This window comes from Malania oleifera, chromosome 5, assembly GCF_029873635.1.
Source record: "Malania oleifera isolate guangnan ecotype guangnan chromosome 5, ASM2987363v1, whole genome shotgun sequence".
Lineage (NCBI taxonomy): Eukaryota > Viridiplantae > Streptophyta > Magnoliopsida > Santalales > Ximeniaceae > Malania > Malania oleifera.
This window is the reverse complement of record NC_080421.1, coordinates 72478207-72550295: the sequence shown is the minus strand read 5'-3', so window position 1 is coordinate 72550295 and position 72089 is coordinate 72478207. Positions and strand designations below refer to the sequence as shown.

At 35.8% G+C, this 72089-nt stretch overlaps 1 protein-coding gene across 11 annotated transcripts; it reads left to right on the top strand.

Annotated features, from left to right (window-relative positions):
* Positions 1–32656: 32656 nt before the first annotated feature.
* Positions 32657–60286, top strand: LOC131155918 (deoxyhypusine hydroxylase-B). 11 transcript variants are annotated; one of them, XM_058109376.1, is made up of 9 exons: positions 32700–32964; positions 35880–36395; positions 39052–39370; positions 43798–43931; positions 44043–44275; positions 44415–44553; positions 58838–58964; positions 59610–59728; positions 59861–60286. In XM_058109376.1, exons 3-9 carry the CDS (start codon positions 39211–39213, stop codon positions 59900–59902), a joined length of 954 nt encoding a protein of 317 aa, XP_057965359.1. In that variant the 5' UTR covers positions 32700–32964; positions 35880–36395; positions 39052–39210; the 3' UTR covers positions 59903–60286. The 11 variants fall into 11 exon arrangements, with proteins under 11 accessions (XP_057965355.1, XP_057965350.1, XP_057965359.1 ...); XM_058109372.1 differs by lacking the exon at positions 35880–36395 and having other exon boundaries at positions 32657–32964; positions 39057–39370; XM_058109375.1 differs by lacking the exon at positions 35880–36395 and having other exon boundaries at positions 32712–32964.
* Positions 60287–72089: the final 11803 nt, after the last annotated feature.

Here is a 72089-nt window from a genome sequence, read left to right as displayed (position 1 = left end):
CCACTGAAGGGAGTCATGAGGCTTTGGAAGAAGGGTAAGTTGAACCCTAGGTTTATTGGCACATTCGAGATACTTGAGAAGGTGGGGCCAGTTGCTTATCGACTAGCTTTACCACTTGTTTTGTTCAGAATACATGATATATGAAATTAGGAATAGCTTCTCAAGAGGGGGGGTGAATTGGATTCTAAAATTTTCTTTTAATTCCTTTTAAGTTACCTTAAACTTCTTTTATTTCTTTTAACCAATTCTTGACTTGTTTGTTTAATTCTTTAATCAATCAAGAAATTAGTTCTTTTATCCAATCAATAACACAATTAAATAACCAATCAATTAAACACAATCAAATATTCAATCTTCAACCACACTTTGAAAGTAGAAACAATCAAACAATTAATCACAATTTTCAAACCAATACACTCAATTTGATTGCCAAATATAAATTCACTTCAGCATAATAAGATTGATGTAAAATTCAAGATTTAACACTTTTGGAATACAAACACTATCCAATCAATCTCAAGCTTTATACCATTCAATCACAATATATCTTTTGTTGTCAGTCCTAGATATGAAATTGTAAGCCTTATAGTTGAATTATAATTTATACTTTGTTGATATAGATTTGCTTCTTCAATATGTTTTTCAACAACACATTCACACTCTTCTCAATATTCAGAACTCAACTAAACTCTCAATTAATTTATCCTTGGGCTGTTAACCAAGTAACTTACTCCCGTATGGTTTTCGCAAGATATGGTATAACCAACGTACTCCCTTTCGGTTTCCACAACCCAAATCAAAATTAAACTTTAAGTTTACTTGATTTCTATATTACGTAGTATATGTGATTATCAAATAAACCATCCACGCAATTTAAATATGCTGAAAATAAAGAGTAAGGGAAAGAGACAGTGAGATGGAGATTTTTATGAGGTTTGGCTTATACCCAGCCTACGTCCTCGCCTTTGGCAAAACACCAAAGGATTCACTAGTTTAGTTCCGTCGACGGGTGGAACAATACCAATTACAACATTCCTTGGTTAAGGCTAGAGCCCGCCTTCTCCAAACGATATCCCCTCGTTCAGTCACTCCTTACATAGGCTAGAGCCTGCCTCTCTAAGCAATATTCCATTGCTTAGCCAATGATCCAAACAACCCTTGGAACATCAAACAACTACAAGAAACACAAGATAAAATCTGCGTACAAGGATACTCTCTCAAAGAGCAAGTTAGTACAATTTCAGCGCAATAATACTTCAAAGTAATTCAAATATAAAAGAATTTGAAGCTCAATACTCAATATAAATCACCAAGTATCTTCCAAAACTTGAAAGATTCTGACTTTGAAAGTTTTACTTCGGAGTTTGAATCAGTAGCAATTCAGTAGTTGAACACAAGAGAGTTTGAAAGCCTTTGAGAACTTTGATAGCTTGAAAATTGATTGGTTGTCACAAACCTTTGAAGATTGGGGCTATTTATAGATGTTTAGAAGCAATTCCTTACCCCCAAAGTTTCCTTAAAATAGTTTCCATGAATTTTAAAATAATTATGTTCAAAAACCTTGTTTAAAAAATCTTCCCGTTAAGAGTTTTTAAGCCAACGTTCGAGTGGCAGTCGCCTGTCGCAGAACAAACTCTCAACACAGAATACTGGCAGTCACCTACTAGAACCAACGTAGTCGCCTGTCATGTTCACACAGGCGCCTGACAGGTTTAGGTAGCCGCCTGTCTTGCTGTTGACTTTTTGAAAAACCCTTTACTTAATTTGGCAGTCGCCTGGCCCTTCATTATTTCAAAATTTTTTCTTTTTCAAAAACCCTTTCTTTTCATTGATTTATAAAAATTTTCTTTAGAGTATATATATTAAATATATTTCTAAATTTCTAAGAGCTTCAAACCAATTTATATCTGAAATTAACTTGAAGTACTTACATTTAGAACATCTAAAAAAAATGATCCTTTGTTCTTCCTTCATCTTTATGCTTTCAATCTTTTCTTTGAGCTTTCACTAGTATATCTTTAATTCTCATGCTCTTTAAGATCTCTTTGTAATCCATAGGCTTCCTTATGCTTTTGAGCTTTGTCTCTTCCTTTAAGCTTTGCCTTAAGCTTTGTCTTTCTCCTGAAAAACTTTAACTTGAACCATATTAAACACATCATTGATTTGTTATCATCAAAATAAGAATTATAAGCCTTATTAGCCCAACAATGTATTTGATGTTTCTATGTTAAGGAAATGCGTCCCAGATCCTTCCCATGTCATCAGTAATGTTGAATTAGAATTCAGTGATGCTTTAGCATATGAGGAAACTCGAGTGCAAATCTTAGATAGAAAAGAATAGGAATTGTGCAATAAGAAGATATCACTAGTAAAAGTCTTGTGGAGGAATCACGCGATAGAAGAAGCTTCTTGGGAGCTTGAAGAGGAAATAAGACAGAAATACCCACACTTGTTTAGTGGGGTACAGTAGGGATATGTAAGTTTAAATAATGGCAGTTTTAATTTGGTTCGTACGGTGTAATTGTAATTTAGAATATAGGATAGGTAGTGTTTTTTTTTTTATAGTTTTGGGGGAATTTTCTTTTATAGGTATAATTGAAATCTCCCAAAATTGCTTATGTAACAATAGTATTCTTTCGCCACAAGTGAGGGTAAGTAATAAAATAAGTAGCCCATTTCCTTTAGGGGATGGTGAATCGCTCAAATAGTAAATTTCAAGGATGAAATTTTTATAAGGAGGGGAGAATGTAGAGACCTGAAGAATTATTGTAGAGACTCGAAGAAATTATAATGATTAAATAATAAAGAGGGAGAAAAAGAAAATTGTAAAAGGGGGGTCACAGCAGGTCCTCGTTGACGAACGCGTGGCTTATTGGGATCATCGACAGGGACACGTGTCTCATCGATGAGAAGATACCGAGATGCTATTTTTCATCTCTGAATTTCGTCGACAAGGAATAGCCATTCATCGACAAACTTCCTTCATGGTCTCGTCGACGAAGTGACGTGGCTCGTCGACGAGTGCAAGTGTATAAATAGCCTAAACCTGATTTTTCTACAGAAATTACACACAAAAACTCTCCTCTCTCTCTCTCTCTCTCTCTCCCCTATTCGCCCCTTCCCCCTTCTCTCTAAGATTTCGGGTCAGATTCTTGCCGATTCGACGATCCGAGGCCACCACGACACTCTTGGGAAAGTTCTCTTCAAGTCTACTGGAGTGGATCATTGGTGGGGCTAACTTGAATTTCATCCCAAATTCAAGGTAAGATTTTTTATTAAATATTTGTCTTTCCTACAGTTGTAGAGAATATAGTACTCAAAGAAATACTAAGGTTTTGTTTAGGGAAATATTATTTTCAGGGTGTTGAACGGGGAGCCCTGCGGGTGTAGGACTAGACTTTGTAGGGGCTTTTCAGTAGTCAGGTAAGGGAATAAACTAAAGCAGTAATCTTCCATGACAATTATTATTATTTATTAACAGATTTATGCTCAGAAAGCATGTATTATATATGGGTATTATTGAGAATATGTATATTTGGGAAAATACTGTTGTTATACTGGAATGTATATTTTAATATGAAATGTCAGGAAATATGATTTTAGAACAGAACGTATGATTTTATTTAGCATTGTGTGGCATGAATATTATTTTATGCATATCGTATTATGATAAGTTAATTTTACAATTAAAGTATGTTTCAGTGATTTTCATAAATAACAGGATAATCCAGTACATTATGATTTTAGAATACATGATAAATAATATTGTAATGCCCTGGACCCGCCACGTGGGGCCCAGAATGTTAAGAGACCGACACGCATCTCTGATACCATTCACGCAGCAGAAAAATAATAAAAATAACCTTAAACACAATATACCAGAGTTCTATATTTACACATTAACAAAACTTATATCATATAGCCATGTTTACCATATTACGAAACTTGAAATAAATATAAAGAACTATAAAAACTAATACATATCCATTCTAGTTTCACTCACAAAACTACCCGCCCTGGAGCTATCTAAGTTCGATCTCTTGGATAACCTGAAAAGATTTAACATAGGACGGGGTGAGACACCTCTCAGTAAGGAAGAAATAGTTTACAATAGTGTGTAGCTGAAGTGTTTATTATACAATTAAAATATCCATCTAAAGTGTACACATAGTTCCCAAGAAGCCAAGATAACATACCCATAACCACACAAGATCAATGTTTTTATTATCCAATCACATACCTATAACCATCAGTATTTTAATGTTAATTTTTGAGAATAAGGAAATCTACCCGCCCATACAGTAGGTTCCCTCTGCTCTAGTGCTAACACCAGGGCACTCACCTTTCTCAGTAAGCCCTCGGGTTAAGTATCTAGGTAAAGTCACCGAGAATGGGGAAGATCACCCGCCTATACAAGTGGCTTTCCTCTACTCTAGTATCCACAAATAATTAACAGAGTACTCGTCTTCCTTAGCAAGTTCTCAGATGGAGTAATCTACCTTACCCAAAACACTTAATTAATTTAATATCTCACACTGCCGATCATATTTGTTTCATAGGACTCCACACATATAACATAACGCAACCAATCCACACAGGATCAAACACAGCATAAATGTCCACACAGGACAAATCAAACCACGGCATCAATGTCCACACAGGACTGGTCCACACAGGACAAATCAAACCACGACATTAATGTCCACACAGGACTATACAAACCACACAGGATACAAGACAACACTCCGTCCATGGTAAATAGGTAAACAACCTCCTCATACCACTGCCAATGTTTACCTCCCATATAAGCGTCCATATAACGACGTCCTCATACCACTGCCAACATTATATGACACTTATACCAGGTACGATGCAATGACCTCCTCATACCACTGCCAATGCTATATCGTAATTTACATGAACCACAACCGAATCAACAGAAATCAACCGTTCAACATACCCAAGATTTTACCACAATATACCCAACATCAGCATATTCAATCAACTAGAATTTCACAATCAATCAATATTCACATTCTCAACAATTCCTCATTCCACATTATTCACAATCATTTATTTATCAAAAATGATTTCAACCACACGGTTTTTCCCAATATAATTTATCTATCTAAAAACAACGTTTTCAATTCCAGTAAAATTTAGAAAATTATACTTGTATAAATGTAGAACTTCATAATTGAAATTAGTTGTTTAAGATTATTGAAAAGCCATCATAAAATATTTCCCTTACCTGCTCCTCGAAATTCGACCCAAAATTAACAAAACAAGACCTTGAAATCCAAAATTCCAAGTTCCTCACATCTTAGTATAATACTCCTATAGTACTTCCTAAGCTCCAAAGAACAATATTTGTTAAAGAAATTCCAAAATAATTCACTTACCTTGGTTTTGGGATGTTTTCCAAACTACTCAAATCAAAGATCCACTCCGCCTATATTGCAAAGAAGGAGTTTTGTGGTAGCTTCTGATCATCGAACCGAGCTACATCCAGCCCGGAATCGAAAAGAGAAGGTGGTATGGTCAAAGGCTTTAGAGAGAGAAGGGAAACATGCAGAAATTTCGTGCTGGAATGAAATAAATCCACTATTTATAGTCAAGGATTCATAGACAAGACACGTCAATTCGTCGACGAGTCTTAGTACACAGTTCGTCAACGAGACAGCCAACTCGTCAACAAATTTCAGTCATGCAAAGAACCGCTCTCGGTAATTCCTTGTCGATGAGACACGTACCCTCGTCGATGAGTTAAGAAGAACATTCGTCGACAAGACCAGTCTATTCGTCGACGAATGTTTGCTGCCACCTTTCGAATTTGTTCTTCCTTCCCTTTCTATCTTCCTTATTATCTTAAATTATTTAAAAAATTACCCGAGTTGTTACAAATATATTTACTCAGATCAATATGTATGTTATATTCGATGTAAGGTCATGATTGATAGCCGATGCAAGGCCGTAGTTATGCATTTTTTCGGCGCAAGGTCGCAGTTATGAATGTAATTGGCTTAAGGCCGTAATTATTTATGTTATTACAAAAATCAAAAAATTCCATCAACCTATTTGTGTTCAAATAGTATATTATCATGTATTATATGTTATTAGAACCCGGATGATAGTTTAGATTAGTTTCAGGAGCACGGTACCTTAGCTATACAGTTCAGTTCAGTTCAGACTTGTGCTAACCGCCACTGCTAGTAGAGGGGGTGGGAGATGGATAGTCGATGTGGTTTTCAGTGTAGAATTGTAGACGTCCTCCTGGCAGTCCGGACCAAGGTATGGCGGGCCCATCGTACTTATATACATTTTTGATTCGGCAGTGGTCGACCAGCCATTATCGGGTCCCGCCTTTGGGTTGCACAACCCATCATGGGGGGTAATACATGACATCAGCTAGCTATACATCCTGGGTAAATTACAGAATTACTAGTTATATCATATGATTTTATAAACAGTGAAATATAGTATGATTTAGTAGAATTATGAAACTATATGTTTACTCAATTTTGTTATTATCAGTGTTTTTAAGCATGTGACATGTACAGTATATTTATTATAGCACGTAAATATTCATGTTGCCACACAACTGTATTTAGTTTATTTTCCTTACGGAGAGGTGTCTCACCCCAACTTAAACTATCTCAGGGAACCCAGAAAGACCGGCGGATCGAGGCCACCGTTGAGGTAGTGATTACCACCCTGCTAGGAGGGTGAGTCTTTTGAATTAGGATCAGTAAGTTTTCGTTTTTAGATCTTAAATATATCTTTTGATGGTTTTGGGGATTGTATAAATATATACAGTATTATGATGATATATAGGTCACTTTGGTATTATGTATCTTATGGTTTGGTGAATGAAATTTATGTTTTCTGCTGCTTAGGTTTCCACTGTGTATAATAGGTGTGTCCTCGTTACCCATGGGTTCGGGTTGACTTTGTTATGTTTTAGGTTAATGATAATTAGTATGGTTGATTATGCAGTAAATTAAGCATGTCGTTACAATTATGGTATTTAAATAATAAAAGAGGGAGAAAAGGGGAATTGTAAAGGAGGTCACAGCAGGTCCTCGTCGACGAACGCGAAGCGTTTGTCGACAAAGTGGCTTATTGGGATTGTCAACGGGGACACGTGTCTTGTCAACGAGGAGTTACCAAGAGGGTCATTTCAAGGCCTGAAATTCATTGACAAAGGTTATGAGTTCGTTGACGAACTCCCTTCTTGACCTCGTCGACGAAGGCAGGTGTATAAGTATGCTAAAATCATATTTCAGCACAGGAAATTTGCATATGGCTCTTTCTCTCTCTAGGTTTTCATCCCCTTCATCATCTCTCCTCAATTCCGGCCCCGTTCTTTGCCGGATAGACAATCCGAAGCCGCCACATCACTCCTGGGAAGATTCTCTTCAAATCTGCAGGAGTAATCCATTGGTTAGGCCAACTTGGGAACCATCCCAAAACTAGGGTGAGTAGATTATTTAAGCATTTTTAGTATTACCCAGTTCATTTGAAGTCAGATTCTGCATTATATGCGAAAATACTGGGGTTTTTTGAAGTAAAATTAAGATATCATATTTTCAGGGATAGGGTGATTTGGGACCCTGTGGACAAGGGTTGAGGACCCCAGTGGGTGGCATTTCAGGAACCTAGGTAAAATGATATATGGATTATAGTTTTGGTTTGTGCATGTGTGGATTTAGGGAGTATGAATATGATAATTATTTAGGTTAATTCATTTGTTTGATTTGGAAACTGTACGTGTGTTATCTCATGATGTTGAAATTATGAATGTCGCACACATGTGATTGCAAATAATAGTTAGTGCTTAGATAGTCAAGTAAGGGAAATATGCTATGTTAGGAATTTTAGTATGATAGTCAGCAGAAATTATATGTTTTACCAAATTATTATTATTCAGATTATAATATATATGTATAGCAGAAAATACAAATTTTAGAACAAGTGAATTTATTTATTTAAATTGTGTGGCATGAGTTCATAACAAATTAGTACAGTATTTATATAGTTTACAAATATCATGTGTTGCAGTGTATTGGGCAGAAAATATCATGGGATAAATATATGTTTTATAAAAAGATGATTTTCAGTATATAATATATATACAGATAGAAATTTTACAGCATATTTAGAATACCATGATTTCAGTCAGACAATCAGATATACAGATATTAAATGTTCAGCTAGTTATTCAGATTTGCATATTAGTTTTACAATGCTTTAGTAATTATAAAATCATGGTAAAACAGTAATATAGATATATCAGTTACATATGTATATAGTATTAGCCCTGATGGACCAAATTCAGTCAGTAGAGCACAGTATCATAGCTATATTCAGTTTAGAGTGCAACCACATTACTCAAATAGTATGTGGTATTTAGCAGTCGATCGTGCCTACGTTATGGATAGGCTCCCCTTCAGATAAGGGTTGAGGAGGCTGATCTGACTTTCGGAGTTCAGTTGACTTATCCTAGTCGGCCAACTAGGATAGGTCCCGCCTTCGGGCCGCACAACCCTGTGATGAGGGGTTAAATCATGACTTTTAGCTATCCGTCTAGGTAAATTTTCTCAATTATTATTATTTTATATATATATATATATATATTCAAGTTTATAGAAACCATAGATATACCTATGGATATTAGAAGTATTATGTTTAGAAAATCCAGAAAAATCACTTTATGTTAAGCAACATAGGTTTGAGCTATACTGTAATATTTACACATGTTTTCTCAGACTCAGTTATTTATGGTATTTCTATATTTGATTTTACAAATATGTAAACTCACATGTCACACACTAGTAATAGCATATTTCTTCTTACTGAGCATTGTCTCATCCCAATGATTTAATATTTTTCAGGTGGTCCAGTTAGGCTAGCAGATCAGGCTCGCAGATAGAGGGGACTTCTGTACTGCCTTATCTGTAGGGTGAGTATTTTTGGGAAGTCAATTTGAGTAGTCCCTAGGTTTAGTAAAGAGTGTTTTTGGAATAGTTGTGTATGTATATTTTGGGAAATATTTTGACACTCTAGTATTGTATATATTGGCATGGTTGTATGTATTCTGCTTTCCGCTATTTAGGTGGTTTATTGTGTCTTAGATTCCACGGCCTATTTGGTCTGTGATGTTGGTTTGTTTTATATTAAAAGGTATCAGAGCAGTAGAAATTTTACATTTAATTTATGTAAAAAAAAGGGGGGGGGCATGAAAAATCAGGTTGTTACAATACCCCCCGAAGATTCAACTAAACCTGCTCACTTAACGGGCGAAGTAGAAGTCGTTTACATCGTCTCCTTACAGGGTGAGAAAAACCTCAGCTCAATTATAAAGCTGAGCCCAACTTGTCTCCCTTACGGGGCGGAGACTCCCCAACTCAATTTTTTGCCTGAATCGAACCGATCTCACTTATGCGGCTGAGACTCCCCTGTTCAATTTCCAGGATGAACCCAACCGGTCTCACTTATAGGGCTAAGACTCCCTAGTTTAATTTACGACATGAACCCAATCGGTACAATAAAAATCATTTTTGTACATCATAAAGTGCTTCTGAATACAAGTAGAGATGTACAACGTTTAAAGCTCAAATATATGCACTCTAATATAATATGAAGTTTTGTTCAGTAGAATAAGGGTGCTTTCAAAATAATTTATGTAATCTTTGAATATAATTTGTATGGTGAGGACCTCAAAAAGTTAAACCCTAAATCAAATATTTCTCCGAAAATATTTGCAATAAGAAATAGGAGAGCCAAGGGTTTTACTTTCAAAAGTTTTGCACACTCAAAACAAAATACAAGCATTTAAAACTTTATGTGCAAATCAAAGCAAGGATATATTTCTCAAACAAAATATTTACCATGGAAATATATGGAGAAATCTCAAAGCTTTACTCTCAAAAACGTTTCTTAAACATGCAAGCAAAAGAGAGTAAAACTCTTGAATGAAATAAATGCCCAAATAAAAATACTCTTTTGTAAAAATGATTTTCAAGAAAAATGAAAAAGAGTTTGGAGAGTATAAAAAAATGACCCCAAAATGATTTTGCAATAAAAAGGTTGTTTGGGGGAACTTTGATTAAGAAATAATTTGAGAGAATTTTAATGATAATCAAAGTTGCTAATCTAAGCAAATGAAGGGGTATTTATAGACTTCGGCCAAAATATGACCATTGGGGACACAAAGGGAATTTTGAAAAATATTTAACCATGTTTAATTAAAAATTAACCACTGTTTACCACAGTAAAAATCTAGCAACTTGAGAGGTTCGATCGACCAAGGCAAATTTGAACTATTGATTTGGTCGACTGTCTCAAGGCGATTTCGAACCCTTCGTGGGTTCAATCGACCATCGCATAGGTTCGGTTGACTGCTCATCTAGGTTCGATCGACCGTGGCCAATTTGAACTATGAGTTCAGTCGACCAAGTTGATGGAAAAGTGAAATTCTCAAGGGACGGTCGACCGAGGAAGGTTAGTTCAAAAGTGGGTCGGTCGACCAAGCAAGTCAAACTTTTGACTCAGGGCTGATTTGATTGACCAAGCTAATTTGAACTAAAAGGGTTTGGTCAACCGAGCAAGTCAAACTTTTGACTCAGAGCTGGTTCAGTCAACCAAGCTGATTTGAACTAAAAGGGTTCGGTCGACCAAGGCTTTTGAATTAAGCCTAAAAACCCAACATCGGTCAACCGAAATATGTTTTTGCCACAAATATGACCCTAAAATATTTCTAAACCTTTTATATGATTTTAATCTTTTAGAAAAAGGTTTTTCTTAGAAATATGTTGGTCCCTAGGGTCTGTCTATGATCATTCTAAGTATTTTATCCATATCATACAGATGCATGCATTATTACAGACCAAATAATAAAAACTTAAATGCATATACAATTACGATCAAATGTCTTCTCTATCTTCTTCTTTGCTCTTCTAACGTCATGAAATGCACCTGATCGGATAGGCTTTCAGTCTAGCAAACTTCCATCTCCATTTTCTTATGTGTGTGTTAAATTAATGAACCTGTGCACATGCTCAAAACAGGGATCAGACTCAAAAAGTCAACACCCTAATAAATATTTCTCCAAATATATTTTTTAATAAAACTATAGGTGAACCTAGGGTTTGCTTTCAAATGATTTTTGCAAACATAAGATTTATGTATGAAAGCTCAAATGCAATAAGGCTTTTCAAGCACCATATATATGAGTGTAAATATGTGCTTAAGCCTTTTAAAAAATCAACCTAAGTAAATTTTGTAAAACAAGAGATAATTAATAGAAGAGTGTAAAAATGCTTTTGTTTTTTAAAGGATGAGTAAGATAAGACTTATGTAATAAAAGGCTCCTTTCAAAAAATCTAAGCTCAAAAGAAAAACGTTTTCTCCAAAAATATTTTCAAAAGAAAGAGTATGAAAAAAGTTAGATTTAATGCACTCCCAAAAAATTTTTTACAAACAAAGGATGGAGTGGAGCTTTTGATTTTGATTTAAAATGCTCAAAAATTGAGAGAGTTTTGGACTAATCAAAAGTTGCTAATTATGCTTTGGAATAGACTATATATAAAGTTCCCACAAAATATGACCGTTAAGGACATGCCCATCCTTTTTAGAAATGTTTAATTGCAAAATTAATGATGATTAGAACTAAAAAATTAGGCCAACCCTAGAGCCTTGATCGACTAAGCACATTGCCATTCAGCTGAGCAAAGGTGATTTATAATCGTTCGATATTCGGTCGACTGTCGTTCTTGGATAGCTAGCTGAGCACCAACGGTCGGTCGGCTGAGCACAAAATGTGCTCAATTCGCCGGTTAGCTGAGCACCGAAATAAGGCCAAAAAACAAGCTTCGATCGACTGGTGAATGTATCCGTCGATTGGCGAAAAAGCATATTTCAAATTTCAAGGTGGTCAGTTAGCTGAGGAAACTTAAGTTAAAAAGACAGTCAGTCAACTAAGCTTTACAAAAAATTGATTTTTGAGCCTAAGGCATTGTTGATTGATCGAGGTGATATAACGTGTATTGGTTAGTCAACCGAGCTCAGTGAAAAACTATATTTTAGCCTTGATTTTGACCTTTAAAACTTTAAACCCTATGTATATGAGTATGACATTTTTTTTTTAAATGAAGGGTTTTCTATGAAAATTTTGGAACCTAAGGTTAGTCTATGGTCATTTTGATCTTAGCATCATATCACGTGGAGCATGCATTATTACAGACCAAATATAAACTAAATGCAATTACAAGTCAAATATTATAAATATCTTCTTCTTCTTTGCTCTCTGAATGTTCATGGAATACGTTGGATAGTATGTTCTTTAAGTCCTTCGGGCTACCATTCCTCATTTACGTTATGTGTGTGCTAAATCATAAACCCACTAAATGCACACATGAGATACAAGTGGTTTGTCATAATCAAAACGGGATTGAACTCAAAAAGTCAATAATCTCCCCTTTTTTGATGATGGCAAACACACGAGAGCAAAATGGGTGCAGCTTGAAAAGGCTCCCTCTTACAATATGTATAACTTAAAAATAAACCATGAAACTCAACCATATTTAAAAAATAAGACATTACAATTTAATCATGCATTTAGTTTTAGCTTTAAGGCATAGACACTCATCCTATTTAAACATTCAGAAATGTACGGAGTATGAAGTATGAAAAGATTAACATTTTGCTCAAATAATTCTTCCCCGCATTAGCAAAAGGGTTAAGTATAAAACAATTTGATCATTAAACAAAGTTTCTTAACTTAAAACAAGAATTCCCCCTATTTGATATAAAATTTGGGCATGTGAAAGCATTTTCATTTATGTTGAAAAAGAGTTTTCCAGTAAGCCCACAACAATAGTATAATTGGTCATTTAAGATTAAAAACACATTATGAGCATGGTCAGACCAGAAATATCTACAAACCATTTCAAGTTACAAATTACATAAGACCCACAAAAGATTGGATGCGGCATATGATAGCTAATGTAGGTTTGAGTATAGATTCAGTATAACTGATTCGCATGCATTTCAATGTATGATCAATAAACCAATCATGTAAAGCCCCTTAAAAATTTTATAAATAATAACAGATAAAATTTCATGATACAAAATTTGAGTTTAAAGCAATAGGACATGTCATGAAGGCATTTAAGCACATAAGCAAGTCATGTGATTTATCTATTATAAGTTCGTTTCTTGCTTTGAAAATAATTTAAAAAATATTTTCCCCTTATGGTATTGCTAATAAGTTCTGGGGATTATGCTGGCTAAAAATGAAACTTTAATCTAAAGTTCAAGACAGCTATATTTTTTTGGTTTAGCATTGAAACACATTCCAAAAAGATATAACCAGAAAAAAAAAATTGACCATATAGATCCTAAAGATATCAGGAAATTTAAAACAAGGATCATATGGTTGAACTTAAGACACTCTGGCTAAGCAAAATATTTCCATGTTCAATAAAAACATTATATTTAAACACACAAACCATAGAATGTTTAATGTAGATGTAAGCTAAAAGTTTGGGTGAGCACACAAGATAGAGATTTAATTTAAAAGCACCCCCTTTCAATTCTGAATATGTGCTTAAATTCACTTAGTTGCTTATACTAGTACTAACTGTGAAAAATTTATTACAGTGGTATAAGCAAACATTAAAAAATTCTACTAGTTATAGATCAAGCATTTTAATCAACCAATAGGGTCTTATCTATAGAACACACATGCTTTATAAAATTAACACTAAGTCATGCAAGGTATCGCGAAGTCCGGAGCGCGGGTGCCCTGAGGTTGGTGAAATAAAAATTGAGTCACCACTAACCTTTTAGTGTGGTTAGAACACTTGATTACTACCCAATTAAGGGTAGAATTGGTCTGCATTACCAAAGCCAGGATCGGGAGTTCGGTTACACGAGGGGAAGGTGCGAGCACCCCTTGCACGCTCGTTCCTACGAATAGTACCTAATTAATTATGAAATTATCCCAAAATAAATTTGAAACATCTTTTATTTTACTCCCCTTATGAATTGACAAAGTGCAAATAAATGGGCCGCAAACAATATACAATATATATATATATATATATATATATATATATGTTTGTGTGTGTGTGTGTGTGTATGTGTGTGTGTGTGTGTGTGTGTGTATGTGTGTATAAATTCCCTCAGAACCGGGGTATGTGAAGCTCAAAGAGCTCATACCATTTCATTAAAATCATAGGGATACACTCATCTACAAATACATAAAATACTAAAGATAAAATACTATAGTAAAATAAACTAAAGTATTAAAATAGAATACACATTAACTAAAACAACCTTAACAAGCTATCCCCCCGATACACACCATAATATAAAGTAATGTCACATAGCAATAATAATGTGTGCTTCTACATACATATGTATAGGCATGTATAAATATATATATATCATAAGGGTAATAACAATACTTTTAATGGATTATACTAATAGTGATGATACTTATCCACATATTTACGTACCATAGCGATTTATAATACTAGTAGTACTTCTAATTAACAATGCTAATAGTAATAATAACAATAACATCAATAATGGTACTAATGATAATATATACTTGATATATTACTTACCTTAATACGAACTAACAAAATTATCAAAATTAAGGAAACAATCTTGTAATCAAATTATGGAAACCCAGTAACCCTAAAATTAGTAAGTAATCATATTAGGGAAAGGAAATAATAAAATTATGGAAACCTATTCAAGCTATTACTAATATGTAAACAATCAGTATGGTAACTTCTAGACTTATAGTAATAAATCAAATCAAAATTCGATATACAATCCTAAACATTTAACATGATAAAAACCTTAACACATGATATGACGGTACAAAAAAAAAACCTACTTTGATAATACATCATTTAATATTTTCAAGTGGATACAACAAAAAAATTAAAACTTGAATATTAAATAATAAAACAAACACCATGACTGTAGAGACTCAAAGAATTATGGTATTTAAGTAATAAAAGAGGGAGAAAAAGGAAATTGTAAAAGGGGGTCACTGCAGGTCCTCGCGTTTGTCGACAAAGTGGCTTATTGGGATCTTCGACGGGGACACGTGTCTCATCGACGAGAAGTTACGGAGAGGCTATTTTCAGCTCTGAATTTTGTCGACGAGGAATAGCATTCATCAACAAATTTCCTTCGTGGCCTCGTCGACGAGGTGACGTGGCTCGTCAACGAGTGTTGGTGTATAAATAGCTTAAACTCAATTTTTCTGTAGAAAATTTTGTGAAGAATCTCTTTCTCTCTCTCTCTCTCTCTCTCTCTCTCTCTCTCTCATGTTCATCTCCTCTCCCTTCTCTCTAAGATTCTAGGTCCATTCTTCGCTGGATCGATGATCTGAAGCCGCCGCCATGACACTCTTGGGGAAGTTCTCTCCAAGTCTGCTGGAGTGGATCATTGGTGGGACTAACTTGGACTCCATCCCAAATTCAAGGTAAGGCTTTTTATTTAGTATTTGGTTTTCCTACAGTTGTAGAAAATGTAGTAGTCGAAGAAATACTGAAGTTTTGTTCAGGAAGATGTTGTTCTCAGGGTGTTGAACGGGGAACTCTGCAGGTGTAAGACTAGACATTGTAGGAGTTTTTCAAAAATCAGGTAAGGGGATAAACTAAGTCAGGATTTCATGAAAATGTATTAGACTAGACATTGTAGGAGTTTTTCAAAAATCAGGTAAGGGGATAAACTAAATCAGGATTTCATGAAAATGTATTTGTTATTTTACAGCATTTAATTTCAGACAAATGTGTATGTTGTAAAATTATGTTGGAAACAATGTTGTTGATCAGAAATATGTTTAGTACCTATTTTGTGTGGCATGAGTAAAATTTACCGTGGAATATTATGTTTACAAAATAAGTATGTTTTTACTGCTTCCAGAAAAATGTTAAAATGATACAGGGATTTTTCAAACTGAGGTTTTTTTTTATGATATGTCGGTGTACGAGTCGAGGTTTTTTTTTATGATATGTCGGCGTATGAGCCAAGGTTTTTATATGATATGTCAACGTACGGGCCGAGGATTTTATATGAAATACCAGCGTAAGGACTAAAGGTTTTTATGATATGTTATGCAAAATTATATGAAGATATTAACTTGACAGTTATTATTATGAAATAGCCATATATCATTATTTGGAAATATGTTATATATGTTATCAGAACCTAGTTGGCTTGGTTTAGGCTTTCACGAAGCACAGTAATGTAGCTATATGATCACGATCATATTTATGTTAGTGCTACTGCTTGCCGTACGGGGCAGTGGGAGATTGGCAGTCGATGTGGTTTATTGTAACACAGGCATCCCTCTGGTGTCTAGACCAGGAGAGGCAGACTCATCGTACTTACAGACTTATTATTAATCTAACGTGGTCAGCCAGCCATTGTTAGGTCCCGCCTTCGGGCCGCACAACCCAATCATGTGGGGGTAAGACATGACACTAGTCAGCTAACCATCTAGGATGTTTTCTACGTACAGCTATATGAGATGATTTATGTGTATATTAATTTAGTATGTTATACCATGATATGATAAAACATGTTTCTCTGAGATATGATACAGACAGTTTTATCAAGTATGTTTATGTACTGTTATACGTATAACACAAAAATACTCATGTTTCCACACACTGATATTAGTTTATTTCCTTTACTAAGACATGTCTCACCTCAAATTATATAAACATTTCAGGAGCCCCAGATAGAAGAGTGGATAGAGCTCCGCAGCGTTAGGACTCAGCTGTACTACCCTATTTGAAGGGTAAATCTTTTGCTAGGGTTAGACATATTTTTGGTTGACGACCTTAGGACTTTTTTTTGGATATTTGGGTGGTGTGTAATTATATGAGGGATGTAGTAAACTCTGGTATTGTGTTGAATGGTAATTTGATATGTATATGATATTACGTTTCCTGCTGCTTAGGTGTTAGTATTGTATTTTAGGTATACCCCTGGTACCCTTGGGTTCAGGTGGATTATGATTTACCAGGTTGGTTATGATTTGCCAGAGCTATTATATAGAATATGGAAAAGAGAGAAAAAAAATAAAAATATGGTAAGCAGGTCGTTACAATGACGATAAAAATCCTGCAATAATAAAGGTAAACCGATTAATATTCATAATAAAATGTGAAAAAGGAACAATATAACATGGATATCAAGCACCAATACTATCTAACAAATCAAAAATTTAAAATTTCAAAATTAAAAACCCAAATAAAATATTAAACTATGTAGGTGTGTGTGTTTACAAAGCTATAGGTGTCGAGTGTGTGTGTGGTTTGTTGTGTGTGTGGTTTGCTGTGTGTGTGAGTGTGTGCATGTGGCCGGCATGCAAAGGAGCTCACAGGAGGATTGCGGCCATGGAGAGCCGCCGAGGTGATGGCAGCTGTGGTGACAGCAACGATAAGCTGGAGAGGTTGTCGTGGAAAGCCGCCGAAGTGAGGAGATTACAGAGGAAATGCATCGACAGAGCTGGAGAGGCTGTCCATGCTAGTGTGAGGGATTGGTTGCTGTTGTGTGACAGTGATGGGGTTGTGAAGACGACACCAGGGGTTGAGGTCTGGTGCGACAGTGATAAACTCATCGACGGCGCACAAGGTCATAGAGACACGGTTCTAAACACATATTTGCCGAGGATGGGGAATGCTAGTAGTAAGGGATTGGTTGCTATTGTGCGACGGTGATGATGGTGTTGCGGGGTGAACAATAGGTGGAGAGGATAAAGGAGAGTGAGGGTTTGAGAGCAAACAACAAGGTTGCTGCTGCTGTGGTCGTGACAAGATGCGGGGAAGAAAGGATGGGCTGCGGTCGTGAGAGAGAGCTGGAGAGTGAGAAGAGTATGGGTGCGGAGTAGAGAGGGAGAGAGGAGAACAAGAGAGAGAGAGAGAGAGAGAATGGGGGGCTATGGTGTAACGCCCCAAACCCTTAAACCCAGGTCCAGTGCATTATACCTGACAAAATCCTGATAATCCATAAATTAACATATGCGCAGCGGAAAACATAAACATAGTCTCCATAAATATAATACCATAATACCAGAGTTTACTAATTTCTATCTATAATCCATATTATCCATTCTTCACCTGCATTTCCATATATTCACATATCTCCAAAACATTTCAGTATTCACAATCATTCCTTCCTTAATAGACTTAAAACATTACAACATAAAACATAATGCAAAACTTAAACTTTATACAACCCCATAGTTTAACAAAAATATACCCTTTCTCTTTACAATTCTCAAAAGATTATAAACCCTCGAGCTCTCTAGGCCCAACCTCGAGGATGTCCTGAAAAAGAAATAATCATATTCGGGTCAAACACATCTCAATAAGGGAAGAAACAATATATTAAAAGCAGCGTGTGGCTAACATGAGGTTTAAAAAAATCATGTTAATAACATTTGCAAAACATCATCATAAACACTAAAATCATTCTCTGAACTTAATCAAACACATGCAAAGGTTTAACCCACGAGATTACCTAAGGATAAGGGTGATTACCCGCCCATACAAGTAGCACCCCTCTGCTCTGATACTTAGGCAACCCGAAGGTCACTACTGAAGCATACTAGGGCACTCACCTTACTCAATAAGCCTTCAAGTATTAGATTAACCTCGTACTCACACAGTTCAAACAAAGGTTTACTAGCGAAGGCCCCAAGGATAGGGAAATCTACCCGCCCATATAAGTAGGTTCCCTTTGCCCTAGTACATTATGCTGTTACTGCCACATCTGAAGTTAATAGCGCACTTGCCTTTCTCAGCAAGCCCTTAGGCGAAGAGTTCACCTCATCCAAGCGTAACATGTTCTAATAGCATTAATACTTCTAATAACAAATTACATTATTCTTTCTGCCATTATTCAATCATTCAAATCCATTCATGTTCATAACTTAAACATCACATTACATTTCACTTTAAGTGACTCTTTCCATTCATATCGTTCACATTTCACATTTCATTCCTTTATCATTTCATTGCCATTATATTGCATTTTCCTTTCTTTCTTTCGTACTACAACTGGTCTTTAGCCATCATTAATTAGTCTACAGCTCCTTTTAGCTGTCATCAGTTAGTCTACATATAAATGTGCTAGAATCTACTAACATGGCTCTTTTCAGCCTACATACATCTCATACATTTAACATATATTTGCACAGAATTTACATTTACTCATGCCACACAATTTAACAATAAAATTCATACATATTCCTATAAAATAGGTCAATCAACTCTTAATGTTCATATACTAAAAATATATCTTTCATTTCTTACATAATTATCATGAAAATATTATTCACTTTCATCGGTTCATTTTCACATATTCATAGCTACATAAGCAATCCTAGGCTCAGAAAACATAGTTTACATGATTGGCATTTTATACTCAAATGAAAACTCATATACACATATATATAACATGGTCCATTTTAATTAATACATAAAAACTTGATTTAATATATCATTTCCCCTTACCTGACTTCTAAACTACGCTGGCAAGATCCCCGAACTGATACCCACAGCGTTCACTTGGACCCTGATTCCAAAAATCCTAGTTTAATTAAAATTAACTCAAAGTGACTTAAATCTTTAAAAAAAAAATACTCATTTAATACTCCCTAGGCTCCAAATAACAATATTCATTAAGAAATTCCCAAAATAACTCACTTACCCTGATTTTAGGATGTTTCCCAAACCCCTCAAACCAACGATCAACTCCTACAGCCTTGTAGAGAACGATCCTATGAACCTCGTGGTGGTTCCGGATCGTCAAACCAGCTCAAATCTGGCTCGAAATCAAAGAGAGAAGGCTAGGAAAATCGTTTTAGAGAGAGAGAGAGAGAGAGAGTGTGTGTGTGTGTGTGTGTGTGAGAGAGAGAGAGAGAGAGAGAGAAGGTTCCCAAATTTCCTTGCTGAAAATGAGAATAATTCAATTTATAGATAGGGCTTCGTCAATGAGACACGTGGGTTGGTCGACAAGAAGATACTTTTGTCAACAAAATTCAGAGTTTCAAATTACTCTCTCAGGATTCCTTAGTTGACGAGGGACTGAGTTCGTCGACGATCTCTAGAAGGACTCTCGTCGACGAAGACAGGACATTCGTGGACGAGACCTGCTGTTCCTTCTAAAATCCTTCTTTATTATCCATTAATCCATTTCCTTTATTATACTTCCTAATTATTTTATAGTTTTAATTCTCTAGGTCATTACATTTGTGCCTTTGTGATGGTTTGCGGCTGAGGGAGAGACAGGCAGCTAGGTTTTTCTTTTTTCTTATTTGGTCTCCCCCCCCCCCCAAGCTGTGTTATTTTGCCCAGCGATTGTGTGAATGAACGGAGGCCTCAACGCCATATTGCCACCCCCCTTGAAACCTTTGCAAGCTTGTCTCTTTATAGGCTCCTAAAACCCTAGACTTTGTGGAGTGCCACCCTAGCATGCATGGGCCTTTATTTGCAAGGGCCCGTGTATTTAATTTTAATGCCCAATAATGGAGAGGCTCGGTAAAAAAATGAATTTAATCTCAGAAATAAAAAGGACCCGGACTCAATTTAAAATAAAAAAGTAAAAAATAAAAGGGACTTGATTTTAAGAACTCCATTTTGAAATTAAAGAAGTCAATTACAAATTAGAAGAACTCAGTTTTAAAAAGAAATTAAAATTAAAAGGACTTAATTTTTAAAATACCTGTGACTTAATTTAAAAACATCAGGACTTCAATTTTAAAAATATCTGGACTCAATTTAAAGATACCTGGGACTCGATTTTGAAAATAACAAGCATTCAAGTTTGAAAATACTAGGACTCATTTTAAAGAATAAAAGGAATCAATTTTGAAAAGAACTCAATTAAAAATAACCTATACTCAAATTTGAAATAAAACAGGACTCAATTTCGAAATAAATTGGCACTTAATCGGATCCTTGCAATTCCCGGGATACAAAGTCAGCTTTTTATTGCACCGAGCCTCCTCAGAGAACGGCCTGGTTAAAATTTGGGTGTCTACTACTGCCCCTCTTTGTAGGCTTCATTACTTCAATATAATAGTAGGAACTCTCCTACGTTATTTGTAACAACAAACCTGCAAAGATAAAAGACACCTATTTTAACCAAGAAAAACAACTACCTAAAGCTTTCAGTTCTACTAGATGCAATTTGCTTCTACCAACCAAGGATGAGAAAATTTAAACATGGGCAAAATGGGAATGTTGGCAAGCTTCTCTGGGATATTAACAAGTAAGGAACTTTCTTGGGGACCTAAATAGATTGACTTTCAACAAATTGACTTTGATATTACCCACGAAGGGTTAACATTGAAAAGAGACCCACGAAGGGTTACCATTGAAAGAAAACCCATGAAGGGTTACCATTGAAAAGAAACCCAAGAAGGGTTACCATTGAAAAGGCCCATGAAGGGTTACCATTGAAAAGACCTGCAAAGGGTTACCATTGACAAAAGACCTGCGAAGGGTTACCATTTACAAGAGACCCGCGAAGGGTTACCATTGAAAAGACCCGTGAAGGGTTACCATTGAAAAGAGACCTGCGAAGGGTTACCATTGAAAAGATCCGCAAAGGGTTATAATTGAAAAGACCCACGAAGGGTTACCATTGAAAAGACCCGCGAAGGGTTACCATTGACAAGAGACCCGCGAAGGATTACCATTGAAAAGACCCACGAAGGGTTACCATTGAAAAGAACCGCGAAGGGTTACTATTGAAAAGACCCGCAAAGGGTTACCATTGAAGAAACCCGACCATTGAAAAGAGACTCGCGAAGGTTTACCATTGAAAAGAGACCCGTGAAAGGTTACCATTGAAATGAGATCTGCGAAGGATTACCATTAAAAAGACCCGTGAAGAGTTACCATTGAAAAGACCTGCGAAGGATTACTATTGAAAAGAGACCCACGAAGGGTTACCATTGAAAAGACTCGTGAAGGGTTACCATTGAAGAGACCCGCGAAGGTTTACCATTGAAAAGACCCGCAAAGGGTTACATTTGAAAAGACACGTGAAGGGTTACCATTGACAAAAGACTCGCGAAGTGATACCATTGAAAAGACCCATGAAGGGTTACCATTGAAGAGACCTGCGAAGGGTTACCATTGAAAAGACCCACGAAGGATTACCATTGACAAGATACCCGCGAAGGGTTACCATTGAAAAGACCCACGAAGGGTTAGCATTGAATAGATTTGGAATGTATTTTGGGATGGAAGGCTGATGCCCTAGTGTTAAAGTAGACAACATGATTTGGACTTGGGGGCAGTTGCCCTAGGTTTAAAGCAAATGACTTGACTATGACCTGGGCTAGCTTCCCCAGTCTCAAAGTAGATGGGTCAATTTGTATCGGAGTCAGGTGCCCCAGTTTAAAAAAAGATAGATCGATTTGCACCTGGGTCAGTTTCCCCAATATTCAAACATTAGCAAAACATGGATAGTTTAGACAAGGATGAAAAAAGCAAGACAAGTATCAATGAAGGATGCTATGTGGTACATGTATGTTGCTATATGTATGTATGCATAATGATACATGTTAGATGATATGTACGCATGTTGCCTTATGTATGCATGTTAGGATATGTATGCATTTTTTATGTATGCAATGCAGGGAATGTATGATGATGCATGAACTTTCTTCATCCAACGTGCCTGTAATCAACAACCCAATTCTAATCCTGACCAGGTTTTCGAATTCCAAATCCAATTTTAATGCCCCTAAATTGGCTCTCTTGGAATTCAACCTGACATCTGCCCCAATCACTTTTATCTGTCATGTTTTCAATTTTGACTTCTGATAAGAAAGCACCTAAATTGGCCCCACTGGAACTCGACATGGGATATGCCCTTGTTGTATTTATTTAACGTTGATCTTGGCCATGTTTTCAATTTACACTCTGATATGAGTGTACTTGAACATGGAATCTGCCCTAGTTAAATGCATCTATAACCGCTTACTGTCATGTTGTTAAATTCCTCTTGAATAAGCAAATCTCTGAATCGGCTTGCGTGAAACTTATTATGACATTTGCCCCAATTAGATTGGCTGATTCTACCCACATCGTACAATCCCAATGAGGACCTTCTCTACAAGAAGCATACTAGTAATTCTGAAACTCTTCGACTATCCGTCCTCTTTTCAACCTTGGAAGAGTAAGAAGGTTTATATATATATATATATATATATATATATAATACATGATGATGCGCAAATTTCCCAATGAGCCCGTAACAAACCAAATTATGATCTTGGCCATGTTTTCGAATTCCCATCTGACATAGATGTCCCTGAATGTGTTCCTCTGAAACTCGGCATGACCTCTGCTTCAGTAAATTCATTTCTGAATGATCATGTCCATCTTGTGTTTTCTCAACAAGGACCTTCTTTGGATTGCATCCTTAATGTTTTAAAATCAATTTGAAATATAAATAAATAAATATGCAATCAGATAACTCAATCTCATTAAGGATATGAATGGAATGAGCAAACTTGCTTGTTTTTGCTTGATTTTCTGTGCTTGTTTAATAGGAGACAATTTTACCAATACTTTGACACTGATGTAATTTTACTGCTAGCTTAGAAATCTCATCAATGGGCAAACCATCCTTCTTCTTTTTTTTTTTTAATTTTATATCAGCCTCCTAACCATAACTCCTCCACTATATCACCACTCAAAGATTCTTTCTTGCTTATCTCAAGCTTTCTGTCTTGAATTATAACTAGTGTCTCATCAAGTAATTTGATCAATATTCCAATTTCAGGGTGGACTTTAAGACACGGGACGAAATGTAGGCTTAGGATTTTGGTTTCAATGAGAACAAGGAAACTAAGGCTCGAAAATCCCATCATATAATAAAAATTTTTGCCCCAGTTTGTGGTGCAATATTCGCAAAGTATTGACCAAACTTGCGATTTGAACAAGTTGCTTACGTATCTTTTTCAGGATCAGGTCATTACGTAGTTCAGACACAACATCGAGTTTGACAAATCAGTTGAGACAATAATGTATACCAATCTGGTCAGAACTTTCATTTGGACCATAACGTAGGCTGGGGTTTGGGTTAAAGAAAGAAAGATTTAAATAAGGCTCAAAATTTATTAATCTCATCACAGGTATTCGCTAGTCAAAGATCACATATGAATCATGCCCCTTATTTTTCTTTCTTCTTCCTTTTCTTCTTCTTTCTCTTTTTTTTTTTTGCTTTTGCTTTTTCATCATCTTCTTCTTTTACTGCAACTTTTGCTTTTCCTCTTATGAAGGAATCTTAACTTCATTTTCATTTGAATTCCATTTGGTACTGATTTTTTTTAAAAAAAAACTACCCCAGTGTGGGTGTGATCCTTTAACGGGTTAATTAAGAATTGAATTTTTTAGGCTTAAAAAGGGATTACAAGAGATTTCTTCTTTGACTTTCATTTGGGTAGCAGAAAAATGGTGTACCATCATTTTGGTAGTGACCATTGCCTCAAATGATTTGTCAAACACTAGGAGACCCAAACCCAGGTTGAATTTCTGATGAACTGACTTTTAAGAAAAGACCGGTTTAACATTCAGGCTCAACTTGGTTAACAAATGATAAATCATTGTTTGGTCCATTTTTTTTATGGGAATACTGGTTGGTCAAAGATGATCACCCCTCATTTGATTAGAATATAATCATTATACTCTTAAGACACCAATCATAACTTTGATAACAAAGACAAGAGACTTTGTTCATCAATTTCATCAAACAAATGTATGATAGAGCTCGATAAGTCATTTCTGTATATTTCTCCTACGGCTCTTCATCATTTTGAAATCCCCATCCCAACGAGGCTCCTTGACAAGGTATTGAAGTGGGGGTCTTCTAGCTCGGAGGCTTTTCCTTCATCATTTTTTTTTTTTTTTTTGCCCTATTGAATAGACTCCCAAAACCAACTAATGGCTCCAAGTCCTTTGTACTGCCAAAACGATTTCCTATGTCACTTACACAAAATGCAAGTAAAAATAGGTAAAATTTGGTACAAGGTGATGATCCAAGGAGGATAGGATGAGATGAGACTGAAAGACATCCTTATTTCATTCAATTTAAAAATAATTTAAATGAAAAGCATGGATGCATTCCTCTTGTTATCACCCTTAGGTGATCAAACACATAATTTTTGTAGCACGTGAGCTCACTTTTGAAGTTGAAAACCAATCAATCCTTCAACCCGATGGCATTTGCGACATTTCAACTATGATCCGACAACGGGTCCCTATGATTCTTACCTTTCACCTAGAATAGAGAGATAGTTTTTGTTCTGCTCAATGATGGAACCCCGAATCTTCAACTTTGCCACCTCGGCACACCGGTTTTACAGAAATTTGGGATGTGATTACCTACTTATTGGAGATGACTATGCATGCATGGTTATGAAATTGAGTATGGGATGCATGATTATGTTGTGCAATGGTGTTTCTGTATGGGTTTAACTAGTGCAAACATACATATAAACAAGGATATGAACATGCATGCAGCCTATCGTGCATGGTTATGCATGAAATTATGCATGAATGCATGAGTGCAATGCAACCTAAACAACCACTTTGACATAATTCTGAGAAAAGTCTTATAACCTAATGAAAGACTTCAAAATTAAACCAACCCTTGATAAACATTTACTTTCTATGATGACCCCCGAAAAGTTGACCTTATCTACCGAGTAATCAGTTCTTTCCTCAATTATTCACTTTCCTAGTGATGGCCCATGTAGTTGGGTTTGTTTTAAAGGAGTGGGGGCTGGTTTTTATCTAAAAATGGGTTCAGGCCTAGGTTTTGAAATTTGGGTTTGACTTTTTGAAAATTGGGCCTAGGTCCGATTGTTTGATTAGAAAAAGGTTGGACCTTGGTTTGTTTTAAAAAAGAGTAGAGCCCGAGTTATTTGAAAAGGATTAGACCGACCTATCTTTTAAAATGCTTAGACCAAGTGCTTTATTTTTGAAAGAATGGGTCGTGGTCTCACTATCGGGCTTTTCCAGAATATTGGCTCAGTGGTACGGATGCCTAGAATGGATGCAAAATTGAAAACATATTACAAAGTATCTAAAAACATATATACAAAAGACTCGATTACATAATGTGTAGAAGGATGTGGCTCCTATCCCAACCCACGATAGATACACCTATTTTATAGGGTTTCTTCATGGCTCTATCCTAGTTAAGGAAAACTATAGACTCGTATGTGTGGGTAGGCTCTATTCCCTATAAATACAAGTCCCTAGTTTGAAATTTCATCTTCCCCCATAGGGGTCTGGACAAAAATCGCACTGAGCATGGTGGTTTGCAGGTCCCATCAAGCTTAAGCTACGAAGGGACAAACGCTATTACACCCCTATTTAACCCTAACAGGTAAAGCCCGGGTATAGAGCACATGGAAGTGTGTGAATTCAAGTTTAACCTAATCACTACCCCACATGCATGTCACATGCTTACTCAAATATATATGGAAACAAATATTTACAATTTAATCAACTATACCCAAGTATCTATTCAAACCTACATACAATCAAATCTTCAAAGTTGTACAAGTAGATATAGACACAAATCGATCTTCACATGCTTATTCAGACAAGGATGGAAATAATTATTCACAACCAATGAAAGATATTTACATGTTGATTTAAACAAATATTCATAATTAATAAAATATATTCACATGCTTTATTCAAACAAATATTTTCATTATATTAGGGATATTTTCAAATATGGGAACTAAATATTCACATTAAATCTAGAATATATATTTACAAGTATAGTAGCAAATATTCACATCAAATCAAAGATATTCACAAATATGAAAATTAAATATTCACATTAAATCCAAAATATTTAAAAATATAGTAACAAATATTCATGTTAAATCAAGGATATTCACAAATGTGGAAACTAAATATTCACATTCAATCCAAAATATGCAAAAATACGGTAACAAATATTAAATCAAGGATATTCACATATATGAAAACTAAATATTCACATTATCTCAAGGATACTTACGAATATTTACATTAACTCAAGGATATTTACAAATATTCACATTAATTCAATGATATTTAAAAATATGGAAACATATACCCACACTAAGTCAAACATATTATAATTTTCACAAACCAATTATTCAAATATGGGAGTATATTATTTACAAAATAAAGTGGATTAATTTTCACTAACCTTTTAGTGTGGTTAGAACACTTGATTACTACTCACCAGAGGATTGCTGCCGTGGAGAGCCGTCGGGGTGATGGCAGTTGTGGTGACGGCAACGACGAGCTAGAGAGGCTGCCATGGAGAGCTGCTGGAGTGAGAAGACTACAGAGGAGATGCGTCGGCGGAGCTAGAGAGGCTATCCATGCTGGTGTGAGGGATTGGTTGCTGTTGTGCGATGGTGATGGGGCTGTGAAGATGACGCCATGGGTTGAGGTCTAGTGCGAAGATGATGGACTCGTCGGTGGCAAACAAGGTCACAGAGACACGGTTCTGAACGCCTATTTGCCGGGGATGGGGAATGATGGTAGTGAGGGATTGGTTTCTGTTGTGCGATGGTGATGATGGTGTCACGGGGCGAACAATAGGTGGAGAGGATAAAGGAGAGTGAGGGTTTGAGAGCAAGCAACAAGGTTGCTGCTGCTGTGGCCGTGATAGGATGCGGGGAAGAAAGGATGGGCTATGGTCGTGAGAGAGAGAGCTTGAGAGTGAGAAAAGTATGGGTGCAAAGCAGAGAGGGAGAGAGGAGAACGAGAGAGAGAGGGAGAATGGGGGGCTACGACCTTTGTGATGGTCTGCAGTTGAGGGAGAGAAGAGAGGCTAGGTTTTTCTTTTTTCTTGTTTGGTCTCCCCGCCCCTCTAGCTGTGTTATTTTGCCCAGCGGTTGTGTGAATGAAGGAGGCCTCAACGCCGAATTGCCACCCCCCTTGAAACCTTTGCAAGCTTGTCTCTTTATAGGCTCCTAAAACCCTAGACTTTTTCTAGTGTCGCCCTAGCATGCATGGGCCTTTATTTGCAAGGGCCCGTGTACTTAATTTTAAAGCCCAATAATGGAAAGGCCCGGTAAAAAAAATGAATTTAATCTCAGAAATAAAAAGGACCAAACTCAATATAAAATAAAAAAGTAAAAAATGAAAGGGACTCAATTTTAAGAACTCCATTTTGAAATTAAAGAAGTCAACTACAAATTTGAAGAACTCGGTTTAAAAAAAAAAAATTAAAGTTAAAAGGACTTAATTTTAAAATACCCGTGACTTAATTTAAAAACATCAGGACTTCAATTTTAAAAATATTGGGACTCAGTTTAAAGATACTCGGGACTTAATTTTGAAAATAACAGGCATTCAAGTTTGAATATACTAGGACTCATTTTAAAGAATAAAAGGAATCAATTTTGAAAAGAACTCAATTAAAAATAACCTAGACTCAAATTTGAAATAAAACGGGACTCAATTTCGAAACAAACTAGGACTTAATCGGATCCTTCCAATTCTCGGGATACAAAGTTAGCTTTTTATTGCACGGGGCCTCCTCATAGAACGGCCTGGTTAAAATTGGGGTGTCTACACAAGTGTTCATTCATACCATGAATAATTCATATCAAAGATTGATTCAGTAGAGACAGGATATAATGTTCAAGGTATTTAGAAAAGCCTTTTGACTCAAAAAAGTAGAAACAATAATAATGTGAGTCCATGAAGCAAGTGACTTTTAATTCTTTTCTTAAGGATGAGGCTTAAGCTCTCCTATATATTTGCATGCATACATACTTACATTTTATTCAAGGATGATGTTCATTTAAGAGCATTCATTTTATATTCATCCTTTCAAAGGATTTCAGCATGTAGCAAATATTAGTCATTCAGCACACAAGCATGACATATTGCATTTCATTTTATTGCACGATAGCCAATCAAGGCTATACTCAAAAGTTATGCAATAGGGGTTCAATATAAGGAAGCTCCCCCTAAGTCATGCAATTTTCCTAGTTTATAGGTCATCATCAAAACATGTGACATTTGATTACAAGGATGATGTTTTACCATTTAGGTCCCAAGTGAAAGTACATACCCCAAGGAGTTGGACCAAATGGTGTCCATGAACTAGTCCCTCCTAGGACAACAAAATGTGTACATTTTTTTTTAATTTATATAGCATTTTGGATTTGACATGTACTAACCTATTCAATTATTCAGCATCCTAAGAAAGAGAACCCAGCTGCTTATACTAATCAAGGGTTAATTCCACTAAGTATACCAATCAGTATAAGCACTATTTCTTGAAACTTTAGAACATCTATATTGGATATAGATTTATTCATTTATAATGTGCAACTAGCATAGTTTCCCTATATATGTTCTCATGAGTGCAATTTTAGATAAGGATGAAGATAAGAGTTTCATTTAACAAACAGTCATCCTTTAAAGTGAGTTTCAACATGCAACATATTATAACTGTTTCAGCACATGGTTTATGGACTTTAATTATTTTTGGGAAAATTTTAACGAAATTTCGACAACATGCCGTCTGTAAATTGAACATTTTCTCATTTTACCATGTACCTAAAACCTGGTTGTTTTTAGCATATATTTCATTTTAAGCGTGCAACAACCTAGGATAACTACCAGCATGCAATTCACATCACTGCATTAGTCATGCAGGTGACATTCAGTTCAAGCATGCAATCCAGTAGTCTAAAAAAATCATCCATCGAACATGATTAAGCATTTAAACAAAGGATGGATTGTAAGCATTCAGAGCAATGATTATAATTAACTATCCATCGAAAAATTTAAACTTTAAGCTAAGAATGGATAGTTGGAGTTCAGCTCTCAAGTCATCTAGTATAAATGAAACAATAAGATATTTCTCAATGTGGTAGATTTTACATTTGATGAATTTAAACAAGGTTGTTCCCCCTTAATTATGCTGCCTAATCATAACATTTTTAGCCAAAAGTTTCTAATTTTCAATGAGCAATTATTTGGCATCTTTCAATTTAGTTAAACTAATGATTTCTAACGGGGGATAAGCTTCGAATGTGTTTGAATATGTTTGATCATTTAAGCTCCTAATGAGTTTAGGATTATATGATATGCACAATATTAATTCCCTAAACTTCAAAACTGTGTGATGGACAAAATATACTATACTTAAAATTTTAAACTGTAAGCATATATATAGCATTAAGAATCTTTTAACAATTAAAATATTTTGTCCATTCAAAGGGGATAGCCAATATCTTCATATATTCACAAATCATAATGATATATATACGTTAAGCGAATGGATTGGATAATCATCATTTCAAATCACATATTGGCATGGTTTTCTAATGTTCTTAGTGTAATAATAATGTGCACTAAAATTCAATATTTTAAGCACAAACACTATTTAGACATTTAAAGCATTATAGCCTCTTATATATTATAAATCCTAACATCTTATGAAATTGTTTTTTAAGCATCTCATAAGATAACATGCTATAACACATGATTCAACAAAGTATTTAACACAATATATATCACAAAAATCATGGCATGAAATAATTAATAAAATAGAAGGAGGTAGAGATATACCAATACATTTTACTCTTTCTTAATCATTTAAGCTTGGAGTGGCGTTCTCCTTCTCTCTCTCTCTCTCTCTCTCTCTCTCTCTCTCTCTCTCTCTCTCTCTCTCTCTCGATTTCTCCAAATTTCTCATGGTTCCCAATTGACATCCTTAGTACTACTAGTATAAGATATAAATCTCTTTAAAAGCATTAGTAGCATAAGGCACAATATAAAAATATGTATGACATTCAAATGATATGCATTAAGTCCTGTCATACTCAAATCATTTTTAAATTTTGGGAAACTATGCATTTTTAAAACATTTTCAATGGGATATGATTTTCTTTACCAAGCACTTTCTAAAACCTCCAATCAATTGATTTTACAAAAAAATATATTTATTTTTAATTTTCAAAGGGTAAAATCTACACAATAAAAGCAGTGGAGTACTACTAGTATAAGATATAAATGTTCTGTGAACGAGTGTCGTAGGGGATGCTAATTTTTCTCTCATACAAATGTGCTTCTGAACTCTGTTTTTAAGTATTTTACCTTTTTTTTTTTTTTATATCAAAATATCTTCTTTTCTTATTTGAGAATCGTCATTCCCTCATCATCAGCACTCTAGAAGAAACCAGCGTCGACAATAAATATTATTGCAATTGTAATTATTATTAGTTGTTATTATTATTTTACTATTTTTGTAATAATTATTTTCCTTAAAATAACAATAATTATTTTGCATTTTCTATTATTTTTTATTGTTGTTGTTATTATTATTTTAATAGTAATAAATATTATTATTAGTTATTATTATTGTTATTGTGATTAGTATTAGTTGTTATTGTTTTTATAATAGTAATAACAATTAATATCATTATTATTTGTTGTTTTTTTGTTTAATTAATTTTTTTATTTTCATAATAGTGATTAAAATTAGTTTATATTATTTTTTAATAATTGTTGTTACTATTTTTATTATTTTTATAGTAATTATTATCCTTAGAATTATAGCAATAACTTATTATTATTCCTGTTGTTATTATTATTTTTAAAAAATAAATATTATTTTTATTATAATTATTATTAGTTGTTATTATTTTCTAATAATAATTATCCTCAAAATAATAATAATTATTTTAGCCATTTTATTATTAATATTGTTCTTTTTTGTTACTATTATTTTTATAATAATAAATATTATTGTTATTGCAATTATTCTTAGTTGTTACTATTATAATAATAATAATAATAATTAGTATTATTCATATTTGTGGTAGTTTTTAAAATATTTTTATTATAAAACAAGTCTGATTCCATGGAGTGAAGATCATTTTAACCATTTGAACTGGAATCATGATTTTTTTCATTTGTAAGATTTGTATTTCAAGCCAAACGAAGGAATGTAATTACATTCTTAACTTTTGATTTCATTTCAAACTTGATTATGAATGAGGGATTAAACTTGAAAGGCACATGGGAGAGCCACCCATATGGTCTCAGCTGCCCCATGTTATGTATATTGCCATTTTTTGTGGCCATTCATTTGGATGGGCTACATCTATTAAATACTTTTAGGTACATCACATCAGTGAGGATTACAAGTATTGTGAACTATGTATGGTACACTAAAAGATGTTCAGTATGGCGATTAAATTTTTTTTTACGACAAAATACAGCAATAAAGTCTAAGATTTGTTGACAAGATGCTCCTCATTTTTATAGAAACCATGTAATCAGATGGGAGATACCAAATTCTAAGAGGAGATATTGTTTAATTTTTATCGACTAAAATCATAGAATGTGGAATTCACAAGTGGGACGTCAAATCTTAAGGGAGATATTTTTTGAATTAAAGCTTGTGTTGGGAGCATTTTTGAACATAACTCCTTTTAATATTCCCTTCAACTTTTTCTTTATTTTTGGCAACATTTTAAAATAGAAGTAATATTGTTAAAATAAATAAATAATTTTGTATTGGGGATATTTTTGAGAATTAGTTTATTTTTCATTTCGTTCTATTTCAATTAGTTAGTATTCATTCTTGTGTTGCTAACTAAACGCAATTAGTATTCATATATTCATTCAACTCCTCCCTAATTAATTCCTTCTCTATCTGAAATTCATTCCGCAGCCAAACGGGGGAATTTCATCGGAATCGAATTACATTACTTTCCTAAAGGGACGACCTGCTCTAGTGCTCTCAAGCATTCTATTCTTATTCCTATTCCCTCTTCTCTCTCTCTCTCTCTCTCTCTCCGGAGCCGTTCTCGTGGCTCCCTTCTGGACGCGGCCAAAGCTCTCTCCTTTAGGTTCGTTCCAGGTGCGAACTATCTCTGGGGCTCTATTTTCTCTCTTTTCGGGTTTGATTTTTCTGTAGGGCTTCATTCCAAATGCACGCTCTTTGTCTCTGCTTCCGCTTGAATTTTTGCATCTCGGATTTGTTGTACTTCTGTTTTTCTCGGACACGGATGTTTAATACATATTTTTCTGATTGATATGCTATTATTAATCTTTTGTTGACGTTCATCACTGGTTTCTTCAACTTCTACTTTTGTTAACCTATTGTTGTTGTCCTTCTATTGATTTCTGTTGAAATGCTTCTGTTGGTTTTTCTTATGTATTTCTGTTTTTTCTTCACCTTCTAGTCTCTGGTACTTGATGTGTTTTGTAGTGGTATTTTCTGTAGAAAGAAAATTAGTCATAAGCTTCTCAAGGAACCTAAAGGCCCTGCATTTGATGATTTAAAATAAAAATTCTTAAGCTTGAAAACTTGGAATGAAATTGTTCTGTGGGGCTCAGATTGTTGAATAGGAATGTTTTAAAGAACACAAACTAGAGCATTATCTTTAATTACAGATACCAATAAGGTAGAGTTTCAGTCCCTCGTCTTCTTTTTGACAAATTTTTTTTTTTGATAAGCCGGGGACTCCAGATACTATGGTGTGGCACCAAACCCGGAGGGTGAAAGCCGTCCGCCATTGACGCACCCTAGTAATTCACCAGGGTAATGCAGGGGGAATCAAACCTGTGACTTTAGGGTCTCCAAAGTCACAACTTCGCCCTTACCACTTGAGCTGGCCCGATTGGGGTCTTGTTTTTGACAATTAATTTTTTGTTGGAGCAATGGTATACTTGAAGCGAATCTGATAAACTGATTGCTTTAAGTAAGACTGGGAATTTCAATTACTTTGAATAAGACTTGGATTTTGCTTGTAGTGAAAATTAGAAATGAACTATTTCTTAAGTACATCCTTTTTTTGGCGACCAAGTTTAGGTTGACAGCCTCCATGCATGTTGGCTTCCCAAAAATGCTGTATACTGATGTAGTGGCGTGATTATAGAGATACTATTGGCAGGATTAAGCAAAATTGGAGTTAATGTGGCAGCATCCATTTGCTTAACTCTATATCTGAGGTCTGAAGTTGTAGTTAGACCATCATGAACATCCCCTGCATTGCCGGCAACTTTCCTCTAAATGTGGTTAAACTGTTTGAAGACCCCTATTATCCCCTGATCTTCTGCCTTGGTGCAAAATTATGTTACGTCCCAGCACTATTGGGGTTGCTTCTGTTTGTGTTTAGAGCCACCCAAGGACAATTAAAGAGGCATTCAGTTAGTCTGCTCAATTGCTTCTTACCATTTTATTATAGAGTTGCAAAAAGACAGCTGAATCAGGTTCTAGGCTGTTCAAGCTTTGTTCAGTGAAAAATATTTGAGCTTGACTTTGAGCTTGAGTCGGACTTGAGCTCTAGTGTTTGTTGAGTTCGAGCTCAATTCAAGCTTGAAAACCTCAAGTTTGGCTCTGCAACAAATAGCAGTGTATTTGAGTGTAAGGATTGCATGTTCATATGGTGTTCAACCTTAATTTGTTGAAGATTACATATTTGCATACTTTAAACATATTTATATTCACAATCTTGTCGTGTTGAACCTTAATTTTTTTTAAAAGTTTGAGCTTGTTGAGCCTAACCTTAATTTGTTGAAGATTACAAAGTTACATATTGTAAATATATTTATATTCACAATCTTGTTGTGCTTGTAATCGACATATAGTAAACATATTTATATTCAAAATCTTGTTGTGTTGAACCTTAATTTTTTAAAGTTTGGGCTTGTTGAGCCTATTGAGTCAACATCAAGTATATTTGAGCCAGCTAGGACTCAAGTTCAAGCCAAGCCTTTATGACATCAAATAAAAGCGCTCTGTGAAGAGTTCCATTTGTTTGGTGTCCTTTAAGAGGCTAACATTTATCCATCTTGACTTTCAATTGTCCAAACTCATTCTCATATTTTCATGTGTTTGTCAATAGTCAATATTTTTGTACAGTAGATCACACTAGGAGTTGTTGCTATCATATATTGACTTTCAATTACACAAAAGTGCAAGCACTTTTCCTTAACTCAGCCTTGCTCCAATTTTATAGGACACTCTTTACTAATGGGATCAAGATAATGTAGGTATTCTAATGTCCAGAGCATTTATTGTCTATTTAAAACAATTGAGCCTTGGGAAATATTCAAGTTAGAAAAAATACAATAATTCTATTTTTGAAAACTATTATGCCCATTTACACCCTTCAATCCGATATCGTAAAATGGTCATATGTAAGTTTCAAGCCCATTTTAGCTGCAGACGGCAGTTAAATAAAGTACATGTCTAATATAAATTAAATAAAGTCCATCAAAGTGATGCAGGGGCAGCATCAAGGATCTTCAGCCATGGGGAGAAATTGGAAGAAATTGAAGAGAAGGGGAAGAGAGGAGAGGGGAGATACTCTGGCGGGTGGGGGGGGTGGGTTGTGGAAATCTCATCTTTGCTTCAAATTCAAATTCAGCAACCAACTTCTACATGACTTTCGCACACTATTTATAAGAAAGTTTCTACATATGAAATTACACATATACCCCAAAAACTACATTGATTTACAAACATACTCCTAAAATGCACAAATATTACAAACCAGACCCCAAAATACATAATCTTAATACAAGCAAACTAACCACACATAATTAACAACTAACTAACTAAGCACTTTTGGGTTTAGGACCCAATAAAACATTGACCCTGTTCTTTGACATAGGCCTGCAAATTGTGTCGAAATGATCCATCCGAATACCCATGTCTTGTCCTATATCACTTAAGGGTGTTTGTTTGCACTAAATTGGCTCTATGTAGAGTTGGTTCATTGAATGGATTCCAAATTAAGAGACTGGTGTTGTTTGTTTACTTCTCAGAATATCCTTTGGACTCCTCTGGTTTGCTCAGCCACAGAATCATTGATGAATGCCGTTTTGATTCTCGATCGTGTCCGTCTGCCTCCCCTCTCCCAGCAAGCATCAGCTCCTGATTTATGTTTGCTTCCATGGACCCAAATCATTGGCAGGCATGGGCGACTGGAAGCTGGATTTGCTAGAAGGATTTGTGTTTGGTCTCTGCTCCAAAAACAACTCAGCTTTCTTCCTCTGCATCAGCCCAGCCTGGTTTCTCCTCCATGGATTTTCTCTTGGTTTTTCTCCTCTCATTGACCTGGGCTTTGTCATTTTGCAACAGAATCCTCCATGCTTGGCCTCTGCTCAAAGCATGGATAATAATGATGTTGGGGCTGGGTTTTGAGTTAGAACATTTAAAGTTTTAGCTAGGTAGTGCATCAAATTAGGGCTGGGTCTCTGATGAAGTTGATGAATAAATCCAGCAAAGAGCAGTGCGAGGGAAGTTGCTTCTGCTGCTCTTCTAATGGCTGCCATCCCCATGTATGGAGCTGCAAATCCCCCAATTTGAGTTCATTTAGTTTTTTTTTTTTTTCTTGAATATTTCTGGATTTTACCCTTTCAAGTCCCAAATTTATGTTCAATTTTGTTTTAACTTTACTGATTTTTTTCTTGAATTTGAATTGCTATTTGTTCAGTTTTTTTTTTTTTTTTCTTTTTTTAATGTTGACTTTTTCTTTCATTTGAAGAATGCAAGCAATTTTTCTATTCAATTTGGGTAATTTTATTTGTGCTCTTGTATATTTTACAATTTTTTAATTACTTTTAAAATAAATAAAAAATTATATACTGAGATGTTTACTGAAAAAGCATACTTTTCAGTGTTTAGCGGTTCAATCAAGCTCTAAATTGGTTCATAAAATTAAAGGCGAATTTATTGTTTAAGCTTAATGCTTAATTTTGTCTAATGCCCCCTTAAGACTGCTCGCCAATGCTGAGCAATAGGTATCTTCAATTTGTCCATTAAACTTAGAGAGAAGCAGGACAAATGCTTGACCTCTACATCCTTCAGTCTGATACCTTAAGTTTTTTTTTTTGATAGCAAAAGAAGATTTCATTCATATGAAAAGAATTTCAAGAAGGAGATGAGACATCTCCTGAGAAAATTCTGGAGCAAACCAGAATTAAAAAGCTAAAAACGACAAAGGAAAAATAAACATCAGTCATCAAGCCAGCATATTCCTCCAGTCTCTTTGCGAGTCCAGAAAGCTAGCACCCCCAAAAAATCCAAACCTGACACACCGCAAAGAGGCGATAAAATTAAGTGATTTAGTAGCCATATCACAATATGAGTTTTTTTTTTTTCTTCTTAATTATTACAAATAATGTGCTTTCATTAAGTTCATCCTTAGTCTTAAAACTTTCAGATCATAGAGACTAATTCTAGTGCAATTTATATATTGGTTTTTCAAAAGTGCCACATGATACTGGGGACGAATTTTATTTTGTTTACTTGTGAAATGCAAATCAAAGTTGTAATCATGCATTGCAAGTAGGAGGCAAACTTTGGACAAAGATAAGGTGCTGATATTTTATATGACCAGTCCTAGAATGTTTTATTTTATTTTATTTTTTAATTTCTATGATTTATTAAGCTATGTATCTGAAACCCTATTATTTCTTTCAATGTTTAATTTTGGGTTCTTTTATAATAGGGCATTTGATTAGTCGACATGAATTTGTTTAATTTTCAATCCAAAATAATCAGAAATTAAGATTAATCTTTTAATAGCTGGAGAACACCTAGGTCTGTGTGTGTGTGTTTGTGTGTGCATGAATACCAATTATATGGTTATTTTAAATGTGATATGTTATTATTTGTTATATTTACTTCTATTGAAGTCATGATGCTTTTTTTTTTTTCTTTAATACTGGGTGATGTGCCCAAATTCAACGAAGAAATGCAAAAGAACAAAGGAATTGGATTTATTGTTTTATGGACCATGGTTTGTTTTGAGGTCTTGCAAGGCAGATTTCAGGAACAAATTAAAATAATAGTCGGGATGTAATAGGTTCTAAGTGGTTCAGTTTTGACTAAAACCAATGACCAAAGCTATCTTAACGGTTATGAAATTTGCAAACTGATAATGAACCGCAAATCGATGGTTCAAACTTCAACTATGAGAAAACTGCAACTTAATGGTTCAGTTTGGTTAGTTTATCAAATTTTAAACTTTTTAACTGGCCTTCCAAAATATTTGACGTACAAAATAAACCAGTCCGGAGACCAGCAGCTGAAATGCAGATTAGGCCCAGAACCATCTTATGGATTTTGGCTTGGACTGCACACATGCCCAGCGGTGGATGTGTGTGGACGTGGCCTGGTGGGTTTTTATACTTCCCCATCTATCATGAAAGTGATGTGGGAAAAGTTCACTCACAAATCACAATAGGTGTTGGTGTTGCACAGTTGCACTCCTGTAGCACAGTAGGTTTGACTTCCGTTTTCAGTTGTCTCATGATGTCTTATGAGAAGTGGGTGCATCAATGCTCCTCGTGTAATATGTTTTCTTCACCATTAAAGGAAAATATTAATATTCTGCCTTTTTAGCAAATAATATTATTGTTTACTTGTATGAACAATTATATATTATTTAAATTAAAAAATGACAAAAAAATAAATTCTTACTCTATATCTAAATATCAATAAATGAAATATAGTTTGGTTATTTGTGTGTGTGTGTGTGTTTGGTTTGGTTTGGTTTGGTATATTATTCAAACCGAAACCAAAACCAAAACCAGAAACTGATTTTGAAAGACATTATAAATTGAAACTGCAAATCGCAACTGAAAAACCAAACTGAAATGTGAAATGGTTCATTTTTGGTCTGGTTTTCGGTTTTTTGGTAACATTTGTACATCCCTATCGAGAAGGTTGCTCAAAAGTGGGCTTTTGATTTGAAGGATGTTGCAAATACAATACAATGGGGGGTCTAGAACAGGAGAATAAGATTTCAAAAGAGAATCAAATTGAATATCAAGAATAAATCAGAAAATAAGAAAATTACTTAATATATTAACTAAGCCAATGAACACCGATCTTTTGGATGATAATATGGTACTTGAATGGTACTTGAACAGTTTTTTACATGGCATATATTGATATTTTCCTAGAGGCCTTATTCTTTATTTCACACAGTGCAGGTTGCTATGCTTCTCTTTTCTGTCCACCCCCTGTATGATGCTTTAATGGTGGCTTGACGATTCCCCACTGTCGTTTAGAACTCACAAATAAGTGAACTATCCTATTTGTTTCTCGGAAGATCCTAAAAATTGGCTTACCTGTACAAAAGCTGAAATGGTTTCTTGTGGTAATTCTTTTGAATCTTCACCTGAAATGGAGACATTTCTGTGTGAGCGATTGCTGGATTCTGATCAACCCATTTCTGAGCGGTTCAGAGCCCTCTTCTCTCTTCGTAACCTCAAGGGCCCAGCACCCCGCAATGCTCTTGTCAATGGTTTGTTCCCTTTTGGTTTTATGTAACTTTTGTTCTGTATATTTTCCTGATTTTCAGTTCAATTTATCCACTTGATATTATTGAACATCTAATTGTTAGATTACTATAATTGTAAGTTTATGTGGGATTTGTTTTCATATGGATTTCTTTTTTGTGTGAATATAAAAAAAAAATGGTATCCCTAGGCCTCAAAGCGCCCTGGTTTGTGAATGTATTGGTTGATAATTTATGGCGGCTGCACTGAAGAATTGGATGGTTGATTGAACTTGCAAACCGCATTAAATATTCTTGATCAACTGTTTGAATATATATATTTTAACAAATGTTTAAAAGCTTAGGGCACGTCTGAAAGTGTGTTGATTTTTTCTGTTTTAATATCTACTTTGTTTGACTGAATCAGTATCTATGTTTATATCTATACTTACTGCCTATTAAAGTGCAAAGAAGAAGGAGCCATGCGTTTTCACATTATTTCCATAACCACACTCATATTGGTTTGTTTTCTCAAAATCCTCACTACAACTACCTAGTTACTCATCTCTCTCTCTCTGTGCAATATAACCGTGCTGTTTTACAGATCTTTGTCATTGTCATCATTCTCATTGTTATTTTTCTGACATAGAAGAGTAATCCTCCTTGGAAAATAAAACTACTAAAGGAATGAAAAATCAAAGCAGCATTGCCGGTCAATTATGCTGTAGTTCTGAAAAGGACAATCCTCTAAAGCAACCAGTGGCAAATGCCCACAATGAGGCTTAATAGTGGATTATATCCCAAAGCATTGAAGACATCTTCTTTCCCATGAATATATGTGCATTCCACTCCAATCATATTGCCCCACAAACAGCGAAAAGCCCACAACCGTCTCTACTCCTCCAAATCCAGAAAAAGAGATAGCCAAAAGATCCTCCAATGACTCTGGACACACTCAATTCTCTCCAAAAAAACCAACTAAATTATTTCTCTATTTCCCTTCAACTCCAAAATTTGGGTAGCTCTTTAATGAATCTCTCTTTTGTTGATGAAATAATTCTCTTTTGCATTATTGTAGTAGAACTTTAGTTTTTTTTATTTTGTTTTGTTCATGAACCAAAATGAAAGTAACTAGTAAAAAAGAATTTGTGAGTAATTACTTTCATTTTTGTTCGCTAAAATTCTAAAAAGTTTTATTTATTCTCTTTCATTTTTCTTCTGCCATTTTATTTTGTTGTTTTGAATATCTTTGAATTTATATATTCATTATGTTATAAATCGTCAAAAAAATTATATGAATCTATAAGTTAAATCCTACTTGTCACCTTCTTGCTTTGAGATTCATATGAATTTTTCAATATCTATCTTAACATCCAGACATTAATGTGTTACTGTCATCACCTGTCCTCTCTCTCTCTCTCTCTCTCTCTCTCTCTCATGAGTTTATTATATACAAAAAATAAAAAGAGTTTAAATGCCTCATAAGGCCTCATCACTTTCCTTGGATTTGCATGTTCTTTGTTTGTAGTGATAGTGGACGGTTCAGCTCTCAGATCTTTTTAAAATTTCACATTTCTTGGTGCATTTGGAATAATTTGTTTGTCACTGTGGGGTTTAGTGGGCGTGATGCCCTTCTTCCCGGGGGGGGGGGGGGAGGTTTTTATTTATAATACAATGGCATTAGAGTGGTAGGAGGGGAAGATTCTTTGGTGCTGTATCTTGTATCATATTTGCAAATGTTGGAGTGAGATGTTGTGATGGGAGGATCTTTAAGGATCAAGTCATAGCTCTTGATATTCTGTGGAGTAGGATAGTTATTCTCACGTTACTTTGGAAGTAAAGTAATCTTATATCATTTGTTTGTTTTTCTCGTGTTATTTTCATTTTCTTAGTTGGAGGGATCTTGCAATACAACTAAACCTTTTGGCGTTTCCTTTGTTGGTTTGGTAATATCGTAAAACCTTCTTTAGGGAAGTCTAATTGTAATAGCTGACTAGACTTGTGCTTGTATTTAGCATGTATTGTCTCCCTCACTTTTAAAACTTTTAGCATTTGGATGTTGTTTAATCAGTGACTTCTTCCTTATTTCTCATATTGTGATTCTTCTTGTCTTCCTTACTCCTACTCGTTGAATACTTGATGTTTGCTGTGTTCATGTGAGGTTTTCTAGTCCAAGCTTACATGCTAAAAGTGCTGCACGACACTTAAAAGTATTTGGTGCACCTTGGCCGAATGGTTGGATGGGGTTGATTTTGGTTTATTGCTTTGGTTGAGACCTCGAGTGTACTCACAAAAAAAAAAAAAAAATGCGTATGGCATTTTGGTACTGTAGTTATCTTCAAATATATATTTCTATGAATTTGCCTTTTTAAGTTGCAAATCAGGCTGTGGTTTGTGCCAAGTTGGTTCCTTTCAAATTTGACTGTCTGTTGCCTCTTTGAACAAGTCATTAGCAAAGTGCATTATTGGAATTGCTGTTGTTCGGAATATATTCATTTATTTTTATATAGAAAAATAATATTTTTTGATAGGAAGAGAATTTACAGGATGGAGACTGAAACATCTCCCAAAAAAGTCCTAGAACAATCCAGAAAAAGAACAACTAATAAATACCAAAAAATGAAAGATCAACATGCCAAAATGTTCCTCCAATCTCTATGTAACTCATGAAAACTAGTTCCTCTGAAAAAAACCAGCGCTCCATGGTGAGGCCAAATACTGAATTTTATCCCAAACCAGCACCCAATTTAATTTTTTCCCCATTGAATATCCTTGCATTAGCTCCAATCATAACCTCCATAAAATTGCAAGTATTCCAACTTCTGTAGGGCTGCCTTATTCTTTCTCCTACCAAAGCCTGTGAAAGAAATAGCTAACAATTCACCAAACAAAGAAGGGCGAACCCAGCTCTCTTCAGAAATGGCTTAAAGCATATTCCAAATCCTCCAAGAAAATTCACAGTGCAAAAGAAGATGAGAAGCTGTATCAGAATTTTTGTAATAGAGCACAGATGCATCGGGAGAGAGAGCCGCCTTCAAAGGTCTTCTAATTTGCAGCAACTTATTAGTATTAGTTTTATTGAGCACAGCCAACCAAGTGAAAGCCTTAATTTTTGGAGGAGCCTTAGCCTTCCTGACAAAATGATAGAATGGGAAAGAAGAATTGGAGTGAGTCAAGAATTCGCAAAAAAGATTTACAAGAAAATACTCCAGATTGATCCAAAGTCCAAGACCGACAATCCCTTCCCAATGGAAAATTACTCCCATTAAACAAAGATAACAAAGAAGACAACTCCACCAACTCCCCATCATTAGGAGGTCTCCTGAAAAGGAGATTCTAGGAAACCAATGGGCTACTCAAATTCCGAAGAAAGAAAAATATAGCACTATTTGCTTGGTGCTCAGTCAAAAAAGACAAGGGAATGAAGTGGATAAGCATGCATTACCCAGCCAAGGGTCTTTACACAGACGGATCTGAGAGCCCCTCCCCACCACAAATTTAGTGTGAGGGATGAAAGATGGATAAATTTGAGAATGGACCTCCATGAACTACTCAAAGAACATCTTAAACTAACATTGCTATCCCACCCATTCTCATACAACCCAAACTTACTTTTTATTACTCTATGCCAAAGGGACGATTCTACTAGAGGAAAATGTCATAGCCATTTAGCTACAAGGGCTGTGTTTTTAGACACCAACTTCCCTAGACCCAAGCCTCCCTTCTTCTGTAACCTACAAACCTCACCCCAGCTAACTAATCAGTCCCTGTGATCCTCCCCTACTAAAGCACAGAAAGTCTCTCATGAGTCTCTCAAGTTTGCTAGCAATCCCCATCAGAATCCTGAAGACAGACAGGAAATATAACGGAATGCTAGAAAAACAAGCCTCGATCAAGGTTATTCGACCCCCTAAAGAGAAAAGAGCCCCCTTCCAGCCATTTAATCTCTTAATCACCCTTTCTACTACCATTCTCCCAAAATCCAATGCTCTAGGATTACCCCCTAAGGGAACCCCTAAGTAGTTCATAGGCCAATCTAGAATGCCACACCCCACTTTAGTGGTCCTTTCCCTCACTTGCTTCATGGGCACATTCAAAGCTGTTAATCCACTCTTCCCCATATTAATATTAAGGGCCAACAAACTCTCAAAAATTTCAAGAATACCCAAAATTCTCCTAAAGGGCTGGCTATGATCGTGAAGGAAGAAAATGGTGTCGTCAGCAAACTGAAGATGAGAAACGACCATTCCCTCTCTCCCTACTTCTAGACCCTTAACCAATCCCCTCTCCACTGTCCTATGCACCATGCTACTCAAGGATCGTATTAATATTTCATGCATTTAAAAAAAAAAAAAAAATATTATGCTGTTAGTCATTCCGCTGCATTTAAAATTATTTGACAAACTGCAGTCTCACGCTTTAATGATGTATATAACTCTATATTTGCATTGCAGCGACGAGGGATTCTTCAAATTTGTTGGCACATGAGGCAGCATTTGCATTGGGTCAAATGCAAGATATTGATGCTGTCCCTGCTTTGGAAGCTGTTCTTAACGATCTCTCTCTGCATCCCATTGTCCGGCACGAGGTACTATTTTATCTACCTTTTCTTTTGATATTTCTATTATTTTGTTCTCCTCTTTTATTAATGGATTTGTTTGATGGACTGTGCTTATATTTTTCTATTGAATGTCCACAGGCAGCTGAAGCTCTTGGAGCAATTGGTTTAGAAAGCAATGTTCCTCTTCTAAAGAATAGTTTGGCTGTAGATCCTGCTCTGGAGGTTCAAGAAACATGTGAGTTGGCTCTTCGGCGAATTGAAGAAATGAAAAATGTTGATGGTAATGGTGGGTTATCCATTATCGAAACATCACCTTTTTTGTCAGTTGATCCGGCAGCACCTGCTTCTTGCTATTCTGTGGAACAACTAAGGTTTGTGTTCGTATAAGTAATAGATGCAAACTGTCCTTATACATTAAACCCCACCCCCAACACCCCCTTTCACCAATGTAAATAGAGATAAACTACACATTGTTGATTATTTTGTTGACTAATTTTCTCCAATTTTAAGGGAAGTTCTTTTGAATGAAGATAAAGGTATGTATGAGAGATATGCAGCTCTTTTTGCTCTTCGAAATTGTGGAGGTGACGATGCTATTACAGCTATTATTGATTCCTTGGCTGCCAAGAGTGCTCTTTTGCGACACGAGGTCTGTTGAAATATTCTTTAATCTTCCCATTGCATGCAAATTCAACGGATACCTTAGGGTAAAGTTTTTATTTAATTATATATTTTTAATGTACAATAGATTTAAATAATTTGGTGTTATTATTACCTTTGTAACATTGAGTGTTTGCACTTGAGTTGCTTGCAACTGCCTTTGTGCTTGATTGCCTGTGAAGGATTGAAAAGAACTGCGAAGGGTTGAAAAGAAGGGCTTGGCTGTTGATATAGAGAACACATTATGCTCAGATGCACACACAAATGTCACGGAAGGGGAATGATAATAGTAGTGTTCATTAAAGGTTGTGAAGGATGTTTCTCCCCCCGGGGGGGGGGGGGGGAAAGGGATTTGTTTTTAAATGGGATTTGGAAAAGGCTTATGATCAGGTTTTTGGATAAGATTTTCCCTGGAAATGGGTTTTGGTGAGTGGTGGAAGGCTTGAGTTAGGGGTGCTTGTTTAATGCATCTTTTCAATTCTTGTTAATAGAGAACCTAAGGCATGGTTTAGGGCTTCAAGGTGTGTGAGGCATGGGGATCCACTTTCTCCTTTTTCTTTTGTTGTTGTTATAGATGTCTTGAGTAGATTGCTAGATAGGGCTGTTCAATGTTGATAGAAGTTTTGTTAGAGGGGTAGGCGTGGTGAGGGAGGGGGTGCTGGTTTCTCAATTTCAATTCATAGATGATGCTATATTTTTCTTAGATGATCAATTTATCAGAGTCCTTTTTTTTAATGCGCTTACTATATTAAAACATTTTTACAGGTTCCTGAGTTATTTTTAAGGAAAAGTGGGATTGCAGTTGCTAATCTTGTCCCGAATGGATCCTAGGAGTTAGCTTTTTTAACAGAGTGTGGTAGGTCAAAGTGGCTTTTGACCTATTTAGGGGTTCCTATGGGTGCTGATCTTAGGTTTGTGAGGTTTTGGGATCTTGTGTTGGAGAATGTATCTAAGCATTTTGGGTGCTTTATTTTCATTAGGATCTTATCACACTTATTTAGGCTTTTCTTTTTAGTATTCCTCTTTGTTATTTCTATTTTTAGAATTTTTATAGGGATAGCTGGTAAATTTGAGATTATGTTGAGAAATTTCTTTGGGCTTGTGGCCAGGGGGTGAAGAGGGTTTATTTTGTTAGTTGGGAGGCCATTTGTAGATCTAAGGAGGAGGAGGGGGTTAGGGTCTCTAATGGATAAACGATTTTCGCAGTTTCCTTTGAGGAGAGCTCTTATTTGACGTAGTTATTAAAGTAAATTTGGCATCCAGGTAAATAGGTGGAATGCAAATTTTGGATCCTTGTATGTGTATTTCACAGATTGATTCTGTGTTTACCTTTTGTAACAATTTTTCTGTGGATAATGGTTCTTTTTCATTGTTGGGAAGATACTTGTTTGGGTGATTATGCTTATATTCGGGTGGCCTTTAATTTATTTGGAGGTTCCTTTGGGTGGTAATCCTAGGTCCATGAGGTTTTGGGATCTAGCGGTGTAGAAGGTATCTAAGCGTTTTGATGGGTGCTTTATTTTCTTTAGGCATCACACTTATTGGGGACTTGTCTTTTTAGTATTCCCCTTTATTATTTATTTATTTTTAGAATTCTGGTAGGGGTAACTATTAAGAATGAGACTATGTATCCTTCTTTGGAAAGTATTTTCTAGAGAGCTCCCATTGGCTCATAGTTATTAAACGTAAATTTGGCATGCAATTAAATAGGTGGGTTGTCGATCTTCTTTGGGAGTCGTTGGAGGTGTATTTTCACAAATCTATTCTTTCATTATCCCTTCTTTGCTATGGATAATGGTTCTCACAGTTGCATTGAGAAGAAATTTGGTTGGGCAATTCTACTGCTTTCATTTCTTTTCCCGTTTGTGTCATCTTTCCTCTCTGCATAATGGTGTCATTTCTTCTTCTTGGGCACTAGATTGTTTGGGGATTTATTCTCGTAAGCCTTTTTTTTTTTTTGAGCATTTGATTCTTGTTCACATTAACTTTCCACTTCATTGCAGTATTTGGAATGCTATGCCGCTATAGTCCCCTTGTAGATCAAGGATTTTATTTGGTTGGTGCTCTTAATAGAGTTAATACCAACAATCAGTTGCAGAGTAGGAGCCCTTTGAAGGATTTTCTTCGGATGTGTGTCTTTTATGTTTTGACAGTTTAGATCCTGTCTCTCATCGTTTTTGAATTGTTCTTTCTTGTAGAGTGTTTGCAATAAGTTGTTTTGCTGTTTTATTTGGAGAGGACTGGATTTGTGTAGCACTGATGGAGGCTTGCTATCTTTCTTTTTTTTATTCTTCTTTAACTGAAATGCTATTGTCCTCACTTTTATGCATTTGATATTGCCTAGGTCTCTGCCCATTTTGTAGTTTTAGCAAGTTTAAATATATCATTTCCCACTTCTTAGTACCTATTCTAGACTTCTAATACATAATTATTATATGCACTATGTTATATTCCCTTACAACTTCCATTTATTCACCTAAGACATATTTTTCTCTCTCTCTCTCTAATAGAACTAGCCGCCCTGTTCCAATGAGGAGTGATTCAAGGGTGTGGTTAGGGGATTCATTGGGCTGTTTTTCTTCTAAATTTATCTCCCTTAATTTGTTGAGACCTTCAACCCATTGTTCTTTTCCTTTGAATTATGTCATCCAGAAGGCTAAAGTTCCTTTTAATATCGGGGCTGTCATTTGTTCCTTGACTCTTAACAGGATCAATATGAATGACTTTTTACAAGGAGACCCTATAAGGCTATCAACCCAGACATTTGTATGATGTGCCTAATGCATACATCTTCCTACATTGTTCGCTGCCCAACAGCTATGGTGTATCATGTTCTCTATTTTAGGGTGAACATGGGAAGCATTGCAAAATGTGGCTGAATTCTTGTTGGTGCGATTTTGGGTTTCTAGTAAGAGAGAAAAGGGATGGAGGCATAGAAGTGTGTGGTTATGCTATTCTTTGGATTGTGGACCAAGAGAAAGGCAAGGATCTTCAATTCTAAAACTACTTTATACTTGTTACGGGACAGATTCATTTTTCTCACTTCTTTCTGGGCACACACTTTGGGGTTCTTTTGGGGAGTTTTGTTGTCTGACCCCCAAAGGGATTGGAGAGTCACACTTTTGTACTTTTCTTTGTTGATTATTGGAGGATGTCTTGCCCTCCACAGCCTGTTTTGTTTCTTTTCTAATGAAAGAAATTTTCTTATCTATGTACACACACACGTGTCAAATGCATTGTTTAAGAGTTTACAAATAGCTATCTCTTGAGGACATTCCTCCAGTTGGAGAGCAAGATATTTGAGTTTTGTTGGAATGAATTTCGAAGATGAAGTCTGACTTGTTGAAGGAGGCAATGGAAGTGGAATCCCATGCAGATCCCAAAGCATCAAGACCGGTGGATGGCAGATGTTTATTCAAGACTAGATCTGAGGATGTTGAATAGACCAGATTTGAGGATCTCTTGTCCTCTCTTTCATCGTAATCCTCTCACATATTTTTCTTAATTTATATTTTTGTCGCGATAAAAAAGTATGAAGATGATTTCATCTCTCTGTCTTTTCATGTGCATTTGGACTGGAGGGAATCTTTTCTAGGTCTCCTGGTCAGAAGAATTAGTAAGGCTTTTAGGTTTGGATTCTGGTACTGTTGATGTGGAAGGGTTGGAAGTTTTTTGCTAAAATTTGCATGGAGGTCACAGTGGAGGAGACAAGCTGAGTAGATTTGAGAACTTTCAATTCAAATGGTCAAAATTCAATCCTCAATCTGGAATGCTTGCATAAAGAAAGGATTATTTTGGTGAAGATAGAGATGTCGAAGTCAATCGTGGATGAATTAAGCAATGAATTGAGCAAGGCATTAGTTGGGCATTTCTCAAGGGAAGTTCTAATGCCCAGTAGAAGTTGATATGCAGCAATATGTGGATGAGAAATAGGCCACAAGAGATGGAGTTAAGCTGTTCAACATGAATTGTGCTTTGTTCCTAATTGTTTTGGATTTTTGCTTTTTGTTTGGATTCGAGGTGCTGAATGGGATATGATGTTTTGATGGGTCTGAAGTTTTGCTCCTCTGGTGGCATCTAGTGGCAGGGAAATGTTGGCTCAAGCCCAATGAAATTTGGATATGATTTTCTGGGGTTTCCAATTTACTTTGAAAGGGGTTTTGCAAATGATGGGAGCTTTATAAAGTGGTTTTGTGGAATGGAATGATGCAGCCTGCAGCTGGACAAAATTTAGATTGACTAGGCTAGATTGAAGGTCAGGCTTGGTAACTTACTTATTCCTGCAGAGGTGACTAGAAGGATATTGTGGAATTACAGAGTTCCTGTCAGCATATGCTCTCAATCAACAGGGAGTGGAGCATGTTGGGGGGAGGACATGTGGAGGGTCAGGATTTCTGTTTGCTACAGATCGCTCAGGTGGTCATAGTGAGATGAGATTTGAATTCAAATTTGGGAGGATTGGGCCATCACAAATTGAGAGAGATTAGGGGGAGGGGGCTGAAGTGGACTGGGGGAGTAAGGAGAATTTCTTTCTCAGAAGATTAGGTTGATGGCCCATGCCTATCTTTCTTGAAAGGGCTGGAGAATGAAGTGATGCCCTAAGGATGTGGATCCAAGTCTGGCTCTGAGAAGCAGGCCTCAGACAGACAAGCCCATCAACAAAGTGGGACTCTCAGCTTTAAGAGATCAAGAGGGGGGGGGGGGGGAGTGTACTCATTTTTTGGGTCTTCATGGGGTTTTTCATGCAATAGGGGTGGAATTTGCAGGACATTGACAGACTCAGACCTGATCAAAGTCAGGAGAATAGGCACGTGATTGGCAGCTTAAAGTACAGAGAAAAGGTTAAAGGCCGAGAGTGAGGAGGGGAGAGCAGTTTTCGCTTGTTTAGTGATCACCCCATTGGAATACGAAGTTAAAATTATAGCTTGGAATGTAATGGGGATTAATAATAACAGAAGAAAGCTGTGCTGTAAGCTGAAAGATGGCCATAAGAAACAAAGGAGGTCCGAGCTCTAAGGGACATTAGACAGCAGGGCTAAATAGGGCTTGAAGCCACTGGAGCGGCAGATGGCATCCTGGTTTTGTGGGATTAGCAAGTGTTAGAAAAGAAAGAGGACTTTTAGGTGGTTTGCTCTGTTCACTTTCTCTTGTGAATTTCTTCAAACACGGTGAAGAGTGGATTTTCATTGAGTTTTTGACATGGTATTTATCTTTGTCGAAGCTTTAGGATATTGTTACTGTTAATTCTGAAGATGATCTGATGAGAGGTGTGTAATCCTCAATCAGTACTTAAGAACACATGTAAATGAGATGGCTCACAAAACTTCTCTTCCTCCCCTCTCCACTCTTGTAGCTCTCTCTTTCCTTGATCTACTCTATCACGACTATCATATTTTATGACAGAAAGAGATATCAGGTGATCAGTTCAGATTGAAGGGAAATCCTTTGTCTGACAAGGGTAGGAATGGGGGTTCCATATTTCTGCTTGAGCAAAATCAGGTAAACCATTGCTGGATGAGGATTTCTTTGGCCGTGGCGAAGTGGTCTTCTGATTAGTTGTTTTCAGTTTTTCAGTTGGTTGGTTCATAATATTAGAATTGGGAGATTACGTTATTAGATGGCAATGAGGTTTATGAAAGGGAAATTTTGGAAGTTAGGGTTGGGCTGGGATGCAAAAGATTCTCTGTTTTTTTACCTGGTGTGTGCTATCTAAAAATAAATAGCTGGTGGGTTTAGAGTGGATGGGTGGATAAGCTTTGTGCCATAGATTTGATTGGTTGTAAATTGTAATGGCAGTATCCCGTGGTAAGGGAGTTAGGGTTGATTTTTGAAGGAGGTTGTGATCTTGTCAAGGCTGACCTCATAAATCTTGTGCAAGGTGGGGCAGAGTGTTGCAAGCAGAGAAGATTGCCAGTTGTTTGTTGGTGGAGAAGGATGATAATGAATTGGATATTGCAGTTGCGTAAGAGTGACATGATTCAAAAACGGCTTTGGTTTGATTGGGGTAGGGGGTACAATAGGTTGGAGTGGGTTTGGATCGTTGACAATTGTATTTGATTTGGGCCAACTTTTGAGTTTAATGAGACATGTGCGATCAAATCTTCACTTGGGTCAGCAGCAGATAATTAAATAGCAAGCTCCAGGCCCAGTTCCAAGATTTAGAAGAGCATGCCAGTGCTAAGTCCAATAATGCTGAGGCCTATTGTGGTTATAACTTAAAAGGCCAAGACCAGCCTGCTCAAACAGGTGCTGGCCAATCCAGCAAGTTTCAAAATAATGGCCATTGTTCTGTTTCTCTCAGTTTGAGCTTCAAAAGCTGGGGGTGACCAGTGTGATGCTAAAAATTGCAGGGCAGATTGGACTGCATGAGCAATGGCAAATCTTCTAAAAGGAGAGGGTGTTGTGGACCAAGGTTTAAGTTTCGATTTTGAATAAAATTTTGAGGCTTCAAAAGCATTGAAATTTCTATGTTGAATTCCATTTCAATTTCAATTTTAATAAAATGATGGGAATTCATAGCAAAGCATGGAAATTTTTTATGGGACTTTAGGAAGTGTTAATAGAAATATTAATGCAAGATTTATAACTAAATATTATGCATAAAATATGCCAATGATGAGCCTGTGGTCAGGTGCAGTAAATGTAATACAATAATCATTATAAACATATTTCAGTAATATAAATGAAATTCATAAATCAATTAAAAAAAACCATTGTAGCTAATATCTAAGTTCAATTTTGCACAAAATTTCAAAATTCTGAAAGTGACCATTCATACTTTTTTTATCACAAAAAAAAAAGCATGTCAATAGCGAAAGAATGTATGATACATACAAGTAAGGAATCCTCCAAAAAAAAAGAGAAAAAAACAGAACTTTAAGTAGAAAAACAAAGCAACTAATACCAAACATAGCTATGACTATTCACTGGGATTCGATGACTTTTCATAGCTATTACCCTGACACCCAAGAAGAGTTCGACCCAATGCTTTATTTCTGTCCTAGTTGATCCTGATTCAACATTAGAAGTGTATTTATTTTTCCCCAATAACCGAGTACTTTTGTTTGTGAATACTGCATATTTGATTCCATCCATAAATTTTCTTCCTTATTGAGTCTGGTCTTTGCTCCTTCCAAACCCCAAAAATGAAACAGCCCGCATATCCTCCATTGACTGGACAAACCCAACTTTCCCCAAGAAAACCAAATAATATATTCCAAATCCTCCAGGAAAAAGAGCAACGCATAAACGAATGAATTATCATTCATACTCTTATACAGTAATCTTTATTTTCAATAAAATATAAGATTTATCAAGGGAGAAATTTCATCTTTGGGTTTTGAATCTCAAATTTCAATTTCAAAGAAATTTTGTTCCATAATTAAATTTATGTGAAATCTCTCTATTCTATTAACTTTGGGGAAATAATGACTGAACATGACAGAAGTAGACTGCCATTTCAATTTGGAGGATGGTGGAAAGTGGAAATTTTGTTGAAATTTCAGACCATGTTGTGGACCAAGCTTAGATTGGTGAAGGATTTAATTTGCAGATGGTTTCGTCAGTCAGTTGGGAGTGTTCTAAACAACTAGAAAAGGCTCTTCTCTTTGAACAAAGCCTATTCAGATTAGGAAGGGCAAGGATCCGCAAATGCTTGCACCGATCATGCATGTATCATGTCAACAGAGTAAGGATTTTTTAGCAGGTTATCAGGATGGTGATCGAGTGATTTTGAGGTCCAATAGCAGGGCCATTCTCTGGATGGTGTTAATCTGGAAAGTAATAGTGGAAGTTGGAAGATTCTAATGATGTTGGAAAATGAGTCTCTTCACTTGGGTCTGGCAAGAATGAGAGCTGTCTAAGAGCATTGCAGTTAGGTGTTGAGTTGAGAAATTTTTTTTGTCAACATTGCCTTAATCCAGTGATGCATACCAACAAAGTTTAAAAGGATGTAAGGATTGCCCTTTCTCTTGGAAAGCCTGGTTACACGAGGAGTGGCCCTGGGAAGAAGGCTTGAGTGGTCCAAGTTTGGTGACTAAGATAAATGGAGATAGGAATCTAATGAGGGGAGTGATTTTGGTAGTGACTTTGCATAGTTACCAGAAAATACTAACGCCCTAGGTGGACCATGAATTGGCACATAAGTTCCAAAATGTGCAGTTTCGTTCCAGAATGCTAGATTTGATGATCCAAAGTTTTAATCCAATATTTTTCACAGAACATATTTTCCTTATTGTTAAATTGGGGAATCATAGCATAGTAATTCCATTTTCTGTCATTATTAATCTATTTCACAAAAGAAAATCTCTTCTAGATTTTGAAACACCTCAATATCTTCTCCAAAATATACAAGTTCCATTACATATTTTTCACCAATATATGTGTATAAGTATATTCTTATGTTTAACATTTTAGAGCATTTTCTGTATTGACCCTGTCCCCATTCCATGCTCTATGTATCATTGGTCTGTAATAATGGTTTTTTATTGGATGAATTTTGTGAGCGATATTATTGTACCTTGGATTCCTAAGGATGTCATTCCTGCATGTTGGAAGGGGTTCTTTTGAAAGCGAGGGTTATATTATAGCAGCATGAGACTGGTCAGTTTGAAGGAACAATGATTGGGATTAAAGGAGATGGTATTTTGCATATGCTCGTCTCTCCAAATAAGGGAATTACTGAAAAGGACATCATAGCTCAAGATCTCTTGGATATGATAGGCGTGCAGTTGTTGGCTCTAGGAGGAAAAGGAAGTTTAAGTTATATTGTAGAAAGAGAAAGATGAAGGAATGAGGTTAGCCAAATTAAAGTGTTCATTAAATTAGGATGGAAGGGATTGAAAAGGGTTCTTTTAAGTTAATAGTACTATGGTTTTTTCCTTCCTTTTTATTTTTCCTTTGGTTTATTTTTTAAAGATTTCTTGTCCTCTCTGATTGTACTTCTATACCCTTTTCCTTAATTAATTTATGTTATCTACAAATTAAGAGAGGGGATTTTTAGTGGGGTTTAGGGAAATGGTGAGTTAGGTTCAGTAAAAGCAAGATGGCCTTGATTGCTGGTTGTTTGGCTGGAGACTTCAACATGGTTTTGCACCTTAGGAAGAAAAGCAGTGGGGAGGTTTCTAGATGGTTATCTGTGAAGAATTTGCAGATTTTGTGGATTCTGTGGCTTTGATTGATCTTCTGCTAAGAGTAGGGAACATCGCATTGAATAATTTTATGGACTGACCTATTTCTCTTGGCTTGACCGCTTTAGCATCTCATCATCTTTGGACAAGAATCTCCCGGGGTTATTGCCAAGATCATTGTTAGATTTTCACCCTATTCTTCTGGAGCTTGGAGGGCGGTGGGAAGGTGGAGTTTTATTTAGATTTGAGAATACGAGTTTCAAGCCTTCAAGGTGGAAGGTTTTGGGAACCCAATTAAAGACTGGTGTGAAAAGCTGCTGGGAGGGGGTACAGCCAATTTTATTGTGGCAGCAAAGTTGAGAATCTGAAGGAGTGTCTAAAGAGGTGGGATCTCGAGATTTTGGCAGATATTAACAGTGGAAAATCCTGAGCATTGTGGGTCAAAGTACAGAATGGAAAAACATGATAAAATTTTCCTTAAGTGACCAATGTTTCATGAGATTTAATTTCAATGAATTTGTACAAGTTAGTGGTGGGTCACAGAATTCAGAAGCAAATATGAATGAGGGGTATTTGTGCAACAATCTCTCCGAGGAAAATGTCCTTGGTTGGAATGGAGTATGGAGGTGGGGATCAGAGGAATCTAACCGATCAGAAGTTTCCTTTTAAGGAGAAAGTGGCGAGAGCCTTGAAAGAGCTAAATGGAGACAATGCTCCTGCCTCAATGGGTTTCTCCTTGCTTCCTTTCAACAACAGTGGGGAATGTGGAAGTGGAAGTGATGGTGTTGTTCAGGAATTTCACACTGAAGGGAGTTTGTGTCAATGCTTCCCTTAAAGCATTGATACCTAAAAATAACATGGAATGGCAACTATCCTAATTGGAAGTGTCTACAAGTTGGTGGCTAAGGTGCCACCAAATAGAATGAAAAAAGGTGATTGGGAGAGTTGGCTGCAATCAATTTACTTTTGTCGAAGGGATGCAAATGCTTGATGTGACCTTGTCTAATGATGTGTTTAATACAAAAAGTGGTCTGAAAATTATACATTGACACCATGTGAATGGGAGGTTTTTACTGGGTTGGAGAGGATGGGCTTAGTGGAGGAATCGGATAACGAGATCTATCTGTGGTGAAGTTCCTAGTTTTGGTGAGTGTTTCCAACAAAATATATTCCTTTTGAGTAGGGGATTGGGCAAGGGACCTTTTTGTCTTCTGCAATTTTGTATAGTGGAGATGCTCAGTAAAATGTTGCAGAAAGAGCAGGGCGGTTTCAGGGTTTTAGTCTTGGGTCAAGTTCTGTTATTCTTGGATTCTAGAAGGAAAGGGAAAGAAGGAGGAGATAGGCTCTGTTTAGTTGTGGAAAATTGGTTAATTTTTCTGTTCTGAATGCACCCTAAGGCTCAAGATGGCTTCGTTCACTTGGCAAGCAGCTTGGGGTAGAATTCCTACAATAGATTATATGGAAAAAGCGGCCCTCTGTAGAGTAAATAGAGGTTGTATGTGTCAAAAGATCAAAAGGAGACATTTGATCACTCAGGTGAAGTCTTTGTGGAGTCTGGTTTATGCTGCTGCGGAGATTGATTAGGTGGCAGCAGAGTGTGGGGAAAAAAATGTAGGTTTAGACAGGTACTAACTTCAGGAAAAAATGGTTTATATATATATATATATATATATCTGTGTGTGTGTGTGTGTGTGTAGGATGCTAATCTTTCTAGCAGTGTTCTGGTCAGCTTGGAAAGAGGGAAATTTTAGAGCATTTGAAGGAATGAACGTCGGAGAAATTGAAAGTCGTTCTTTATGTTACATTTTTGGATGAAATGTTCATTTTCTTATAGCTATTGTTGAATAATTGGGTAAAATGAAAGACCTAAACTCAATGATAGGATCTCCCTCTATTTATAATATATGTCAAGTGCAATTGGAATGACCTTAATATGCTTACTAATTATTACTAACAAAACTCTTAACACAATAATAATGCTAAATGACTAAATAACCATTAACATTCCCTTTCAAGCTGGAGCATATATAGCATATGCTCTTTGCTTGTTACAAATGAATTTCACATGAGCACCTCCCAAAGCTTTAGTGAACAAATCAGCAAGCTGAAACTCGGACTTCACATGAGTGGTTGTAATGAGTTTCAGTACTAGTTTATCTTGAATAAAGTGGCAATCAACTTCAATGTGGTTTGTCTGCTCATGAAAGATCGGGTTGGAGGCAACATGAATAGCAGCTCGATTATCACACATCAACTCCATAAGCTGAGAATGGACCTAGTTCTTTCAACATGTTCTTCAACCGAACAAGTTCACATATAATGTGCGCCATAACCTTGGACTCTCACTCAGCACTCGACCTGGGCACAACAGTTTGTTTCTTACTTTTTCAAATCACCAAATTACCACTGACAAAGATACAATTCTCGGTTGTAGATCTTTGGTCGGAAGTTGACCTGATCCAATTTGCATTTGTATACCCTGAATATGAGTGTGACCCCGATCCTGATATAAGAGATCTCTCCCTGGTGCACCTTTGAGATATCTCAAAATGTGAATTATTGCGTCCCAGTGACTTGTTTTCGGGGAATCGAGAAACTGACTTACATCACTTGTTGCGAAGGATATATCTAGTTGAGTGACTATGAGATGATTCAACTTTCCAACAAGTCTTTGGTAACTACTTGGGTTAGGCAACAAACACCCATATCTAGCACTAACATACTCTTTGGGATCCATGGGTGTATCAACATGTTTGGATCCCAACAGCCCCGTTTCATCTAACAGATCAAGAACATACTTCCTCCGTGACAAGAAAATTCTTGTACGAGATCTCAATACTCTTATACCCAAGAAGTAATTTATTGGTCCTAAGGCCTTGGTCTAAAACTTACTTTGTATGGATGCCTTGATCATCATCACCAATGATTATAATGTCATCCACATACACAAAAAGCAAATTTTTCCAGATGGAGTATGACGATAAAATGCAAAGTGATTTACTGCACACCAATGGAGGCCAAACTCAAGTACTCCAACACTAAAACGGCCAAACCATGCTCTTGGAGATCGTTTTAATCCATACAATGATTTCTTAAGTTGACATACTGAGCTTGACTCTCCTTGAGCAACAAACCCAGGTGGTTGCTCTATACATACCTCCTCATGAAAATCACCATGTAGGAAAGCATTCTTCACATCTAATTGATGTAGAGGGCAATGACAAGTGGCTGCTAATGAAATGAACAAATGTACTGAGACAAGTTTAGCGACCGGAGAGAATGTGTTTGAATAATCCAAACCATACCCTTGAGCAACAAGGCGGGCCTTCAAATGAGGCATAGAACCATCAGGATTTACTTTCACATTATAGACCTAGCGACAACTAACCACAAACTTATAAGGAGGAAGAGGTGCCAAATCCTAAGTATCATTATCATGTAGTACACGCATTTTGTCAACCATTGTCGTCCTCCACCCAAAATGGGATAGGGCTTCATAAATAGATTTTGGAAGAGCAACAGAAGACAAAGTACTAACAAAATAGTGATAAGAGGGTGACAAGGAATCATAACAAAAAAAAATAGAGATCGGATGTTGGGTACAAGTGCGTTTACCTTTTCAAACAGCTATAGGAGGATCAATATCATGGGAAATAAGATCATCGGATGAGGGAACTAGAGGCACAATAGTTGAAGTTGGAGGAGGCACTTCCCCCTTGAGTTGACGTGTGTATACCTACAAATTGGTGAGACTCAAAAAAGGTGGCATCAGCAGAGACAAAGAATTGATGTAAAGTAGGACTATAGCATCGATATCCCTTTTGAGTATAGGAATATTTCAGAAAACTACATTTGATAGCACAAGGATCCAACTTATCCATTCTTGGAGTTAAAACAGCCGGATATACGAGGAAAGGAGAACAAAAGAGCCTTAGAGAAGATAACTGAATATGGAATTTTACCACCAAGGACAGAGGATGGCATTTTATTGATGAGGGAGCAAGTTGTGAGCACAGCATCACTCCAAAAAACTTTGGGGACATTCATTTGATACAATGGGTACAAATGACTTTAAGGATATGTCTCTCTTTCCACTTTGCAACTCCATTTCGTTTTGTAGATTTTGTGCACAGTTTGTTTTGTTTTGTTGTGTCTGTCTGTAAGTAGTTTTCTTTGTACTGGAGTTACATGCTCTTTGAGTGCTTTAGCAATAAAATTACTTGTCGAAATAAGAGAACATGCATTGTCATTTGGGTTCTAGGGAGGGGTTATTTACTAGCCTTTCTTTCCCTGAAGCCCTAGAATACTCACTTCATTCAGTGTGGGATTGAGTCTTCCTGTCCCATAGACTGGGAAGTGAAATCCAGAGGGAGGGGGCACAGGGTGAGGAAGGGAAGCTTATAAATACCCATCCTCTTACAGCTGGGCCAAGTGGGCCACCAAATCCATGCTCTGGTCTATTTGCAATTTTCTATAATTGCATTATTATTTGGTTGCATGCTTACTTGGTTTCTAATCCTTTGAATGTTAAAACTTGTTAAGTGTTGCCAGCCAAAGGAGAATGATGCAGTGTGAGAAATGAGGTCGTAGATTAAAATCAAGATATTTGGGTATTTAAGATATTGTTGTATTTTATTTTTCTATTCTCGTATTTTTATGTTGTATTTAGTTAGGGTTTAACAGATTCCTAGGAAAGTAGTATTATGGTTTTTCTAGGTTTCCTTATTTTTATTTCTTGGTTCCAACCTTGTTAGATCTTTAAATATCAATACTATGTGATAGATTGGGGACTTAGTTCCAAGACTGTTCAGCATTTAGATGTTGCTATTATAAATTGTTTAAGAGACTTGATTTGGGGTTTTTTCTGGGGTAGGACTTGATTTGGGAATTGAAGTTGAAGTGTAGGCTTTATCTGTTAGTGTACATTATTCCCCTCTCCCCTCTCTCTCTCTCTCTCTCTCTCTCTCTCTCACACACACACACACACACACTATTGTTCTGCATCAAATTGTTTTCAATTTTGTGTAGTTAGGATACAAAGTTCATAATGTAACAAGATAAATGGCCTGAGGCTGAGTCTGGATTTTCATCTCACCTGTGTTTCTTTTTCACCTTGGGATGTTAAGATTGTGTGCATACTCACAGGTTGCTTATGTATTGGGTCAATTGCAAAACAAAGCTGCTTCAGCTGTACTTTGCCAAATACTTAGGGATGTAAATGAACACCCAATGGTTAGACATGAAGCTGCTGAGGCTCTTGGTTCCATTGCAGGTATGACTGATATATTTATTGATTATATCACTTTAAAGACCTTAATAGGGTTTAGTACTAAGTTGTGTGCCCTCGGAAAGTTAATATGAAAAAGGATGAACACTCATGGCAGATGTTCTTGAGTAGGACATGTTCATTATGATGGATAGTTTGGGATGTTATTTTTAACGATGTAATGCAAAATATTAATCGGAGAGGATCTTGTGGTTAGGCACTGTAGAAATAACTTCTTACCACTGTAGACAATAGTGTCTTGCGCTCTCTCTATTTTCCTGTGCATGTAATCACTATTGTTTTTAGTGGGCTCATGCTGTTTTTGATGCAAAAGACTATGTAGGAGAAAAATATAGACAAGAATTTGTTTGCTGTAGAATTGTCTATCTTGTGTTCCAAATTTATGGGTGTTGTCATAGTTTTAGGAATCATCTGAGTTCTCCCCTGAATTTTGGCTGAAAATCATCAGGGTGGATTTTTGCATCCCCCCTCCCCTCCCCCACAAAAGAAAATAGAAGAAAGAGGGAAGAAAATGAAACTCATCTTCTTTCGGCCATGTTGTCACTTTCTTTGTTTTCCGTTTCTTATTTCCAGTTTTATTCAATTGTATTGCATTTTTTTTTTTTTTTATTTATGTTTTTGCTTTTCTAGATGATCATAGCGTCGTACTTCTTGAGGAATTTTCCCGGGATCCTGAGCCCCTCGTCTCAGAGAGCTGTCAAGTTGCTCTTAGTATGCTGGAATTTGAAAAATCAGGCAAATCTTTTGAGGTATGGTACTGGAAATTTAATTTGAAGGCACATGTTTGTGTAGAGCATGTGGCCCTTGTGGTGGACTATTCTTTAGACTTGCATTATAGCCTACTTGGGTAACTCACTCTTGACAATTTTTCGGCTCTGCAGTACCTTTTCATGCAAACTCCGCAAGTTGAGAAAATATGCTAACATTGATATGGTTCTATTACGGGCTCAAAGATTTTGCCTGCACGTGCCATTGCACTCATTAATCCATCGTGTACAAATTATTGTGCTTGCAAGCATGAAGTCAATGAGAAATTTCACCAAATCTGAAGACTTGTAAGGTCTGTTTGCGAGGTTAATATTTATAATCAACCTAAAATTATGGTTGAATTTTTAATAGGTTTGAGGCTGAGTCGGTTCCTTTTGTTATGCCAGAAATTGTATTGCCTGGAGACAGGAGGACCATTTTTGTGTCTTGGTTTGAATAATTAATATTGGTTACAGTAGGTTTCATTGTTGGAATTTGAGGAGTAAATGTTTTTAACCTTAATTAGATTTGGAAATGAATTAAATCGAGTCTTGCAGATATGAGTGGGGAATGTAATTGGAAAATTTTCAAGATGTATTAAATCTTTTTGCAATTATCATTTCCAAAGTATTGAAATTTAAAATTTGGAAAATTTAGGGCCTTAGGATGGATAGTTTGCATTCCTTATTTGGTTTTTTATAGAACTGAGAAAAAATGGTACTATACTTTTTAGAGTTTCATAGTTTTCTTAGAGCCTGAAAGCATTTTCCTAGGGTTTGGTAGCATAATATAAATCTATGAAAAATGAAAATTAAAAACAAAAAAATTTGAAAATCATAAATAAAAAAAATTCGAATTGAATAACTTGTTATATATAAGTAATAAGTTTTGTTGAAATTATTCAAATTTTGAAAAAAAAAAATTGACAAAATGGAATATTTTAAAGTTCATTTTTAGTACTGCAAGAATAATCGGCTTGTAGATGGCAAAGGAAAACTAGGGAAAAATAGTATTTAGATGACACGTGTTTTGCCAAATTGTCAGAAAATTTAAGATTTTTTTCTTTTATTAAAATTGTATTTTGAGTTTAAAATTATGTATTTTAGAAATGAATCTTTCTAACCCACCTTTTTACTTTCGGAATGATGTTTCAATTTGGCTCAAATTGTGAAAGTATAGATACTTTTAAAAGCTCAATTTAATCCCTTAACCATGAATGCAAGTGCATCCCTAGTGGTGGAACCAAAATCTTTAATTAAAGACAATTATTTGTATGTTCAGATTTTAAATTTTTGAAAGCATTCATTATTTTATAGATTGTCATGTCACTAAATAGTAATTAAAAAAAAACTTTTAATAGGATTGTTCAAAATATGTAGACAAATTTCAATTTATTTATTGTAAAATTTTTTAAGAAATAAATCATCTTAAGATTATTCATAGAGAAGTTTTATACTTAAGAATCATTAGATAATCATCTCATTTTCTATACGTTCTACATTCTTAATAATTGAGAAATCATAACCCAACCTTCCCTCATGCATTCGATTAGATAATTTTCATTATAGAAAATGTCAATTTTATAATTAGTGTAGCAACAAAACAATGTTAATTCTTTTTTTTTTTTTTTTAAATAATCTCCTTGAGAAAAATACCATTTTTCACAATTGGTGTAACAAAATGTTGTATAAAACCCCCAAACATGCATAGTGGAATATATATTTGTATGTAAAAGAACAAACACACAATACAACACTCTAATGATGAAAATATAGAGCAATCCACAGTCACAGCAAATTAAAAGAAGCAATAACAATCGTGGAGACACAAGAAATTACGTGGTTTGGCAATGCCTACATCTACGAGAGCAAACGACAAGAATTCACTATCTTCTTATGTAAATTACAAGAGTAATACAAGAACCCTCTCAATTCTCTTAACAACCATCAACCAACTCTTTAAATATATTAGATATGACATGTATATAGAGTTCCCAGAGGGTTTCCCTCCAAACTCCAACCATATTAATATTCCCTATTCAAAATTCAAAATCCGCACTAGGTGTACCAAGCCAAATCGTCGATAGTTTTAGGCAGAATAGAAATTCATTCAGACACTGCCTCAAACTGTCAACGGTTACAGGACTACCGTCGATGGTTTGTCTTGCTGCACCCTGATTTCTTTCATATTTTCCTTTTAAAATGTCAACCACATTTCACAACAATCTTCACCTTGGCGAATATACGTCGCTTAGGAGAAACCGAAAACATGAACTTACTGCTCCACCTTGAACTTGGGATGTTAGGTTAGGACTATCTCCCATCAAGCAACTGGAGACAAACACCAAGTCCAAGCAACACCGCTTGAACTTGCCGATGGCAGCTTCGGTTTCTACCATCAATCCCGATTTAGTTGTAGATGCAACAACCTGAGACTACACCCTAGGCTTCTAACAAGGCCTTTTCACAACAGTAAACACAAAAACTACTGCAAGCCTTCTATCACCAAAGTCCCTTACATAGTCTTCAATAAATCTCACAATTGACAACTCCATTGCTTGCCGAAACACCCTATTGCACCAACATGGGGGACCATTGACATATCCCGAACATCAAAGTCCGTCCTTGGGTACCGAGCAATAGATATTCCATATTGATTCTCCACAGAACCCCCCCTGAGACGGCAAACAAAGTCTCCCAGCGGTTCCGTCCATAAAGCCACATTGAGATAACACCAATCTTCCTGCAGCCCTGTCCACATAGCCACCCTGAGATAACACTAATCTCCTTGCAGCTCTATCCGTACAAATCATCAAATCAAGTCCCTTCTTGGCCGTACCCAACACATTCATGTCAAAACCTTTCAACAGAGTTCCCAACTGATTAGCCTCAATTAAAGCCTTCCCAGCCAATAACATGTCATTCACACATAATAGATACATCACCCCGCTGCATCCTATCACCCTTTTCCTTACTCGAAGCCTCACCAACTCCCACACCTGGTACATATAAAATGACTTCATCTCCTCCACCATATTACTTATCCATTTATTTTTTCCTTTGTTGTGCACTGCAACTTGAAACATAGTAGGGACCTTGCTACTGGTAGTAATGTATAAAACACTAAAATATCAAATTTATACCTGAGTGGTGGTTTGATGGTATGCATGAGCCCATCATGATTCTGCTGGTCTCCTGAGCTAAAACTCTCTGCAATATAATCAATGTCATTTCTGCCCTGAGTGTGTAGCTCTATCTGCATCACATACCCATTTATACTGTGATACTATTGACTCGAGACAAAACTTCTTGCATTTTTGCCCTGAGTAACTAACTCCACCTAAATTACATATTTTCTACTACCGTAGTTTTTTGGAATTTGTTTCTCTTTCTTTAACTGAGTATGCTGCCCCATGACTTTATCATCAAAAGCCATGTCCTCAATCATCCCTTTATTTGCACCCATCTTTATTATACCCAAAAAAGATGTACTGTCTGGACATAACACCAAGCCTAAATCCTCTATCACTAGAATAGTGCACCAGTAGACATGCACTCACACTAGAGTAGTCTATCGCAAAATCTACCCACAATTCACCTGCAATTCTCTTATCTAGTGATACCTTTGGTGATCGATCACATGAGAAATGCGCCATACTCACTAACTTCACCAAGAAGTGCCCTGCAAGCCTTGCATATAACTTGCCCTACTCACAAAACTTCTTGAATGAAACCAGCATACTTAGTCCCAATGTCTGACCTGAGGAACTTTCTCCCGATCTGGTTCTCCACCTCAACCACAAGTTAAATCTGGGAAACGCATCAGACTTGTGCCGCATGAGATAAACCAAGACCTTTCATGATACACTCATGGAAAACATATGTCTGTCCTATGATCCTATCCTCACCTGTCCCCAAACATATGAATACATGTAGTCACTCATATGATCCAAACGCATATGCCATAGAACATCTTACTGAGATTCTACAGCTGCAATTCCACCTACAAATGCAACACCCTATAGTGCATAGATGTTTCCTGCTACCTTTTCTCCTTTCATCACCATCGAGTCACCTTCACACACTTTCATTTCCCCACTTTCAGAGTTGTAACTATATCCGTTACAATCTAAAGTACCTAATTCAATTGCATTCTTCATTAGACCCGATACATGCCTTACATCACATACGGTTCTCACAACACCATTATACATTTTGATTTTGACATTTCCAATACCAATTATTTTGCATGAAATATCATTTCCCATCAAAACACAACCAGAATTAACTGACCTGTAGGTGTTGAACTATTTTCTATTGGCTATTATGTGATAAGAGCATCCGGTATCTAGGATCCAAGAATCCGTGAGGCACTCCGAACCCGATGAAACACATAGCATATCACCATCACTGCTTTCTGAGTCTTCTTCCATTATATTTGCAGATTTTGACGGGCTCTAGTGATTTTCAACATTTCTTTTCTTCCACTCCGAACATTCCAGTCTTATGGGCCTAATTTTACTACACCTAAAATACTTCACGTCCTTCCTCTTCTCGGATTGTAGCCGAGATCCGCTCCGGGACTTACGTCTTCCACATTCTTGGTTACTTTTCACCACAAACCCTTCACCATGTGAAACCTCATTGCTGGTCATTTTTCTTCAATGAAAATCGAGTAATGCGCTTGTCACCTTTTCCAAATTCAGGATTTCTTGGTCCTATGTAAGAGTGGTAACCAAGTTCTCATAAGTGTGAGACGCAAGTAGGGAATTTAATAACATCAATGCCTTGTATTCCTCTTCGAACTTTACATCAACACACATCAAATTACTCACAATCTGATTGAATGCGTTGATATGTTGATTCAAATCTGAACCCTCCACCATCTTAAGCCAATACAACCTTTGCTTAAGAAATAATTTGTTCGATAAAGACTTAGACATATACCGACTTTCCAGTTTATGCCAAACTACTGTCGAAGAATCCTTATCCATGATGTGATACAACACATCATCAACCAAATATAGTAAGATGGTTAATATAACCTTTGCCTCCAATTCATTCCATATTGCTTCATCCATGGCTTCTAGCTGAATTCCGTATAAGGCCTTCACCATGCCTTGCTGCACCAAAATATCGTTCACCCTTCTCTGCCACAAATCAAAATTCCTAGTTCCATCAAACTTGACAACATCAAATCTCATAGATGAAGATCCAGAGGCAATCAAAACAATGATGTGATACCAATTTGTCGTGTAAAACGCCCAAATATGCATAGTGGAATATATATATTTGTATAAGGATCAAACACACAATGCAGCACTTTAATGGTGAATACAAAACAATCCACAACCACAACAAGTAAATGAAAGCAATAACAATAACAATGACTCCAGGAATTACGTGGTTCAACAATGCCTATATCCACAGGAGAAAATGACAAGGATTCACTCTCTTCTTGTGTAAATTACAAGAACAATTCAATCCTCTCAACAAAACTCTCAACAACTATCAACCAACTCTCTAAATATATCAGATATGACATATATATAGTGTTTTCAGAGGTTTTCCCTCCAAACCCCAACCATATTAATGTTCCCCATTCAAAATTCAAAATTCAAAATTTGCATTGGGTGTCCCAAGCCAAACCGTTGATGGTTTCAGATAGAATAGAAATTCATTCAGACATTGCCCCAAACTGTCGACGGTTACAGGGCTATCATTGACGGTTTGCCCTACTGCACCCTGATTTCCTTCATGCTTTCCCTTTAGAATGTGAGCCACATTTCATGACACAAAATAATGGTAATTTCATATGCAATCAACTAAAGATAAACAAGATCTACTAGTACGCATTAAAAATTTATTACTAGTACACTTGCCAACACTCTAAGTTTGTTGAATATTTAAAATTACCTTTCTTCTATAGATTGTGGAATCGACTAATGTCAAATTTTATGTGCATAACTTTAAATTAATTAATAAATATATTACATTTGCATTCTTATAAGAGGTCAAAATTGGAGGTGCACCCCAGAGTTGGCCATAGAGACATGTGATGTACAAATCTTAGTATTGAGTGTCCAAGAAAGTCTTGGTTTGGTGGGCTTAAATCCTAGCTCACTAAAGGAATCCTGAACTTTTATCCTTTTCATAAACTACTTAAGCATCTACTACATCTCATCTGCGACACATGTTCTCTTTTACGTTCTCTTATCTTAACTATGTGTCATGAGCAAATTCACTCAACAATTTGTCACTTTCATTAATTGAGATGTGACATGACATTCTCTTATTGGAGGATGATCTCTCTCTCTCTCTCTGCCCCCCCTAATAAGCTTAATTCATGGAACCCCTTTAGCTATTAGAACACCTTATCTTGCCTCATTTATATCTATAGTTTTTGGGCCTTTTCTAGAGCATCCATTATTTTTATGCAACAAAACTCTACTTCACTCTTAGAGACCCCTCCACATTTTTGGTGACTTCATTGAGTAGAGTTTTGATTTTGCAACGTTATCGCTTAGAGAAGGGTAGGCACCCAAACAAAACTTCATATACTTTACCCACTCAAGGTACTAATAATGGGTGAAAGCTTGGCAATCAACCTGTTGAGCATGAAGAATCCCATACTTTGCTACCTACATGGCACAAATTAAAGAAAGTTTGAAATTGTCCTTAGAAGTAGACCATATTTTTGTTCAAATGTTCCAATCCTCCTAAGAATCCCTAAATTGCCAACATCTTGAGCAAAATGTGATTTTGTCTTCTACAATCAAACTAGTGGTTCTCTTTATTTAACCTTGGGATGGTTGCGCATTCTCTATTAATGGTTCCCCTTCAGTTCAACCCTAGAATGGTGGCACATTCCCCGTTTATGGTTCTCTTTATTGAACCCAATGATGGTGGCATATCTCCTACTAGTGGTTCTTTTTATTCAACCTTGGGATGGGGGTGTGTTAGCCTTAGTGGCCACATAATCATATTTGATGTATTTTGATGATATCAACCTAATTGTAGTTCCAATTTTAACCTATCTTTGCAGATCAAGTTAGTACAGGTACACGTAAAACATACATGAAGGTACTGGATCAAATACAAAGATTGGATCGAGTGGACATTTGAGTATGAAAGAACAAAGCGGACAATCACTCGGAAGGACTCAAGCTCATCCAATAAAGTTATAGTGTAATAGGGAGTGTTTAAGGTAGGAAATACTGTAACTCTTGCGGTACGACTTCACACAAGATCATTGAGTAAGAGTTGAGCAAATTGCATGTGCATACTAGTTCGTAAGAGTACATAGGATATCACTAAGTCATAAGTTTAGTACTTATGAGTTTCCAAAGTCAAAACAAAGAGTTTTATAAAAATATCATTTACTCAAATTTATTTTAATAAAGGACAAGTTTTAAATCATATTTGTGTTATAATCATTTAAAGAATTAGTCCTGGTTTGGTTAAAACCTTAATTATGCACCTTAAAATCAAGATATTGAAGAAACAAGGCAAATCGTCGATGGTTTGGCCTAGATGCATCGATGGTTTCAGACAGAGAGCTAAATGGATTTTTGCCTGAGGAAGCCGTCGATGGTTTGGGGAAAATTATCGACGGTTTGCGTTGGGATTCTACATCCAATGGCTATAAATGACTAGTTTTCAAAGTAAACATTTAATTTATTAGCCCAACGACCATAAAATGGCTAGTAGCTCAATTTGCCTATAAATACAAGTCCAAAGACTTGTTTAAACATTGATTTAGTAATTTACATTTTATTCCCAAGAACACCACATTTTAGTCCATTCTTGTGCTCAAAGTATCTCTTGCTCTTTAATTTAGCTATAAATCATTACTTGGAGAGATTTGTGTGAGGTTTTGATTGTATCAAGTATCATCTCATTCAAGGAGCATTTGTGTTTATAAATCATCTTCATCCACTTGTTGTATTAGGTTTCTTGGTGAACCTAATTCAAGGGTTCTTAGTGAACCAAAGTGTGAAGGTTCTTGGTGAATCGTATTGTAAGGATTCTTGGTGAATCTTGCTGAAAGGCTCTTGGTGAGCATAAGGAATTTGTTCTTGTGGTGTAAAGGCTTCTCTGCCGGTGAAGGAGTTGTATTAGTGGATTGTGGAAACCTTGGGTGCGATTCAAGGCGTGGATGTAGGCAAGGTGCCGAACTGCATTAAACATCGGTGTTAAACTTTTCCTCCCTTCTCTTTAATTTACATCACTTTTCCTCCCTTCTCTTTAATTTACATCTTGTGCATTATTTATATTCTATATATTACAATATAATCAATTGTATCGTGCAAAGATTTTATATTTTGTAGAGAAAAGCGAAAATACACGAAAAGAGTCTATTCACCCCCCCTCCCTCTAAACTTGACTCTAAGGCCAACATAGTGCATTCCCCGTCGAAAGTTCCTCTTCCATTCAACCTCGGCATGATGGAACATACACCACCAGTGGTTACTTCTACCTTAACCTAAGTATGGTAGCACATTCCCTCTTGTGGCCTTTTATCATTGATCCCAGGAAACCCTTGTGTAATTGACTAGGAACTTATTAGGTGGCCTCAAGTCCCTTTTGCAAACATGGTTAGTAGTTATCTAACCACTGCATCCTTTTAAATGTAGTGGTGGCTAGTAGGCATCCAACCATTGCATCCCTTCATCAATTGAATCAATAAATAGTCCTTTTTCACTGCACTATCAAATCTCTCATCCTTTTTCCTTCCATCCAAGCTAAGCCAATTCAATCCCTAAATCTCACCACAGTCATGTGAAGCTTATCGGTTAATCCTTTTTAATTTGTGTGTTCTTCCATTACTTATGTGATTGGCTAAATTACCCTTGTGAACAAAATACGATTATTTTTATTTATGTCTCTTACTATATGAGTGTTAGAAAGGAAAAATGCTAAGCACTCATGGTAGAAAACATATAAAGAGGGACAACTATTGACACCCTATTTTCTTTAAGGTCAATTTAGCTAATATTTGGGTTTATTTGGAGTTAATTGGGTAATCAAAGGGCGAATTTGAATCTAGAGTAACTAATTCAACATTTTTCCCCTTTCAGTATTTTAGTGTGCAAATCATGCATCTAGAGTGCTTTGGAGCCCTAAATTCATGTTTTGAAGTCATTATTAGTTAAAATTGGGTGTTATCCTTGTCTTAATTGGAATTTTAATTAAGGATAGGGTGATTGGAGTGCCCTAACACCCTTTTAGGACAAGTAAGGAAGCCTTTGTTGAGTGCATTTTAGGAAATTGGGCATGTTAAAATTGGAAGATTTAACCTCATTTATTTAAAGGATCCTAAGGTTCAATCCAAAGAGGGGATATATGTTCACATGGAGACATACATGCTCCCAAAAGGCTAAACATGTTCAATCCTACGTTGAAGCTGGGGAAACATGTGTACAAAAAGAGGCTACACATGTTCAATTAAACACAAACACATTGAATTGCTTGCACACTTCATTTGGAGAGAGGGAAGGAAGAGAGAAGGAGTGATGTCCATATCTTTGAAAACAAGTTTCTCTATCCTTTTGGCTTTTGTAGAAGACTCCATTGGAGAAATCAAGCTTGGTGAAGAAGATTGAAACTTTTTTCTTCTTTTTTTGTTATTTTTGGATTATGAAGTTTTCTTAATATTGAAGAAGAATTAAGTATCTCTCTCAATCTCAGTACCTTATCATTCTTGCACAATTACATTCTTGAGGCTTATGGCATGTTTGGAGTGAACCATCTTGAAATGATCTTGATTTTTAAGTTCACGACTGTATTTTTCCTTTTATTTATGCATTAAAATTTCAATCTTTATTTACGCTTTGTATGGAAGTTCCAAGCTTTATTTTATGATAGTGTGAAAATCATGACCTTCGTGTCATGTTCATGCCAATGTTACAATCTTGCACCTTTGCGTAAAAAGTGTGTGAGATATCATGCCAAAACATAAACTGTCATTCTTGCTTTCATATTATTGGTTTGAATGTAAAGATTAAAGATTAAACAAAAGTTTTGATTTGTTTTTTCAATATTTGCTTGAATTTTGGGGAGCACCACTTTAGATGTGACTTTTTCAAAGACATAATATATATATATATATATATATATATATATATATGTTATGGAAATTTCTTTTTTTAAAAAATATTTTGGGTGGCTTCTAGGGTTTTTAAGACTACTTTGTTAGGTTAATTGTGTTTTTTTTTTCTTAGTTTAAATTGCCAACTTACCAAACATGGAATGGATAAATTCTTTTGACAAAAAATGAAATGTTAATCTTTTGACATTTTAGATTTAGGAAAGTCACTTTAATGGAAGAATTTAACAAGTTTCATTTTTGATGAATTGCATGAGGTTTCCATATTCTTGACTTAGGCAAAGTATCTTAATCACCTTTTATGGTAGGTGTAATTTTGTAGATGTAGGGTTTGCCTCTTGTATTAGGCTAGTTTTTCCAACTTCAATAAAAAAGACAAGAAAAGGGAAAAAGAATATTTTTTTTTTCTTTTAAAAAAAAAAGAATGTTTAGAAGGAATGTGTAGAAGTTCCCTTAAGTAAAGAAGTTTCCAGGTACATAAAGTAAATAAGTTTTCATGTACATAAATTAAAGAGGTTTCCATGTACATAAAATGTCAAAATTTGCCTTTTACCTTAGGTAATAGAATCTCTCAAAACTAGTAAAGTAGGATTGGTTTATATTTGATGTCCTTTTATAAATTATGTGAATATTGCATGTGATTTCTTTCCTTAGGTTTATTATGTTCTTTTTGTAATATCTATTATTTTAGGGAACTTTGAATGCATGCTTGCCTTGATGTGTTCTCCCTTGCATGATTAAGTACGATATTCTTTGATTTTGACTTGCTCTCATGCTTGAAATCTTATTTCATCCTAAAATATTTTAATCAGTATGACGATGGAACCCTAAAGTGGCATGATATTGTTCTCTATGAGATTCTTGAGGTGAGGGAGATCTTATGACTCTCACGAGGAACTCAATAGTTGTAAGGTGGAACAATATTTAAAAGAAAGATAACCTAGTTCATTAAAGAATCAAAGACCATGCTTCATTAATGTTTGAACATCAAAGTTTATCATGATATCATTTGAAAGAATGAGTGCGTAGTAGGTGGTAGTATTTTCCTCTCGTATAATGAAACTCCCAAATTTGGCTTTGGTACATAGACTGTTGACTATTGATTCCTCAGACCCTAGGATTAGCTAAAAACCAATTAATTGAGAATAATTAAATTAATTTAACTACACCTAGGTAAAAATAGAAAAAGCTTAGTGGCAACTCCATAAACCTATAAAGTGCAAAATATAGGTTGATTAACACATTTTTGGATAGACATCCCCATTAAGGCATCAGATCTCAATTCGCATGTGTTGACACTCTGCATGGTCCTTATGAAAACCTTTTCTAAAGAAGGTTGGGTAATAAAACTTTTCTGTAAAAAATAAAAAATAAAAAAGGGGGAGAAGAATGTTGTAGGTGGTCGACCAACCTTTGCTGCTCCTCATTTTCCATTGAATTTAAAACATCATTTTATTATAGAAAATTGGTATTTATGAGATTAAAGGTGTACTCCTAAGGGGGGGGGGGGTGAATTGGGTTTTAAAATTTTCGTAACAAAAACTTTAGTGAAGTATTATTCTTTTCAAATTAGTTTGCTACAATCACACAAACAAAAAAAATTCTAATTAGCAACCGTACTATACCAATAAGGAGTCCTAGGTATATATGAATGTACATATAATATAACAATCCAAATCCAAATTTTAATGCGTCAATAGATAAACAAACTTCAGAATCATATTTTATTTTCAGCAATGAACAATGATAATCTCAAGATACAATTTCAATAATTCAATCTGAATTATCTTGCAATATTTGCTTCAATAGGATAATCAATCACACAAATTTTACCTCAGCTGTATATTCAAAAATTCAGTATTCAAAGCTTATCTAAAAATTTAATCCAACCACACAAACAATCAAATTCCTTGATTCAAATACAACCAATAATCAGCATTCAACAAATTCCCAAAATCCACCAAGTTCTCGATAATTAATTTAGCATACAAACAGTTAATATTCTTGCAATAATGTAAAAAGTATAAGGGAAGATGAGCTGAACACCAAATTTTTTTAAAGGTTCGGCTAGCGGCCTACGTCCTTGCCATAAGCAACACGCTGTGAAGATTTCCTTTCCACTTTGTTACCAGGTGAAGCAATCCTCTCTTCGTTCAAGGTGGAGATCCCTCTCTAATGAGAAAAATCCTCTCACTAGGCAACAATTCAACAATCCTGAACCATCAAACAAAACAAAACAAAACAATTTTTGTTTGT

Excerpts from the sequence above, each read along its gene's own strand:
- LOC131155918 (XM_058109367.1), top strand. The coding sequence starts at position 39,211 with ATGGTTTCTTGTGGTAATTCTTTTGAATCTTCACCTGAAATGGAGACA. Across the intron at positions 43,932-44,042 it reads ATCCCATTGTCCGGCACGAG|GCAGCTGAAGCTCTTGGAGC; the intron begins GTACTATTTTAT and ends GAATGTCCACAG. Across the intron at positions 44,554-59,609 it reads GTGCTCTTTTGCGACACGAG|ATGATCATAGCGTCGTACTT; the intron begins GTCTGTTGAAAT and ends TTGCTTTTCTAG.